At 57.8% G+C, this 68,799-nt stretch overlaps 2 protein-coding genes across 5 annotated transcripts in view; one reads left to right on the top strand and one right to left on the bottom strand.

The window, feature by feature from the left end:
- Positions 1-15,331: 15,331 nt before the first annotated feature.
- IL6R (interleukin 6 receptor) lies at positions 15,332-58,543 on the top strand. 2 transcript variants are annotated; one of them, XM_042976733.1, is made up of 10 exons: positions 15,332-15,450; positions 29,496-29,744; positions 30,569-30,692; positions 32,292-32,473; positions 32,711-32,877; positions 33,329-33,470; positions 44,232-44,278; positions 45,406-45,475; positions 48,108-48,198; positions 54,989-58,534. In XM_042976733.1, the coding sequence occupies exons 1-10, from the start codon at positions 15,366-15,368 to the stop codon at positions 55,233-55,235; spliced, it is 1,404 nt and encodes a 467-aa protein (XP_042832667.1). In that variant the 5' UTR covers positions 15,332-15,365; the 3' UTR covers positions 55,236-58,534. The 2 variants fall into 2 exon arrangements, with proteins under 2 accessions (XP_042832667.1, XP_042832666.1); XM_042976732.1 differs by lacking the exon at positions 15,332-15,450 and adding an exon at positions 20,132-20,659 and having other exon boundaries at positions 54,989-58,543.
- A 6,432-nt stretch (positions 58,544-64,975) lies between these two features.
- Positions 64,976-68,799, bottom strand: part of SHE (Src homology 2 domain containing E) — a 15,876-nt gene continuing 12,052 nt past the window's right edge. The window contains exons 6-8 of one of the 3 annotated variants that reach the window (XR_006214154.1): positions 67,402-67,802; positions 65,632-65,751; positions 64,976-65,173 (exon numbers count right to left, since the gene is read on the bottom strand). Coding sequence is in view for 1 of the 3 variants with exons in the window: in XM_042976735.1 (XP_042832669.1) it covers positions 67,616-67,802 (187 nt within the window). In the remaining 2 variants the exon portion in view is untranslated. Of the gene's footprint in view, positions 65,752-65,901; positions 67,803-68,799 lie in introns of those variants that run through there. The other 2 variants (XR_006214153.1, XM_042976735.1) reach the window with 2 other exon arrangements.

Raw genomic sequence — 68,799 nt, 5'->3', positions numbered from 1 at the left:
AAAGGATTAGTATAATACAGAGTATGTTCTCTGACCACAGTGTACTTAAGATAGTAATAATAAAACTGTAAGTAGAAAATCTACAAATGGTTGGAAATTAGAAAATCCACTTCTAAATAACCCATGAACAGGGGCACCTGGGTGGCTCAGTCGGTTAAGCGTCCAACTTCGACTCATGATCTCACGTTTGGTGGGTTTGAGCCCTACATCGGGCTCTGTGCTGACAGCTCAGAGCCTGGAGCCTGCTTCGGATTCTGTCTCTCCCTCTCTCTCTGCCCCTCCCCCACTCACGCTCTGTTTCTGTCTCAAAAATAAATAAACATAAAAAAATTAAAAAATTAGATAATTCATGAACAAAAGACGAAATCATGACGCAAATGAGAAAATAGTTTGAACTAAATGACATAGAGATTACAACATACCAAAACTTCTGGGATGCAGATAAAGCCGTGCTTAGAGAGAATTTATAGCTTTAAATGCATATGTTGGAAAAGAAGGCTAAAAATTAATAATAATCAATTTCAAGATTAGAAAAAATTCCAGCAAATTAAACTCAAAGAACATAGGAGGAAGGAAATAAGAAAACTAAAAATGGAAATTAATGAAATAGAAAATAAACATATAAGAGTATGAATCAACAAAGCAAAAGTTGTTTTTTTGAAAGGACTAGTGAAATTAATGATCCCCCTGGCAAGACTGATAACAATTTTTGAAAAAAGGCAAAATCAAGAATGAAAAGGGAAATATCACAATAGACAATAAGAAGATAACAAAAGGACATTGTGAAGTATTCTACACAAATAAATGTGAAATTTTCAATGAAGTAGTCAAATTCCTTGAAAAACACTTTTCAAACCAGAAACAAGTAGAAAATTGGAATCTGGAGTCCTATATCTGATAAAGAAATTGTATCTAGGGGCGCCCGGGGGCTCAGTCGGTTTAGGCGTCCGACGTCAGCTCAGGTCATGATCTTGCGGTTCGTGGGTTCAAGCCCCGCGTCGGGCTCTGTGCTGACAGCTTGGAACCTGGAGCCTGCTTCAGATTCTGTGTCTCCATCTCTCTCTGCCCCTAACCCACTTGCATTCTGTCTCTGTCTCTCTCAAAAATAAATAAACATTAAAAATTTTTTTAAAAACTTTTTAAGGGGCACCTGGGTGGCTCAGTCGATTGGGTGTCTGACTTCAGCTCAGGTCATAATCTCACGGCTCACGGGTTCGAGCCCCGCGTGGGGCTCTGGGCTGACAGCTCAGAGCTTGGAGCCTGCTTCGGATTCTGTGTCTCCCTCTCTCTCTCTGCCCCTTCCCTGCTCACGCTCTGTCCCTTTCTCTTTCAAAAATGAATAAACTTTAAAAAATTAAAAAAAAAAGCAATTGTATCTAAAATTAAAAACCCTTTGTCAGAATGCAAACTGGTGCGGCCACTGTGGAAAACAGTATGGAGGTTTCTCAAAAAATTAAAAATAGAGCTACCCTACGACCCAGCAATTGCACTACTCGATATTGACCCAAATAATACCAAAGCACTAATTTGAAAGGATACCTGTATGTTTATAGCAGCATTATCTACAACAGCCAAATTATGGAAGCAGCCCAAGTCTCCGTGGACAGATGAATGGGTAAAGAAGGGGTGGTGTGTATACCCTGGAGTCTCAGCCTTAAGAAGGAATAGAATCTTGCCATTTGTCACCACGTGCATGGAACTAGAGAGTATAACGCTAAGCGAAATAAGCCTGTCAGAGAAAGACAAACACCATAGGATTTCATTTATACGTGAAATTTACGAAACAAAACAGCAAACAAAGGAAAAAAAGAAGACAAAGACAGACCGGAAACAGACTCAAGTATAGAGAACACGCTGATGGTCTCTGGAGGGGAGCTGGGTGGGGGGACCGGGGGAGACAGGCGAAGGAGATTGAGAGTACATCCATCACGCTGGGCGCTGAGTAGACGTTGAGGTGTTGAATCACAATATTGTACACCCGAAGCTAATATAGCATTGCAGAGCAACTATACTGGAATTTAAGTAAAATTTTAAAAAATTACATTAAACTATAAACCGTTCAACAAAGACAACTCCAGGCCCAGGTGGCTTCACCGATGAATTCCTTCAAACATCTAGGGAAAGAGTAACATCACATTTACTCAAACTCTTCCGATTCATGTTGTGAGAGAAGTATAACTTTGATAACAAAAGCTGCCAAGGGGCACCTGGGTGGCTCCGTTGGTTAAGCGTCTGACTTCGGCTCAGGTCATGATCTCACGGTTCGTGAGTTCGAGCCCCGAGTCCGGCTCTGTGCTGACAGCTCAGGGCCTGGAACCTGCTTCGGATTCTGTGTCTCCCTCTCTCTCGGCCCCTCCCCCGCTCACACTGTGTCCCTGTCTCTCTCAAAAATAAATAAAACGTCAAAAAAAAAAAAAGCTGCCAAAAACAGTAATAAGAAAAAGAATTGCAGGCTGATCTCTCTTATGAACGTAAATATAAAAATCCTAAACAAAATATTAGCAAATCAATTCCAACCGTATATAAAAAGCTAACTACATCATGACAAATTTGAATTTACCTAGGAAAGCAAGACTGGTGTAGGAGTTGAAAATTTATCAGTATAATTCATCACATTAACAGAGGAAGTGGGAAAAACACATGGCTATCCCAATGGATACAGAAGAAATGCTCGGTAACGTTCTAGCATTCATAACGAAGCCTCTTAGGAAACTGGGGATGAAAGGAGACACTCTTACTCTGACAGCAAAATAATAAAACCTCATCTTCTGTCCTTACTTCACAGTGAGATGCGGAAAGTTTTCGTCCTGAGATTGAGAACGAGATGCTCTCTCACTCCCAGTGTCCTTCTGGAGGCTCTAACCAAGTTGATAGGTAAGAAACAGAAACTGAAGTTTCAAGTATTGGAAAGAAAGAAATAAAGCAGGACACCTGGGGGCTCAGTCAGTTAAGCGTCTGACTCTTGATTTCCACTAAAGTCATGATCTCACGATTCGTGGGATACAGCATTGAGTCGGGCTCTGCACTGATGGTGTAGAGACTGCTTGGGATGCTCTCTCTCTCTCTCTGTACTCCTTCCCCACCTGCACACACACACACTCTCTCTCTCTCTCTCTCTCTAAATAAATAAATAAATAAATAAGAAAGAAAAAAAAGAAAGCAGTCATTGCAAAAAACATGATTGTGTACACAGAAACCCCCAAAGAATCTATACACTATTGACATTAATAAATGAATTAGGAAGATTATGGATACAAGGTCAAATGAAAGATTGATTGTGTTTCTGTATACAATCAACAGAGGTTCTTTTATTTATTTATTTATTAAAAAATTTTTTTAATGTTTTTATTTATATTTGAGACAGAGAGTGACAAAGCATGAGCGGGGAAGGGGCAGAGAGAGAGGGAGGCACAGAATCTGAAGCAGGCTCCAGGCTCTGAGCTGTCAGCACAGAGCCTGATGCGGGGCTCGAACTCACAGACTGTGAGATCATGACCTGAGCTGAAGTCGGACGCTTAACCAACAGAGCCACCCAGGTGCCCCAACAGAGGTTCTTTTAAATAAATAGTGCTAGAGGGGCGCCTGGGTGGCTCCGTCGGTTGAGTGTCCAACTTCAGCTCAGGTCATGATCTCACCGCTCGTGAGTGAGTTCGAGCCCCACGTTGGGCTCTGTGCTGACAGCTCAGAGCTTGGAGCCTGCTTTGGATTCTGTGACTCCGTCTCTCTCTGTCCCTCCCCTCCTCATGCTCAGTCTCTCTCTGTCTCTCAAAAAATGAATAAACGTTAAAAAAAATTAAAAAATAAAAAAAAATAAATAGTGCTAGATATGGAAACAATACGTATTAACCCTTACCTCACACCATATACAAAACACTGATTCAAAACGAATCATGGGCCAAAATAGAAAAGATAGGACAATAAAACTTCTAGAAGAAAATAATGACTTCTTTTATGGCCTTGAGGTGGAGAGAAATTCCTTAAACAGGGCACAAAAAATATTAACCATAAAACTAAAATATCAATAAACTATAAATTTCATTAAAATGAAGAGCTTCTGTTTATCAAAACATCACTAATAAGAGAGTGAAAGTACATTCTCAACTGGCAAAACATTTGCATTACACACATCCGACAAGACCATTTACATCAGGCCACGTAAAGAACTACAAATAAATAAGAAAAGAGAAAAATAATCCAATTTTAAAATAAGCATGAGACCTGAGTGGCCATTTCGAAAAAAGGTGACACCCGAAGGACTAACAGACATACACACCATGTTCAACAACAGGAGAACGGGAATTACAACCACAGCCAGGTCCTACTGCACGCGGACAAGAACGGCGCGCGCAGGGCAGGTGACATCCCGGCCGTGGGCCAGCACAGGCTGTAACGGCAACTCTTGTGTCTTGCCGACAGGATTCTCAGCCGGAAAACTGCAGTATCTCCTACGACCAGCTAAAGCCAAATGCGTGCCCCCCCGCTGACCAGAGGCCCCGCTCCAGGTGAGGGGAGTGTGTGCGTGTAAATCCATCGAAGACACAGGTCCGAGAATGTTCACGGCAACTTTATTCCCGGCAGCGAGAAAGTCAGAAAAGCCCAGTGTCCACGTGTCTACCAATACTAGGTAACCAATCGCACGTTCGCCAGGTAAGACGCTACGCGGCAACGAGGAGAACGGACTCATGGACGCGAACGGCGACACGGATTAACCTCACGGTCGTCAGGTTGAACAGGATAAGCCAGACACAGAAGGCAGCATTCTGTATGATTTCACCGATGCCACAACGAGGACGCGGCAGACCCAATCAGCAGTCATTCTCAAAGTAGTGGTTACTCCTGTGGGGGCTGGGGCTGGGCAAGAAGCTTCTGGGGTGTCTGCAGTATCTAACCTCGATCTGGGTGGGGCTCCCGCGGATGTACTGCTCTGTAAAGATTCACTGAGCTGTACACTGAAGTTTGGTGTGCTTTGTGATTATGTGTGTTTCCGTAAAGGTATTTTAGAAAGAAAAATGCGATATATGACAGCCTTCAAAGACAAATATCTGGAAATAATTCTGAGAAGTGAACTGCCATGTAACCGCCACGGGAAGCCTCCCCTGTGCCCTGCTGCAGTCACTGCCTGCCACTCCCCCAAAGGCGACCCCTGTCCTCACCCCGCCCCCCCCCCCCCCCACCCCGGATGCCACACGCCCGTTTGGCCAGGTTTTGCATTTTATACAAATTGAATCGTGTACGGTGCACACTTTTGTGTCTGGCTTCTTTTGCGTTCGGGAGAGCCATCCATCGTGTGCTGTTAAAAGACGCGGCGGCCCGCCGCGGCCTGAGGACCGGGGTTGGCTGACCCCGGGCTGGAGTCGGCAGGGTCCAAACTGCGGCGGGCGGGCTTCAGCCCGGTCGTTTGTGGGTGTCCTTCGGGTGGCGGTGACTCCAGGGGCCCGGCTCCTCCTGGGGCCACATCGCTTCCCAGGCCTCACGACTGCACTCAGCCGTCCAGAGCAAGGGACAGGAGGGGTCTCCCGGGCTGTGCATCTTGTCTGTGTTCAGACCGAAGCACGTGGCCTCCCCAGGGAGGTGCTGCGCGTGTGCGTGTGCGTGTGCGTGAGGTGCGGAGCGTTCTGAGTGCGGGGCCCAGGGAAACCACCCCACACACTCACATCGCGTGGGTGTTCGAGAACACGGTTCGCTGTGGCTGGAGCCCAGGCAGGCAGTGGAGGGAGAGCAGCCAGAGACGAGGCGGTGAAAGGAGGGCGGACCCTTTGCTCGCCCAAGGCGCTCAGCTTCGTCCAAGGAATAAGCCAGAGCCCTCGGGGTGTTAAGGGGGAGAGTTTGTCCCACCCAGCTCGGCCACTTTCCGGGTCCTCCTTGCCCTCCTGCCCTTTCCTGTGGCTCAGAGGTGACGGGAGGTCAACTTCCAGTTTGTTTTTTCTCAAGTGAACCTAGAGCCTTCCCTCCGCTCCCCGCCCCCCCCCCCACCCCGCCTCTGGGTGGGGGTGGCCTTGCAGGAAGGGGGCAGGGCGTGGTGCCTGGAGGCAGAAGTGTGCATCTTTGATTTTTTGACTTGGGACTCTGAGGGCTGAAGACAGGGGAGTGGGGAGGGAAAGGAAGGTGCTGGAAAGTCCCCAGGAGCCCCAGGGCTAAGCGTGTCTGGAGGCGAGAGCCAGGAGGAAATGGTGGGCTGTGTGCAGACTGCAGACCCACGGGCACCGCAGACCCAGGCCTGTGCACCCCCCACCCCCTCCCAGGTGGCCCTGGGGGGCTCCGCTGCTCTTTCCCTCCCGTGGATCCCACAGGCCTCTTCTGTTCCGCTGTCCCAGGCCACATGTCTGTGTTGAGCGCCAAACTCTCAGGGGTTCCTTTCAAACGTCTTTGTGCCCCCCTCAGCGTGACTCTGTGTCCCCCCCAGGGTGACTCTGTGTCCCCCAGTGTGACTCTGTGTCCCCCCCAGGGTGACTCTGTGACTCCCCCAGGGTGACTCTGTGTCCCCCAGTGTGACTCTGTGTCCCCCCCCAGGGTGACTCTGTGTCCCCCCCCGGTGTCACTCTGTGTCCCCCCCAGGGTGACTCTGTGCCCCCCCAGGGTGATTCTGTGCCCCCCTAGTGTGACTCTGTCCCCCCCCGTGACTCTGTGCCCCCCCAGGGTGACTCTGTTCCCCCCCCCAGGGTGACTGTGCCCCCCCAGGGTGACTCTGTCCCCCCCAGGGTGACTCTGTGTCCCCTCCCAGGGTGACTCTGTGCCCCCCCCCAGGGTGACTCTGTGCCTCCCCCAGGGTGACTCTGTGTCCCCCAGCGTGACTCTGTGTCCCCCCCAGGGTGACTCTGTGTCCCCCCCCTGGTGTCACTCTGTGTCCCCCCCAGGGTGACTCTGTCCCCCCCCGTGACTCTGTGCCCCCCAGGGTGACTCTGTTCCCCCCCCATGACTCTGTGTCCCCCCAGGGTGACTCTGTCCCCCCCCCAGGGTGACTCTGTGTCCCCCCCCCGGTGTCACTCTGTGTCCCCCCCAGGGTGACTCTGTCCCCCCCCCGTGACTCTGTGCCCCCCAGGGTGACTCTGTGTCCCCTCCCAGGGTGACTCTGTGCCCCCCCCAGGGTGACTCTGTGCCTCCCCCAGGGTGACTCTGTGTCCCCCAGCGTGACTCTGTGTCCCCCCCAGGGTGACTCTGTGTCCCCCCCCGGTGTCACTCTGTGTCCCCCCCAGGGTGACTCTGTGCCCCCCCCAGTGTGACTCTGTCCCCCCCCGTGACTCTGTGCCCCCCAGGGTGACTCTGTTCCCCCCCCCGTGACTCTGTGTCCCCCCAGGGTGACTCTGCCCCCCCCCAGGGTGACTCTGTGTCCCCCCCCCCCGTATCACTCTGTGTCCCCCCCAGGGTGACTCTGTCCCCCCCCCAGGGTGACTGTGCCCCCCCAGGGTGACTCTGTCCCCCCCCCGTGACTCTGTGCCCCCCAGGGTGACTCTGTGTCCCCTCCCAGTGTGACTCTGTGTCCCCCCCAGTGTGACCCTGTGTCCCCCAGTGTGGCTTGCACTCTGGCTGGATGTAGAATTCTGGCCTGGATGTGTTTCCCCATCCAATTTGAGAGCTTTGCTCCGTGGGTGGCTTCTCGTCATCGTGCTGTTGAAAGCAAGTCGCTCTGCCTCCTGGGCGACGGTCTGGGTCCAGCCCGCGGTCAGAATCCCTCAGGGATTGAAACGGGGCATTTTACTGTAGAGAAGCATCGGACTAGGACGAAAGAAAGGTTCCAAGATGCTGACGCCTTCGTGGTCCCAGAGGGCTGAGAAGAGCCAGGGAAGGAAACATTTGGGAGGGGCCCTCCCCCAGGCAGGGGTTCAGAGCTCCCCGGAGGACGTGTGCTTGTGGCCCCGGGACGGCCGAGAAGTTGGGTGGTTTGCTGGGCCGGAGCTGGGAGCAAGGCCCTCGGGACACAGGTGGCCGGGTGTATGGGGGGGGGGGGACGGTCTGGTGCAACAGCGCCCCGTGGGAAGGGCTGCAGCTTTGGGACGATGCGGGGCGGGGCGGAGCAGGGGCAGAGCACCCCAGAGCGTCCTTGACGTGGGGCGTGGGGCGCAGCTGGCGGAACCGCAGGAAAAGCCCCTTCCCCCCTCCCCCCGTGCCCCTCAGCGCCTCGACCTGGAAAGCCTAGCACGCGCTCACAGTAAGGCAGAAATGCTGGCAGAATCCGGGACGCCATCACTGAGGAGGCATTCAAAGCTGTGCAGCAGGAACTTGTCCAGGGGCACGTGGGTCCTTTGTGGTGGTTATTCTGTCTCTGAGTTTGCAGTCACTCCTGGTCCTGCTTGGTGGGTATCTAGACTCGTCCCTTGCGAGGGGCTCTCACCCGGTTCTTCGGGCCCAGCAGAAACTCGGGTCCCTGAGTTCCGAGAAGTCCTCTTGAATGACTTTAATTATTTCTTTTCTCCTCTTTTCTCCTCTCTGATTATTCAAGTAGCGTACTTCCCGGACTGTTTCTCTACGTTTCTTATCATCTCTTCATTTCTTTGGGTTTTCTTGTTGTATTTTCTGGGACATTTCTTGATCTTTCAACACTTCCATTTATATTTATATTTATATTTAACTTTCTCACCTCAACTCTTTTATTTCTGTTGCCATGTTTTTAAAATTTTTAAGTAATGTTCATTTATTTAAGAGACAGAGACAGAGTGCAGAGTGTGAATGGGGGAGGGGCAGAGAGAGGGAGATACAGAATCCGAGGCAGGTTCCAGGCTCTGAGCTGTCATCACAGAGCCCGATGGGGGGCTTGAATTCCCGAACCATGAGATCATGACCTGAGCCAAAGTCAGACGCTTAACCAACTGAGCCCCCAGGCGTCTTGTTGTGCCACTTAAAAAAGTTTTTTAAAAATCTATACATCTCTTTATACGTATGTTTATTATATAATTTATTACAATACATAACAGATTTACTGTAAGGAATCGGTTCGCGGGATTCGGGGAGCTGACGAGTGCTGAGATTTGCAGGCCGAGTTGGCCGTTGGCCCAGGAGAGCCAGCGGTGTAGTTCTGTCCAAATCGGAAGGCCCGAGACTCAGAAGGCCAGCAGGCTGGAGACCCAGGGAGAGCTGATGACGTTCTCCTTCAAGCCCAAAGGCAGGACAAAGTCCGGTTTGAAGGCCACCCGGCAGGAAGAATTCTCTCTTGCCGTTTATTATGAATAATGAATGCTACTATGAGCACGGGTATACAAGTACGTGTTGAGTCCCTGCTCTCACTTCTTTTGGGTTCTAATGGTATTTCTATGTTTAATTTCCGAGGAACTTCCAGCCTTTTCCACAGAGGTTGTGCCATTTTACGTGCCCCCAGCAACGCACAAGGGTCCCCGGCTGGTTAGTGGCACGGCTGGATGTGAACTCAGGCAGTTTGGCTCTGGAATCCGCTTGCACGTGCGTGCGGGCGCAGACACCGCGGTGCGTGCAGGACACTGGCCGTGGGAAGGGGACTGTTCCTCGCGCCTCCGTCTGCGGAGCCTCGGAGAGTAAAGCAGCCTCCGCGGGGAAGTGCAGAAACGAACGGCGGTCCGAGTTCACAGCATCTTCCAGGAGAGGGGACGCGGGGCCGACAGGCCCCAGGTGACACGAGATCACTGCTGGCGTCGGCAGCAAACCTGGCTGGAACTGTTAGGTCGGCTGGTAAATTGTTCTGGAATCCAGAACACTGTTAAACCCACGAGCTGGAAGGGGCCTCCCGGGGCATCTCGTGGCCAAATTCTACTTCGACCTGTTCAATTTACAGGGGATACAATGGGCTGTGATTAAAGACATCCAGAGAGTCTCCTGCCTGGCAAGAATGTGTTTTGGGAAGAGTACATGTTTACACACACTTAACAAACACTCAGGGGCGCCTGGGTGGCTCAGTCGGTTAAGCATCTGACTTCAGCTCAGGCCATGATCTCGCGGTTCGTGAGTGCGAGCCCCGCATCGGACTCTGTGCTGACAGCTCAGAGCCTGGAGCCTGTTTCAGATTCTGTGTCTCCCTCTCCTGCTCACGCTCTGTCTCTTTCTTTCTCAAACACAAATAAACATTAAAAAAAAAATTAAAAAAAAAAACGATACTCATCTAGAACTTACCATGTGTTAAACATTGTTACAAACATTTTACATATGCCAATTTAATTTTCATAAGAATCTTAAGAAGTTACTTCTATTTCCCCTGTTTTACAGATGGACACACTGAAGCACAGTGACATCAAGTCACTTGTCTTCGGACAAAGAGCTACTGAGTGGCAGAGTGGAATTTAGACCCAGGCAGTCTGGTTTCAGAGTCCGTGTAGACAGAATTACACTGTATATTGCATGTAGGAAATCTGCTGTCTAAAGGAATGTCACATCACACCCTTAAAATGAGATGAGTCACCTCCCCTGCTCTACAGCTCACATGCGTCTATTTGGTATATCTGCATTTTCAAGCTCCTAGTTTGTTTAACCTTAAAATAGTGAGGCTTTTTTTTAAGTTGGTAAAATATACATAATGGAATATTTACCACGTTAAAATATATAATTTTTATGTTTGTCATTTTCTTACAAGAGAAGAAACATTTGCAAGGTAGCAGACACATACTGAATTAGGGGCACCTGGGTGGCTCAGTGAGTTAAGCATCCGCCTTTGGCTCAGGTCACGATCTCAGGGTTCATAAGTTTGAGACCCACATCCGGCTCTGTGCTGATAGTGTGGAGTCTGTGTGGGACCGTCTCTCCCTCTCTCTCTGTCCCTCTCCTGCTCACACTCTATTTCAAAAAAAAAAGAAGACATACACTGTATTCCATTACCCACTACAATTAATTCAGGGGAACACAGGTTAGGAAATAGTGTGCTGGTATTTATTTATTATTTTTAGGAAAAAAAAAAGGTTGAGGGGTGCCTGGCTGGCTCCGTTGGTAGAGCATGTGACTCTTAATCTTAGGGTGGTGAGTTCAAGCCCCATGTTGGGCATGTAGCCTATTTAAAAAAAAAGTACTGGGGTGCCTGGGTAGCTCAGTCAGTTGAACGTCAGACTCTTGATTTCAGTTCAGGTCATGATCTCATGGTTTGTGAGTTTGAGCCCCATGTTGGGCTTTGTGCTAGCAGTTTGGAGCCTGCTTGGGATTCTCTCTCTCTCTCTCTCTCTCTCTCTCTCTCTCTCAAAATAAATAAATAAACTAAAAAAAAAGTATAAAAAACAGAAACAAAGGTTGAGTTCATTTTAGTAGATAATTTTCAAGCAAATGAAGTAACTTTAGTTCATGCCCATTGGATTTCTGACACAGCTGCAATGAGTCAACGGTGTTGTGTTCTTCAAACACCAGGACCCCAGGTTTGGGCTCCCAGGGGCGGCAAGTATGCTTCAGCCCTTGTTTTTCTGGAGCGACCTTGGCCAGTTAGCAGTAAGATCGCACCTTCTTTTTGAGCAATGGAATCAGGACATGCTTTTTTCTAATGTTTATATATTTTGAGAGAGAGAGACAGGCAGAGAGAGAGAGGGAGAGAGAGCAAAGAACGGGAGGGGCAGAGAGAGAGGGAGACACAGAATCTAAAGCAGGCTCCAGGCTCTGAGCTGTCAGCACAGAGCCTGAACCCACGAGGGGCTCGAACACAGGAATCTCGAGATCATGACCTGAGCCGATCCAGGCGCCCCACGACATGCTTTATCTGTGCATCACGGTGCTTCTGCTCACAGACTAGTGGGTCTTCTTTTTAAAAAGTTGGCCAAGAGTTGGGACGCCTGGGTGGCTCAGTCGGTTGAGCGTCCAACCCTTGGTTTCGGCTCAGGTCAGGATTTCATGGTTTGTGAGTTCGAGCCCTGCATCGGGCCCCACTCTGACAGTGAGGAGCTTACTTGGGATTCTGTCTCTCCCTGTCTCTCTGCCCCTTCCCCACTCACCCTCTCTGTCTCTCTCTCTCAAAATAAATAAACTTGAAAAAAATTAAAAACAAAAAAATAAAAGTTGGCCAAGAGTATATGCCATGAAAATTAGGAATGATCTAGAAAAATGAACCTTCAGTAACACGAAGGGAGTCCTAAAGACATTAGAAAAGTGTTTTTAAATCCTTGAACAGAGAATACTCTTCCACAGTTGCATGAGATACTGTCACAATTACAGTGATTTCTGGATGCCACATGCTACCAATCTGCCACAAGGCCACAGGTTCATTTTAAAAGGATGTAACTGAGAAGTCAGATAGAAGAGGAGCGGGCCTGGACTTCCCAGCCCTCCGGGTGCCACTCCCCCCACCCCCACCCCCAACGCGCAAGCAGCCCGGAAGCTCCCGTCTGAACCACGGTTAAGTGCACAGCCCAGTGTGCACACTCACTCTGCTGTGCGGCCATCACCACCATCCGCGTCTATAACGCTTTTCATTTGGCAAAAGTAAAGCTCCACGCACATCCCACAATAACGCCATTCTTGTTTCCAGCCTCCGGCGGCCACTACCGGACTCTGTCGCTATGAGTTAACCACTCTGGCTTCTTTTTTTTTTTTTTTTTTTTTTAAATTTTTTTTTTCAACGTTTTTTATTTATTTTGGGACAGAGAGAGACAGAGCATGAACGGGGGAGGGTCAGAGAGAGAGGGAGACACAGAATCGGAAACAGGCTCCAGGCTCCGAGCCATCAGCCCAGAGCCTGACGCGGGGCTCGAACTCACGGACCGCGAGATCGTGACCTGGCTGAAGTCGGACGCTTAACCGACTGCGCCACCCAGGCGCCCCAACCACTCTGGCTTCTTGATGCAAGTGAAGTCATTTAGTGTTTGTCCTGTGTCTGACTTATTTCTCTCAGCAAAATGTCTTCAAAGTTCATTCATGTTCGAGCGTGTGTCAGAACTGCCTCCCTTTTTAAGACTGAATAATATTCGCTTGTCTAGAGATCGCGGATTTTGTTTATCCGGTCATCCGTGGCTGGGCACTTGGGTTGTTTCCACCGCTTGGCCATTGTGAACAATACTGCCACGAACAGGGTGCAAATATCTGTTCAAGTCCCTGCTTTCAATTCTTTTGTATGTAAGCCCCAAATCACGAGCTTAGGTCATATGATAAGTCTGTATTTAATTTTAACTATGTTGCTTCCGAACGGTTACAAAACCCCGACATTCTGTAGATATTACCAGAAGGGGAGATGTTATAACCCCCTTGTGACGACGGTGCTAGAAATCCCTTCTCGGGGTAAACTCAGCTGGCGAGTCAGCAGAAGGCAGAACTCTGCTGCAGGTGGCGCGTCGGGTGAACCAGACCGGGGATGCCACACCCCCCGATGGTGAAAGTGGACAGGTGTCCCCAGGAAGGCTGAGGGCACCGGGCCCTGTCTGGGGCTTGACTCTAGGGGGTGCCACTGGCCTGGGACACTGAGTTCTGCTGATCAGAGGGACCCTGTGTGATACCTCAGCTGGCCACAGTCAGCCTCCTCCCGGGCTGACAAGAAAGGGAGGGGAAGGTTTCGGGGAAATAAAGGGCACTTTCCGGCAGTTATTGATGTGTTAGGGCCAGAGGCCAGAGGAGGGGTCTGCTTGTCAGCCCAACCCACCCAGCACTTAGGGTCAAAGCCTCTATAGGTGACAGAGAACAAAGGGTATTGTTTGAACTCTCCCAGTCAACTTCAGCCCAAGCCTGAGGGGTGGGGGTGGGGCAACTGAAAAGAGAAAACACACCCTCTTTGAGTTAGGGTCTAGGGGCCTTGACTGGCCGTCCCCTTTGGGGAACCATTCTACCTCTTGAGGCCCAAGGGAGGAGGAACAGACTTGAATGAGTACCTTTTGAATGGATTCAAAACAATCCGTGTATTTATTCTGGGAGGTCTCTAATGGGGCCCTGTTGGTGGCAAACTTTAAGAGGTTAGCTTCCAGGTCCAAGGTGAGAGGGGGCTGGCAGGCAGGAAGCGTCTGATAAAAGTGATCCAGCCCTTAGCTTCCCTGGAGACAAAGGGTGACTGACTGCAGGAACACGCCCTGGTTGGGGACAGGGGGCTGGGGGACCCAAAAAAAGGGTATCCCCAGTGCCAGCTCCTACTCTTCCACTGTCCCCAGCCTGCCTATCCTGGAGTGCCTGCGGGTGACGGAGTGTCCTAGTCCTGTGTCCGTGGCGCCCTCCTGGTGAGAGCTGGTCCTGCAGATGGGTGGTTCCCACAGAGAGACCTAGATGCATGGGGTCTGGCAGGTTGCATTTCAGGAGCTCTGTCCCTTCCTGTCAGATTCTATCCACTTGGGAGCTCCTGTCAGCACAGGCCCATTCCAGCTGTCCCGTGACCTTGATTTGGGTTAGGACCAGCCTGAAGCCCAAAGCGGAAACGCACATTCTAATTAGCATGTTGTTGCTGGTTGTCCAGAAACTTCTCAGCCTAGACCTTATTTCAGGATTTCCACCCCCACCCACCCCCCTCAAGCTGAGCTCTGAGGCCACCCTGGCAGCTTCAGGCTCCCTGGGGAATACTGGTGGGGCCTCTCAAGAGCTCTTTGCGGTTGCTCCTGAAAGTCAAGTACGAGTTTCTGCCAGATCAGGAGGGCGGATGTGCAGGTTCCGACATCTCTGATCACCTATGGCCCAGACCTGTCCAGATGGGCAGACATCATCTGGGATCTTCACAATCTCCCTGACCGGGCTAGCCGCTCTTATCTGTGTCTGACGGATGAGGAAAATGAAGACCCAGAGTTGGAACAGCGTGGCAGAAACAGTAGGGGGAGGTCTGCACGGGACCGGGGCTGCTGTGCTTGCCTCCAAACCCCGGACTGCACGCTCGGGGCGGGAGGGGGCAGTAAGAGAATGCAGGGTTCGGTTGCCCAAGCCTCATCCCAGATCCGTCAAATCGGAATCTCAGAGGGTGGTTATGAGGGCTCCCCAGGTGATTCCAAGGGTCTCCCCCCACCCCCCCCCCCCCCCGGGGCCGTGAAACGGCATCACCGGCACGCTCAGTCCCTTCGCCTCGTCCAGGTGCTCCTTTCACGGCAAAGTCCCGTCCCGGTCTCCTCACCAAAAGTCGAAACCGCGCGCGACAGGGGGCCCTGGGGAGGTTGGGGCGGCGCCCGCGGCCCAGGCGAGGCGCTCGCGGCCCAGGTGCGGCGCTCGCGGCCGGAAGAGGCTCCCCGACGGGCGGCGCGCGCGCTCGGCTTTCGCAACAGCGCCCCGGGCCGGCGGGGACGCTCCCGCTCCCGCTCCGCCAGGGCTTTCCTTCGCGGCCGGCACGGTCGGCGGCTGAGTCATGTGCGAGCGGGAAGTCACGCTGCCGCGGAGCCCGGGCCGGGAGAGCGCGGGGACCCGGGGGACGGCGGCCGCGCTCGGGGCCTGAGCCCGCCCCGCCGCGCGCCCCGCCCCGGCCCGCCCCGCCCCGCCGCCCGGCCGCCCGGCCGCCCGGCCCCGCCGCCCCGGGACCTCGGCGCGTCAGCCGCGGAGGAAGCATGCTGGCCCTGCGCTGCGCGCTGCTCACCGCCCTGCTGGCCGCGCCAGGGGCCGCCCTGACCCCCGGGGGCTGTCCCGCGCCGGGTAGGGTCTTCGCGCGCACCTGGAGGGCGGGGGCGGGGGCGGCCGGCGGGGGGAGGGGGCGGCACCCCTCTTCCGTGGCCGCCGACTTGGCGTGTGGTCGGGGGGCCGCGTCTCGAACCTCCTTCTCTGCGCCCTCGGGGGTCTTGACGCGGGGCGGGGGGCGGCGGAGGCCCAGGGGGGCGCATTCCCGCGGGGGCGGCCGGGGCACCGGCGCCGCTCTCGGCGTTGGCTTTGGGGGCCGCGTCGCTGGCCCTTCCCCCTCCGCCTCGGCCCCGGGTGCACGCGTGTGTGTGTGTGTGTGTGTGTCACAGCCCCGACTGCGAGGGGGCTGGCACCTCCCGCGGCCCCCGGCCAGGGAATTTAACCCCGGTGGGGAGGTTGGCCCGGGAGGGGAGTCGGGAGCCTTGGGGCTGGCGCACGCTGGGCTCCCTGGCCAGAGGACAGGAGGGGCGGGGCAGAGGGCAGCGGACACTTTTGCTCCTGTTGACTGTAATCGGCCCCTGGCAGCCAAGCCCGTCCATGGGTTCTGGCCACGCGCCCAGCTGTGTCCGGGCTCTCCGGCCACCGCTTCTCCAGAGGCTTCTTTTCGGGTATGGGGGCCTCTTTGAGGAGCGGCTTGCAGGTTTCTGGGAGCAGGTGGGTCCTGTCCTGGGCAGACATCCTCAGCCCAACCGTCTCTCTGCTGGGAGAGGGGACTCCAGAAGCTATAGGGGGGTGAGCGCTTTGCTTTCTGGACGGCGGTGCCCCTTGTGCCGCACAGAGGAGAATGGAGGGGTCCCCCGTCTCAGCACACACTGGGAAGCCCTGCAGGTGGCAGCCACTGCTGACCGAGGATTCAGGTACCTTCCACATGTGTTCTGGTTCTCTGCTGGATCTAAAATATACTTGGTTCCTGGGATTCCTGGGTGGCTCAGTCGGTTAAGCATCTGACTTGGGATCGGGTCATGATCTCATGGTTTGTGAGTTCGAGCCCCGCGTCCAGCTCTGTGCTGACAGCTCGGAGCCTGGAGCCTGCTTTGGATTCTGTGTCTCCTTCTGTCTCTACTACTCCCCCACTTGTGCTCTCTCTCTGTCTCTCAAAAATAACTAAATGTAAATATATATTTACATATATATACACGTGTGTATATATGTGTGTGTGTGTGTGTGTATATATATATATACATCATATGTATATATATATACATCATACACATATACATACATACGTATACATCATACACATATATATGTGTATATATATATATATACACATCACATACATATATATGATGTACTTCGTTCCAAAGTGGACACAGGCTCAGAGAGGCTGGGATGGGATGCGGTCAGGCCCTTGGTGGAGGCGGGCCCGAGATTCCCAACAGTAGAGCTAGTCCTCTGCCTGAGCTGAGCTGAGAGCCCTGCCTGCTGGCTGAGGACGGGGGCAGGAGGGGCCAGGGAAGGGAAGTGAGGCCTGGGCTTGTCTGCTGTGGTGCCAGAGGTGTGCCAGGCAGGGTCGAGGCCACACTCTCCCCCCACCCCCGGGAGGGGGCGAGGTTCCCCGGCCTGCCTGCCTCTGGCTCCTCACACCCCAGGGCACCTGCCCCGGGAAGCTTCCTGCTGCGGTTTCTGTGCCCTCTGGCTCCTAAGTGGCCTGGCCGCTGGGCATGGCAAAGGGCCGCCCACTGCAGTGGGTCCCTGTCCCCTGGTGCTCCAGAGGGACGGGCGAGGTGGTCTCCAGGCCTGGGCGGCCCACGAAAGGCAGAACTGAGAACTGGGGGAGGAAGTGAGAGCGCAGCTCAGAAGGAAAATGCCGAGAAGTAGAAAATACCCAGCTCTCCTCCCACACCCACACAGCCCGCGAGCTGGAGAGGAGAAATAAAGACACTGTACAGGAAGCGCACAGCAGATGGCTGAGAAGCGCTGGCTTTGGGGAAGTGAGGGGGCAGCAGAGGCTGGAGGGAGCTGAGTTAGAGGGGGAACCCCGCTGCTTCTCCAGGCTGGGGCTCTTGTGGCCAGGAGGCGTGCTTCCCCCGCCAGCCAGCGCTGCCCGCGCGAGCCTGAGCCCGGAGCCCACGGGACCGCTCAGGTGAACTTGGGGCCCAGACAGGCGGGGACTCAGGTGTTGTTGGGCGTGGAAGGCCTGGACACGGGTGACTCAGGTTCCTTCCGCCTTCTGCAGAGCGAGCTGGCACACAAAACAAGCACGTACGACTCGAAGTCTCTCAAAAGTCCTTTCTCAACTGCTGAACTCCCCTTTAGGGCGCCTTCTTCCTGCCCCCGGTGTCCCCCCGTTCGCAGCCTCACCCTGAATCAGTATTTCTCAGAAGGGTAGCACTGGGGCTGGTTGCATCAGAATTGGTGTGTGTGTGTGTGTGTGTGCGCGCGCGCGTGCACGCGAGCTGGCCAAGTCCCGTTCCCCACCCTAGATTTACTGAAGAGAAGTATCTGGAAGTGAGGCTCGGGAAGAGTCCTTTCCAACCCATACTGTTTGTGAGTCGCGGGTCTGAGGATGACCCACGGAAGGGTGTGCTTGAGGAGCTGAAGCCAGGCTTCTCATTGCCAGAAATCTCTCCCCGCTTTCCCTCTGCCCTTGTTTATTCGTCGCAGCAGGCGCTGAGTCCGCGTAAAGCCCTGTGGGGCCTGTGTGGGACCAGCTACCCAGACTCCACCCTAAAAGGAGCTTGAAAATGGCCAAATGTAAATCCCAGAGAGAGGCTGAGAAAATCCAGCTGCCTAAAGGCCTTTGGTACCAACTTCCCAAAGACAGATTGTCTGGTGTGGGGGAAGGTGCAGAGAGGAAGCTCCTTGAGGGGCGAGGGGACCCCAGGCAGCAGGTGCAGGTGGGTAAACCAAACCGGGAGCAGCCCGGGGCGGGGAGCTCACTGCTGTAGATATGCACCCCCTTCCCCTCTCCCCTCCTTCCCCTGTCCTGCAGCCACTTACCAGGTGTGTCTATTTATATTTACATCAGTTACCCTGAAGCTGCCTGAGGGCTCAGTTGGTTGAGCTGAGTATCTGACTTAGGCTCAGGTCATGATCTCGAAGTTCGTGGGTTTGAACCCTGTGTCGGGCTCTGTGCTGACAGCTGGGAGCCTAGAGCCTGCTTCCGATTCTCTGTCTCCCTCTCTCTCTGCCCCTCCCCTGCTCACGCTCTGTCCCTCTCTCTTTCAAAAATAAATAAACATAAAAAAATAAACTAAATTAATGAATTACAATGGAGTCAAGTTAAAAATGTAGTTCCTTGGGGTGCCTGGGTGGCTCAGTCAGTTGAGTGTCCGAGTCTTTTTTTGGTTCTTTTTGTTTCTGTTTTTGCCAACTCTTGATTTTGCCTCAGGTCATGACCCCAGGGTCCTGGGACCAAGCTCCACTCTCTCTCTCCCTGTGCTCCTCTCCCCCACTCGTGTGTGCGCTTGCTTCCCCTCCCCCCCCACCAAAAAAACAAAAACAAAAACAAGATAACACACAATGTAGTTCCTTTGTTGGACTAGCTACATGTCAGGTGCTCTGTGGTACCTGTGAGTAGTAGCTGACGTCTTGCACACAGAGCACGTCCGTCACGGCAGAAAGTTCTGCGGGACGTGCTGCTGCTGTAGAGCACGAGACAGTTTCTTCCGGACCCTTCCTGCTGCTTCTTCCTTTACCCCTCTCTGGACCTTCTCTTCTCCGCCTGAACACAGCCCATCGTCACCGGGGATGGTTCAGGTTTTGGGACAGATCTCTGCCCAGTCCTGCCGTGTAGAGATGATGTGAGTTCGTGTGAGTGAATTTGCCTCTTGGAGACTCACTGTTCTCATCTAGAAAATAGAAATAATTGTACCAGCTAAAGAGGAAAGAAGATATTATGCAGAGTGTATAGAACAGTCCATCGTGCAGAGCAAGTGCTGAAGAATATATAGCTAATAATGCACACATTTGAGAAAAGTATTTTTAAAGCTTTTAAAAAATGTTTACTTATTTTGAGAGCAGGGGAGGGGCAGAGAGAGAGAGAGAGAGAGAGAGGGGGAGAATCCCAAGCAGGCTCTGAACTGTCAGCGCAGAGCCCGACGTGGGGCTGATCTCATGAACCGTGAGATCATGACCTGAGCTGAACGAAACCAGGAGTCAGATGCTCAGCCGACTGAGCCCCCCCAGGCGCCCCTTGAAAAAAGTGTTTTGAGCTCCTCGTCTGTTCCAGATGCTGCTCTCAGAATTGTGGATGCTAAAATGAGCAAAACAGACAAAAATCCTGGCTCACTGGGGCTTCATCCTATGGAGATGTGAGCTTAATACATAATATGATGATTACTAGGGCCAAGGAGGAAGAGGAAGAGGGGGTTGGAACTGTGTGTAGATATAGGGGCCTATAGCGTGGACCTTTCTGAGGGAAGGCCAGGGAAGTTCTCACGGAGAGGATATTTGGATGAGGGCCTGAAGGGAATACGAAAGCATTCAGGGATCCCTTAGACACCAGTTTGGCAGGGAAAGTCCGTCCTCTTTAGCGCTGTGATGCTCTCTGATCCTGAGGGCCTGGAGCAGAGGGCTCCCTGGGGACACTAGCTGGACAGGAAGTGCTAAATGTCGCATCATTAACTGCCATCGTGGCAGGAGTCTTTAGAAGAGAACCTGGAGGCCTGGAGTGATGGAGGAAGGCTTTTAGCTCTCAGCCCCCCCCCCCCCGGCCCCCCCCCCCCCGCCCCCGCCCCGGCCAAGCCCCAGGAGCTTCCTGTGGATGATTAACCTGTGTGCTTTCCTCTCTGGGCTCGAGATCCAGAGAGCTCTGCAGCCCCGGGCAGGGCCAGGTGGTGCCAGGTGGTGCCGGGTCCAGGCTTGACGTCTCTGCCCCTAGCAGGCCCCCCGCTCTCAGCTGCCCTCTGCTGGCTCTGCTCTGGGGCCCCGAGGCCCTGCGTCCAGGCTGCCTCCCCCGCACCTGCTCTCGGTTTCCCTCCAGCTCCCAAGTGCCCTTCCTGAGAAGCATCCTTCGGTCTCTCCTCCGAATGTGTTACAGTGACGGTTACACAGACAGGTGCGCGCGGTTCCACCCCTCACGGCAGCCGAAGGCGCTGGACCCCGGGGTTGGACCCCTGGCGCACGTGGGGTGGGCCGTAGGACGGCACGTTTCGTTGGAGGGGAGATCCGGAGGTCGGTTTTGGACGCGCTGGAATGGAGACGTCTATCAGACAACCGATGACGTTCGTCGATGAGATGGGACGCGGGAACCTGCGGTCTGGGAACGAGGACCGGGCTCGAGGTGTGAATGTGGGAGTCTGTAAAAGCGCGTGTTCTACCCAGCCTTGAGAGTGGCCGGCCTCACGCGGGGCGAGTGTAGCTGGAGAGGAGAGGCCGGGCCGGCCGAGCGTGTGAGGCTGGCAGAGGAGGGGACCCGGGAGGTGAGAGCGGTGAGGTCAGAGGCAGCCAGGAGAGTTGGAAGCCCCGTGAGGGCGGGCGGCAGGGACAGTAGTGCACTCGGGTGGAGGCGGAAAGCCTGGAGTGGGTTCACGAGCGGACGGGAGTGGGGAAACAGCACCGCGGGCGGAGGCTCCTCTTTTGAGGAGGTTGGCTGTAAAGGGGGTGAAGAAATGGAGTGTGCCTTAGCCGGACGAGTGGGATCCAGCAAAACGATTTCTGGAAAGATGACCGGACTGTCTGCCCGCTTGCGTGCTCACGGGAGTGATGCGGCACAGACCAAAAGTGGACAGAGGTGAGAAGCTGCTGAAGCAGTATCCTTGAGTGGGTGGGAGGAAATAGGGCTCAGAGAGGTTAGCAGCCTGCCCGAGCTCACACAGCAGGGAAGTGGCAGGCGAGACTCCCAACCCTGCTCTTTGCACTAAATCGTGTGTGTTGCCGATTCCACCCCCGCCCGCCCCCGAAGTGCAAGGATGCCAAGGTCACCTTCTCTTCACAGCATCCTCGTGGGAGACTCGGCAACACCATGCCGTGGGTGTGGCGGACACAGCGCGCTGTGGCCCAGAGGGAGGGTCCTGTTGCCTCCTCTCACTGACTGAAGACTGAAGGGTGCACAGCGCCCCCTCCCTCGTGGGCGTTCGCGTCACTTTCTCCCACCCGTTGCAAGCGTGGTCCCTACCGGCGAGCTTTCCCGAAGAGAGGCAGCTGGTCTGCGTGGGGCCGGTGGTCCGGGCCCTCTGCCGCTGCCCACTCGGGGCAGGGCACCTGAAGCCGAGGCGGACGAGACTCCTCACCCGGAAGCGGGGCTTGATGGGTGTCGCTGGCCCTGAGAGCGCACCCGGCTGGGAGGAGGGGAGGCCACGGCAGGACTCTGCCGCGGAAAAGGGGAGAGACGCTCGGGCAGCGGGTGTAGCCCTTACGACTGCTTGCGTTTCCGGAGAGGTCAGGTGCATCTGGAAAATAGCGCTGAGGTTCTCACCGCAGCCGTCCAGTGTGACCCTCGACGCGGCCATTGAAGGAGGTGTTCTTATGTTTCCATTTTATGGAGAGGCTGAGAGGAGGCTCATGGCTGTGAGTGACGGCCGGGGCTGGGGCTTGGCCCCCGAGCCCGCACCCGGCGGACTGGGAGAGAGATCAGACAAAGAACTTCCTCGTGAGCGTTGCGGTGTTTCACTGTGTGGATCTGCCGGGTCCCCCTCACGGGCCCCTGCTTACGCTGGCCTCGCTGTGCTGCTGTCTGCAGGGCTGCAGGGGACGGGCCCCGCCCCTCCTGGTGCAGGCGTGTGGGGACACGCGGGGCAGACTCCTCCCGGGGCGAACGCGGGTCCCGGGGCGTGTACGTTCTAATTCGGAGAGAGGATGGAAGCCACCCCCAGCAGCGAGGGGAGAAGGGCTGTGACCCCTGCACCTTTGCCAAGTGTCTTGTCGAGCTGGTTGCTCCATGGAAAATGGTGTCTGTGTGGAATTAATTCGCGTTCACTTTATCTGAGTGAGACTGTACAGGTGTTTTCTTGTTTGAGAGACGTTTGCCTCGTCTGTTTCTGTGAACTGTGTGTTCGCGTTCGTTGGGCTGTTGGTCTTTTAGTGTTTATGGGAGCTCTTCATATATTAAGGACTTTATGATGTGAGTTATGAATATTTTTCTCCAGTTTGTCATTTGTCTTTTGACTTTTTGGGGGGAGATGGTGTTTGCCGTGCAGATTATTTTTACTGTAGTTAGATTTACCAATCTCTTTTACGATGTCTAGGTTTTGTATCCTACTTTAAAAAATTTTTTTAATGTTTATTTTTGAGAGAGAGAGAGACAGAGTGTGAGTGGGGGAGGGGCAGAGAGAGAGGGAGATGCAGAATCCGAAGCAGGCCCCAGGCTCCGAGCGGTCAGCGCAGAGCCCCGCACGGGGCTCGAACTCAGGAACTGTGAGGTCATGACCTGAGCCGAAGAGCTGAGCTGAAGTCAGACGCTCAACCGACTGAGCCATCCAGCGCCCCATGAACTACTTTTTAAAAATTGTGGTAAAGTACACATAAAATTTGGGGCGCCTGGGTGGCTCAGTCGGTTGAGCGTCCGACTTCAGCTCAGGTCACGATCTCGCGGTCGGTGAGTTCGAGCCCCGCGTCGGGCTCTGGGCTGACGGCTCAGAGCCCGGAGCCTGTTTCAGATTCTGTGTCTCCCTCTCTCTGACCCTCCCCCGTTCACGCTCTGTCTCTCTCTGTCTCAAAAATAAATAAACGTTAAAAAAAATTAAAATTATAAAAAAAGTACACATAAAATTTATCATTTTAGCCATTTTATTTTTTCAAGTTTATTTATTTATTTTGAGAGAGAGAGTGTGAGCCGGGGAGAGGGAGAGAGAGAGAATCCTAAGCAGACTCTGTGCTGTCAGTGCAGAGCCCCATGTGAGGCTCCATCACATGACCGTGAGATCATGACCTGAGCCAAAATCAAGAGCTGGAGTCTTAACCAACGGAGGCGCCCAGGTGCCCCTCATCCTAGCCATTTTAGAGTGTGCAGTTCGTTAGTGCAGACTAAGCTGTTTGGGGTCGTTATTTCTGAACCATTTCTAGTCTTTTCCATGCTTCAGTCTGTTAGTGCCGGTGCCTGCTGCTCTCACAACTGTGGCTTGCAGGTGTGGTGGGCTGATGCCCATCTCCTCCCTCCACTTCCTCAGAATCGTTCTGGCTGCCCTTGACCTCTAGAATCTGTGCGTCCAGTCCAAAACGTTCCTCTTGGTATTTTTATTAGGGTCACGTGGAATCTGGAGATGGGTGTAGGGAGCACTGCCATTCACGATGCCGAGTCCTCCTGTCTCAGCACATGGCGGGGCTGGGGGGCCAGGGTCCTTCCTGGCTTTGCGGCTGCCTGCTGCCGGTTCGGAACCGCCTCCTTCTTGGGGACGCGGGGCAAGCTGGACCGATCGCTGTGGCTCACGGGTGCGTGTGCGTGCAGGCGTGTGTGTGCGTGCAGGTGCGTGGTGCGTGCGCGCGCCCGCGTGGGGAGGGGCTGTAGGCCCGGGCTCAGGCAGCGGTGGGACCTTGGGAGCGGACTTGGGGCCTTCATTAAAATGTGCGTGGCCGTGCCTCACGCACAGACCAGCGTGCTCAGCGTAAACCTGCAGCTTGGGGAATTGTCACAGATGGCGTGCCCCTGCGGTTGCCCCTCAGACGAGGAGCAGACACGACCAGGCCCCCCCCCCCCCCACCATGCTGTGGCGCCTCAAACCGTTAGTTCCACAGGGCGGTGGGCAGCGTTTGGGGGCGCCTGGTGGTGCCCTCCGCGAGCCGGCCGAGTTCGGAGACAGGACTGGCTGTGCTCCGGGCCGGCCGAGGGGTGGACGTGACTGGGGGGGGGCGGAGGGCAGGGTCCAGTCCCCCCCATGCTGCCGCCCGTGGGCACCTGGCCCCAGTCGGCCTGAGGGGCGGCCCTTCCGTATCTTTTCCTCTAATTGGGTGCTAATCTCTCAGAGGTGACCGGGCCAGACCTGGGCAGGGCCAGCACGTTCCCTCCGAGGCCGCCGGGGCAGGGTCCTGGGCTTGTCTCTGGAGGACTTGGTCTGGGTGCTGGTCCCCGGGCCAGGCATCCAGCAGCACCTTTGTGTGGGTCCTGAGGAGCCTCCTCTCCCCGCGCAGGGCGTGGTCGCCGTGCGGAGCCAAGGTACACACGGCTCTGCCAGATACAAGGCAAATACAAGCAGGTACAGCACCACAAACGAGAGAGGAGGGGTGCGGCCGCGGGCAGGGGAAGAGACGGGGTGGGGGGCTGAGCTAGAGAAGGTGGCTGGCCTCTCCCTGCGTCCCGGGGAGTTTAGGCCCGTGAGTGGGTGCCCTGTGAGAGCAGGAGTGTGTGTGCGTGTGTGCGCGTGTGTGTGTGCGTGGAGGGTCTCACCAGCTGCTGCCCCGGGGGACAGTCAGGGTGCTTGGCCCCTGACTCCTGTAAGAGCCCTGGACCCACTGCTCCGGTGGGGGGCTCTGCCCAGGGGGCCTGCTGCCCTCAGGTCCCTCACACCCAGGGCTCCCCTCCACCAGCCTCCGTGATGGGTGGAAAGGCACGGGAAGAGTGGGGGGAGACGGTTGGCAGGCAGCCCGGAGAAGGGGGAGCCGGGGGGAGCCCAGAGAGGCCCCCGCCCGGGGGAGAGAGACGCGTGGCCAGATACCTGGAGCCGACGCAGACTACTGCCCTTGATAGCTGTGCGAGTTGGGCAAGTTCCTGAACTCCCCTGAACGTGTGTCACCTCAGCCGTGATATGGGGCGGGCTTTGCCTTCCCAGCGAGGTGATCGCGAGGAGCAGCGGGCTCGTGGGCGAGCCGCTGAGCTCACGATCGGTGGTGAGCGGTACGATTGTCACGTGGAGAGCAGGACGTGTGTTCCGGCTGGTAGACGGAGAGCGCTGGGGACGTCCTCTGGGCTCCCCGGGACTGAAGCCCGCTTCTGGACACAGGTACCCACGTTCCTCTGGAGACTTCGCAGCAGCCGCTCCCTTCCAGTTCAAGGCCGTTATTGCCGAGAAGGGACCTGGTTTCTCCGTGACCCCTTCTGAGACCCTGGGCCTCGGCAGCCGGAGAGGCTGGAGTCCGTCCTGCGGTGCCAGCCGGCTGGTCAGCCAGACCCGAGTCCCTGCTCAGAAAGCGGGGGTGGGATTCGCAGGCGTGCACTAAGCCTGGGTCCTCCGCGGCCGTGCGCTGGGGAGCCGGTTCACCGCTTGCATAAGTGGGGCGGGGAAGCGAGCCTGTTTTTGCTGGCAAGAGCGGCCGCGAGCTGCAACAGAGTTGAGAAATTTATCTCCGTGGGCATGTTTTTCTGATTATTGACATTTGCAAGTTTACTTGAGGAGGGAAAAAAAAGTAGAAAAACAGCAAAGCTGTTTCAGCTTCTGGCACCTGACCTTAGGTCTGGAATGGGGCTCCTCCCCGCTTCCCGGAGCTGTGCCGTAGAGCCCCCCACCCCAAGGGGGCTCCAGTGCCCCGGGGAGTGGGCTTGCGTGGGGCTATAGGGCCTCAGCTCTCTTCCTCTTGAGGAAGGGGAGGCAGGGAGGCTGTGGACCCCCTCCCTTAGGGCTTCGCGGGGGGAAGACAAGCATTTGTCTCAGGGCACAGGGGTCCGGCTACATCCCTGTCCAAAGCAAAGTCATCAAGTATTAAATAATAAATCTGTCAATTGTGTGTTTTCAAGCTGAGACAGATAATAGACGTGCTTCCTGACCTCCCAGAGCTGACGACCCCACGTGGCAAGATGCCAGAGGCAGGAGTGGGGGCAGTAGGGAGGGACCTTCAGACTTCACAGACAGAGACTGGGGCTTGGCCGGAGCCTGTGAATCGTTGATGAGACCGGGGATGGGCTCGGGCCTCCTGTCCCCTCCACGCCGGGCTGCCCCCGTCGGCCCACAAGTGCCTGGCATTCGGGGAGGAGATGTTGGAGCTTGTTTTCGGGAGCGGATACTCTGCAGATATTGGGCCCCGGTGACGTCTTGCGGCCTCTGCGGGACCCTTTCCTTCACAGGAAGCTGGGGAGCAGGGTGCCGTCGTGCGTCTGACACTAGCTGTGGGAAGAAGGAAGAAAGCTCCCGGCCCTGGACTGCCCGCCTCCCCTCTCCTGACTCTATGACACGTCCTGGTGGAGCCGGAGGGGAGAGGGGGACAGCTGGTTTGTTCTCCAGGTGATTGGAGGATACACAGAAGGAAAGATAGGGCTGGCTCCCGTCAGGGGCTGGGGCTGGAGTCTCCCGCTCTCCTGGCTTCTGTCTCGGCCCCTGAGGACCCCCGCTGCTGCCCTCTGTGGCCTTTCTGTTTGGTGCCTTTTCCAGCTGTTGCGTCCTGATGGGATGCCCCTCCCTGCGGCTCCACTGGTCAGACCCCCCCCCCCCCCACTCAGTGTCCCCTCCCTGGATCCCTCCACACATCCTGATGTTTATGTCAGGGCGGCCTGTATTACAGGCCGTTGTAGGTTCCCTGCAGGGTTTTGTGTGGGGTTCGAGGATGGCAGTGTGGACAAAGAGGAGGCTTGGTGCATAGTAGGTGTTTGCTGTTAGTGCTCCCTGAGCACTTGTGACCTGGCACAGGACGGGCACAACCATCCTGAGTTCTTCAGGAGGGCGGGCCCTGGCCCCACACAGCTGGCAGGTGCTACAGGGGTGCTGCCTGTTCAGTGTCGGTGCGCAGGGTCAGCTCCGCCTGGCGCCCCATCGCCGGGGGGCGGGGGGAGCGACTGAACAAGAAGGGACTCTCGGGGGCACTCTGCTCACCCGCTGTGTCTCTTTCCTTTGGCCCTTCCCTCTCAGGGAGACTTGCTTTGGGAGGGGGGGTTCCTGGCTGCTTCAGGGAGCAGACAAACAGAGGCACGCGGGGAGGGACCATGACCTTGAGTGGCCCAGGGGTTGGGGCCAGCGGGGCTGAGGGCCCCAGGGCAGTGAGGGAGCACTGGGCCCGAGGGCGGGGGAATGCACTCTCCCCCACCTGAAGGAGCCTACTGTCACCCTTTCCTGTCCCCTGTCCCCTTGTTCTCTGCCCCACCTTCCCTCCTCCTGAGGCTGAATGACTTGGACAGACCCAGGCTATGTAGCTTCTTTGTCTTAAGTACCTGTACACGTTCATTCTGAGAGTGACGCGGCTCGTAGAAAATCCCCAAAGTAGAGGAAGACGGGAGGAGATCACTCTAGTCTCAGCCTCTGGAGGGCTGGGCGGACGTGGCAGGAGGCCAGGGGCCCCGAGGCTCCCGCTCGGCCACGCGGTGCCACGGCCCGGCTCAGAGCCTCGTCAGGCGTGGGGCTGAGTGGGGGGCTGGGTTGGCTTCAGCATGTTTGTTTCCTGTCGGTCTTTCTTGTCTGTCTGTCCATCCAGTGCGTACTGCTCTCAGAAGCACAGTTAACACAGTGCTGTTCACAGGTTTTGCAAGAAATGTACCTCGCACAGTTTTTTTTCAGTAGGCTCTGCCCAGCGTGGGGCTTGAACCCATGACCTTGAGATCAAGAGTCGCAGGCTGTACCTACTGAGCCAGCCACGTGCCCCTAGAAGAGACATCTTTTGAAGAAGGACTGGAACAAGCAATAGTTGCCAATAGCTGGTTTATAATTAATCACCCTCATTAAAAAAAAAAAAAAACAGTGACTCAGTTTTAAAGATTCAGAAAACCATTACTCAAGCTCCTTGTCAGAGGGAGGCCCTCACGCTGCTCCCAGAGCTCTGTTTTTGTGGACGAGAAGAAAAGCCTATTTATTTGCTATTTCTCTGAGCTTGCCAGTGCTTTGCCATTGTTAGAGCGAGCGGGGAAGGAACAGCCCGTCGTTCAGGCTGGTCCCACACGCGGCAGGAGCTTCCGTGGGCGGGGTGGGGGGAGGTGACCCCCAGAGCCGGCAAGTGCAGAAGGGGGCTCCCTCCGGCTCCACAGCGTCTCCTGGTTGTGCCAGGCTCCCCGCTGCCCAGCGTGGGGCTTCCCGGGGCACGGTGGGAACGCAGCACGGGGTGGGGGGGGTGCTTTCCGTGCGGAGCCCCTGTGCCCGAGGGTGCCTCGCAGGCACCCTACATTAAGCGTTTACTAAGCACCTACCAAGTTCTTTGATGAGTGCTAGCGGGAGCTCACCGTCTCGCAGTCATGGTTGGGGATGGGGACGGTGTCCTGTGAAGGTGCCAGTGAAAGCGTGAGCCCCTGACCTCCACCTGGACCCGCATGCGGCCTCCCGTCTGTAGGGTGCTGTGAGCACCACGCACACCAGCAGGCAGTCCGCGTGGCAGGGTCTCGTCCTCCTTCCCACGGTGCTGGCGATTTGTGCGTGAGCTTGACGTCCGTGTGAAGTTTTATCCCTAGAGCCGCGTTGTCGGTGGAAAACGGAAAAGTAGAACTGGATGTGGTGATCAAAAGTGTCGAGTGGTAAAAAGAAAATCTTAAAAATAAAAAAATGAACTTGGCTGCCTGGTTGGAGCATGGGACCCTTGATCTCAGGGCCATGAGTTCAAGCCCCACTTTGGTGTAGAGATTACTTAAAAATGAAGTAAGTCTTAAAAAAAAAAAAAGTGTTGGGTGGGTCTGGTCTTCTAAGCATAACCTCATTCGGGCGCACGTGCAAGTCATCATGTGGACCGGACATGCCCATCAGGGGACCTTCGGCTTAAACACACTGGACTGTGTGTTCAGTCCTGAAGCAAAAGGACACGTGTGACACGTCCGAGTACCTCTCGGGGGGAGTCTTGGGCAAATGACCCAGCGCTGCACGTGAGAAAGTCGAGAGCCACGCTGCGACATAGAAAACCCTGGAAAGGACCCGCCGCCCTCAGTGTGGGATGGGAGATAGCGTGAGGGAGACAGCAGCCGGGGGGGCCTAGTCCAGCTGGGGGCTGAGGGACGGCCTCAGGGAGGGGATAGTCAGGCTGAGACCTGACACAGGAAGTCGCGTGGGGAGTGGGGGGGTGGGGGACCAGGAGGCAGAAGTCCCTGTGCGCCTCACGCTGGGGACTCCCGCGGGGACAACACCAAGCCTCGATGGGTTTTCTAATCGAAGGAGTTGGGGGCCGGGGCGGCTTCGGGGGTGGGGGGGTGGGAGGCCGTTGCCCTAATTGGGCCGAGGTAGCTGTGGCCCGGGGGGCCGGCGGGCGGTCTCAACAGGTGGGCAGTTCTGACTCCTGTGGCTTCTCGTGTCCGAAGCAGAGTCCTTCCTGGTTGCTGTGGGCTTACGGGGTGTCCTCTATGTGCCCAGAGGTGCTGAGTGATGTGGTGACCGCCCGGCCTGGGGCCAACGTGACCCTGACCTGCCCGGGCGAGGAGACTGGAGACAGTGCCACGGTTCACTGGCTGCTGAGGAATCGGGTCCCAGGCTCACAGCAGGAACGCGGTGCTGACGTGGGAGGGAGGCTTCTTCTGAGGTCGGTGCAGCTCAGCGACTCTGGAAACTACTCCTGTTACCGAGACGGCCTCCTGGCTGGAACTGTGCCTTTGCTGGTGGAAGGTCAGTTGGGTGCTCAGAGCGCCCCGGCTGTCCCTTTCGACTGCTGTTATTTCTTTGGCCCGACACCTACAGGGGAAGACCCACTGACATCTGCCAGCAGTGAGACTGGAGGAGGCTCCTCGTGGGTGGGGGCGCGTGGCTGACAGGGACCCCACCCTGCTGCCCGAGGCCGAGACCTTCTTCGAGCTCCTCCTTCACGGCTTAACCTCTGTCCCCTCGGTGTCCTCGCTGGCAAATGTGGTTAATTTTTTAAATCTTTTTAATGTTTTTTATTTATTTGAGAGAGAGAGAGAGAGGGAGAGGGGCAGAGAGAGAGAGAGAGAGAGAGAGAGAGAGAGAGACAGACTCCAAAGCAGGCTCCAGGCTCCAGGCTGTCAGCACAGAGCCCGACGTGGGGCTCGAACCCAAAACCGTGAGATCATGACCTGAGCTGAAGTCAGACGCTCAACCAACTGAGCCACTCAGGCGCCCCTTTTTAATTTTTTTTTTTTTAATATTTATTTATTTTTGGGAGAGAGAGAGAGAGAGAATGAGCGAGGGAGAAGCAGAGAGAGAGGGAGACACAGAATCCGAAGCAGGCTCCAGGCTCTGAGCTGTCAGCACAGAGCCCGACGCGGGTCTCGAAGTCACAAACGGCGAGATCCAAGGTCATAACCTGAGCTGAAGTCAGACACTTCACCCGACTGAGCCACCCGGGCGCCCCAAATGTGGTTAATTTTTTACTTGCTTGGAGTTGTTGCAGAGATTGAATGAGTGAGTGTATGGGGGGGGCTGTTTGGCCTCAGGGCCGTGCCCCCCTCACACTGGCCACCCTTTCCCTCCAGCCCCTCCCGAGGAGCCCCAGATCACCTGCTTCCGGAAGAGCCCCCTCAGCAAGGTGGCCTGTGAGTGGGGTCCTCGGAGCCCCCCCTCCGGGACGACCAGGGCCACGCTTCTGGTGAGGAAGTTGTGAGTATCTGGGTCGGGGTGTGTGTCTGCATCCTCATTGCGGGGGCCGCCCCCCCCCCACAGCGGCCCCGCGGGGGGCGCTGGCGGCCAGCAGTTCCCAGACACCCGATGTCGATGTCGTCAATGCAAAGTCATCCTCTGGGTGGGGAGGAGGGAGCGGGGACTGGCCGGGGCGGGGCCACGCCACCAGCGGGGGTCATTTTCCTTGTTTAGCAGACGGAGGAGCTGAGTTGAGAGACTGATTAACTTGTTTGAGGCCATCTTGCTGGTAGTTGCTCTCCTAGGAATCACATCCCAGCCTGTCTGGTTTTATTCAAAATGCCAGATCTTGGGCGTTGCCCCCAGGGAGAGATGTCCCAATGCCAGGAGAGCTCCTTATCGGCTCCGGCTCCTTATCCGCCTTGACTGGGAGCCTTTATCAGGTTCCTTCCACTAGAAAGGCCTGGAGAGGAGCAGGCTGGGGCCTGGGGGAGCGGGGCTGGGGCAGGAGGTGGAAGATGACCCTCTGGTTAGTCCCTCTCGGTCCCAGAGCCTCAGCCCTTGCTCCGGGCATTTGCAAGGGAGTCTGAGCTGAGTTTTCAGAGCGTCAGGAAACCCAAGCAGTGACTGCACCGGGGGACCGGTCTCTGCCGGGTCTGTCTGCAGAGTGTCGCGTGCTAATATTAATGCTTCCGGCTCCACGTAGAGCTGTGTAGATGCCTGTCTGCAGAGGCACCGCCGCCCATGGGGAGAATCGGGACCATCTGGAACCTACAGCCGGGTCGTTCGGGTGACAGTTTGGGGCCTGGCAGGTGTTTGTGCGCAGCCTGCTCTGGGCAGAGGGCTGACCCAGGTGACGCTTGAGCTGCCGGACTTTGTGTGGGGGCTCATGCTTCCCTCCAGCAGCTGCTGGCACCTGGGCCCCCTCCTGAATTGACCGAGGTGGGGGGGAGCCGCCACAGGGCCCTGCGCCTGGGGGGATCACACGGGCCCCTGGGAAGAGGCACGTGCACGTGGGGACACCCTCACCCCCTGTTCTGTCTCCCCGGTCCTTCCCTCGAGCGCTGGGTGAGGTCAGCAAGAGCCTTGGGCTAGGCGCTTACTAGAGCCCCACCCCCCCACCCCACCCCCCCCCCCACCCCGGATGGAGGTAGGATGGTGTTGGAGGGAAAGAGGCGATGACTCCCACTGGGAACGCAGGAGCAGGTTTCCCAGAAGGAGAGAATTTGCCCTGGGCCCGGGGTCTAAACCTGAATCAGCAGTGATCTGTCCCCCTGAGGCAGGGCGAGTGGCTGCTGGGGCCTTGCATGCCCACACATGTCATAAGTGGGGAAGTCTCAGGCCTCCGAGCCAGGTAGGCCCCGATCTGACTCACCTCGAATATGTGAATATTTTGTCAGCCTGCCAGAAACTCTCTTCCTCCTCGTGATGGTTCGTGATTGGGCCTGGCCTTGATCCCCGCACTGACCTGACCGTGAAGGCTGTCCTGGTCCCCTGAGGGGAGGGGGAGGGGGGGAAGGGTCAAGAGCACTCGGCCTGCAGGAGGCGGTGTGCCCGGCTGCCCACCCCCCTCCCAGAAGGGGCAGGAGCTGGTGGTGAGGCTGCGTGTCCTGTGTGCAGCGGGACCAGCCCCATGGGAGACTCGGAGGAGCCGTGCCAGTACTTTCCGGGGCCGCAGACCTTCTCCTGCCAGCTGGCAGTCCCCGAGGGGGACAACTCCTTGTACGTGGTGTCCCTGTGCGTCAGCAACGCTGCTGGGAGCAAGTCCAGCCATCCCCAAACGTTTGAGGGCTACGGAATCCGTGAGTAGGCTCTTTGGGACCCCCGCCCTCAGCTGCCTCTGTCCCCTCTGACCGAGGGCCCCTCGAGACTTCGTGGGGGGCAGGGAGGGGCTGGCTGTGGGGTCTGCTGAGCTGGTGCCTCTGGGCCCTTACTTGCCAGAGGGGAAGGGGGCTGGGGGAGGGGGAGGGAGAGGGGGCTGGGCTGGGGTCCTGCTCGCTCCCCGGCTCGGCTCGAGCGTGCCTGCTCTTTCCCCACAGTGCAGCCTGACCCGCCTGTCAATGTCACCGTCACTGCTGTGCCCGGAAACCCCCGCTGGCTCAGGGTCACCTGGCGGGACCCCCCGTCCTGGAACTCCTACTTCTACAGGCTGCAGTTTGAGCTCCGATACCGGGCCGAGCGGTCGAAGACGTTCACAACGTGGATGGTAAGTTCTCCTTCGACTTCTGGACGGAGAAGGGCGCTGGGTCCTCGGGGGCAGTGGGAAGGTTCTGGAAAGAATAACGCGGCTCCGGGTCCTGCTTTGTGAGTCGCCGCCCGAGTGGCTGTGGGTGAGTCCCTGAACCGTTCTGAGCCTCCGTCGTCCCGTCTGTCAGGCAGGAATGATGGCATGGGGCCCTCCTCTTCGAGGCTCTGTGTGGGAGGATGAGTGTGACCCGGGGAGGCAGGTGTGCCGCGGGTGTGACAGGCGGGCTTCTGTGGGCGCGACATACAGCTTCCGCCTGCAGGGGCGGGGGCCCCGGCCCACTCTGGGCCGCAGGGGTGACGGTGCGGCCAAGTTGCTCACGGGGCCTGAGACGGTGCAGCTGGGGCGCGGGGCGCCGAGGGCACGCTGTCCCCGGGGAGCCGCCGACCCGAGCCCCCTCCCCCCACCCCAGGTCAAGGAGCTCCAGCATCACTGCATCATCCACGACGCCTGGAGAGGCGCGAGGCACAGGGTGCAGGTCCGGGCCCGGGAGGAGTTTGGGCACGGCTCCTGGAGCGCGTGGAGCCCGGAGGCCGCGGGTGCCCCGTGGACAGGTACCGAGTGGGGTTTGGGCGGGTACCCCGGTCTTAGCAAAGTCAGCCCAAAACCAGGGCTGAAACAGCAGCCGCTTTGGAGAGAGGCCAGCCTGGCCTCTCCTGTGCTGCCTGTGGGTCCCTGGCGACGCGTGCTGCTGTCCTGCGGCCACTGGGACGCGAGCGGTGCCGGGGGAGGGGGGGATCGCTCCACGGCTGGGGCGCCTCGGAGAATCTGTAGCTGTATTTAGTGAACCACAGTTACTAATATTTCCTATTTTTAAAAAGATGTTAAAGGCAGGGGTGCCTGGGTGGCTCAGTCAGTTGAGCGACCGACGTCGGCCCAGGTCGTGATCTCGTGGTCCGTGGGTTCGAGCCCCGCGTCGGGCTCTGTGCTGACAGCTCAGAGCCTGGAGCCCATTTCAGATTCTGTGCCTCCCTCTCTCTCCGCCCCTCCCCAGCTCATGCTTTGTCTCTCTCCCTCCCTCTTAAAAATAAACCAACATTAGGGGGCACCTGGGTGGCTCAGTCGGTTAAGTGTCCCACTTCGGCTCAGGTCGTGATCTCACAGTTTGTGGGTTTGAGCCCCGCGTTGGGCTCTGTGCTGACAGCTCAGAGCCTGGAGCCCATTTCAGATTCTGTGCCTCCCTCTCTCGGACCCTCCCCATTCATGCTCTGTCTCCCTCTCTCTCAAAAATAAATAAACGTTAAAAAAAAAAATAAACAAACATTAAAAAAAAAGATGTTACAGGTAAAAATAATTGCCTTTGGGGAATGATTGAAATTACTGTGGTTGTGATAGAACATGAAAAATTCTGCAAAAATATGAGAAAAATTATCATCAGTATTTTTGCCACCTAGAGAAAACCAGTGAGAGAGAACATTTTCATAGGTTTCTTTCCTTTCCTTAAATATGTGTGTGAGTGGGGGGGAGAATACTGTGAGCATTCTCACATTAAATACTTTTGGAAATGTAGTGTGTGGTAACTGCATGGTTAATGTTTTTTTAAGTGTTTATTTCTTTTGAGAGAGAGAGAGAGAGAGAGAGGGGGGGGGGAGAAGCAGAGAGAGGGAGACACAGACTCGGAAGCAGGCTCCACACTATCAGTACAGAGCAGGACGTGGGGCTGGAACTCATGACACTGGGATCACGACCTGAGCCGAGATCAAGAGTTGGACGCTCAGCCACCGGGCCACCCAGGTGCCCCCAGTGTCTTGTCTTTACTTCCGAAATTTTCATCAAGTTAGTACGCTCTCACGGCGAAGAAGCAAACCAGGCTTCTGGGAACAGTGGCCCTTGTCCCCCACTTGCCATCTCCAGTCCTGCTTTTGCGGAGGAAGCTGCTTGGCCTGATGCTCCTCGTTCTGCTGGTGCCTCCCGAACTCCGAGCAGCAGGCCAACACAGCTGCCTTGCCTTTTTCCTGAGGAAACGATTTGAGATGTCTTGAGACATCTTGATTCCTTGCTGTGAACGGTTAGGATTCAGCAGACCCAGAGCCAGCGCAGGAACTTCTCAGATCGCAGTGCGTGGAGAGGCCGTCCAGCCTCTGGTTGAATGCTTCCAGAGGTGGAGAGCTCACTACCCACTGCAGCAGCCCACTCCATTGTTTGCAGTGTTTCCATTATAGAACGGCTTCCACACGGGCTTCAGGCTGAGCTCTCGTTACCCCAGAAGCACCATCGAAACAAATGAGTTGTTCTTAAATGCCAGGCAAGTAAAACAAAAAAGGGAAGACATGTGGATAAAGAGGAAAAGGTAGAAATGAGGGGAAAAAAGCGATTGCCCAGCCCCACCTGGCTGGCACGTCCTCGCACTGCAGCCCCGGGGGGAAGGCTCGCACACAGAGGTTGGTGTTCTTCCCCCGGAAGAGACGCGGCGTTCCCCCTTCCCCCCTGCTTTGCCACATGAGGCCCGTGCCTTTCGTGTCCCGGGGGAGCCGGACGAGTTGCCGTGGGCTCTTCCTAGTTGGATGCGCTTAACGTCCGGTGCAGGCTCAGATCTTCGCCGGCCCTTTTCCCGTCACCCGTCCGTCAGGGGCAGCAGGCAGGTTTCTGCCGGACCCTCTTCCCAAAGCCTATTTCCCGCAAGGACTCGGGTGGGGAGGGAGGCCTGAGCCCTCTCTCTTACTTAGGGGGACCGTTTAAATCCATGGGGACATCCCTCAGGCTAGATTGTGGTGACCTGTCCATGGGTCGATTTGTACACACTTGGAGCCCAAACACGCTCCTCTTCTGAGTGCTGAACCTGACCGGGGCCCCGGAGCCTTTGCGAGGGGAGAGAGCTGTGCACAGCCTCGTGTGCGGGAAATGCTTTGGGCGCACACCTCTTCGCTCAACCCCTGGATCCAGATGGTCGCAAACGGCTCCAAGAAATCGCTTCGTTGGAAAGTTCTTTCTCTTTAGAAATGCTTAATCGTGGTGCAATTTGCACACATAACTTAAAATTTACATGGTAACCGTTTGTAAGTGTATTAAAATGAAAGTACGTCCCCACGTCCACACCGCTGTGCGGCTGTCACGCCATCCATGTCCCAGAACTCTTCATCCTGCGAAACTGAAACCCTGCCCCCGTTAAACAGCGCCCCCGCCCCCGCCCCTGGTGTCGCCGTCGCCTCTATGCGTTTCGCTGCTGCCGGGCCTCATATAAGTGGACACCCCGCGGCTGTCCCCGTGACTGGCCTGTCGCCGTAGCGTCGAGTTCATCTGTGTAACACGAGTCAGAATCTCCTTCCTGTTTGAGGCTGAATAATATTCCATCGCGTCTTGCGTAACTGCTCCTCTGTGGTCGGGCCCTTGGGTTCCTTCCACCTTATCTCTGTTGTGAAAAATGCTGCTGTGAACACGATGTGTATGTATCTGTTCGGTCCCCTGCTTCCCGTTCTGTTGAGTACAGACCCAGAAGTGGAATTGCTGAATCACATAGTAGCTCTATTTTTAATTCTTTGAGGAACTATCGGGCTGTTTTCCACAGCGGCTGCACCATTTTACATTCTTCTCTCTTTTTTTTTTTAACTTTTTTTTTTAATGTTTATTTATTTTTGAGACAGAGAGAGACAGAGCATGAACAGGGGAGGGGCAGAGAGAGAGGGAAACACAGAATCTGGAACAGGCTCCAGGCTCCGAGCCATCAGCCCAGAGCCCGACGCGGGGCTCGAACTCACGGACCGCGAGATCGTGACCTGGCTGAAGTCGGACGCCCAACCAACTGCGCCACCCAGGCGCCCCAGCATTCTTCTTTCTTTAAATTTATTTTGAGAGAGAGCGTGTGTGCAGGTGCAAGCAGGGGAGGGGCAGACGGGGAGAGAGAGAATCCCACACAGGCTCCACACTGTCAGTGCAGAGCCCGACACGGGGCTCGAACCCACAAACCGTGAGATCGTGGCCTGAGCCGAAATCAAGAGTCAGACGCTCAACTGCTCACCTAAGCCACCCAGGCGCCCCCGCACCGTTTTGCGTTCTTATCAGCAACGAACAGGGTTCCAGTTTCTTCACATCCTCATGATACTTGTTATTTTCTGGTTTTGTTTGTTTGTTTGTTTTGAGACTCGCCGTGAGGCAGTACTGTGGTTTTGATTTGCTTTTCCGTAATGATTAGTGGTGTTGAGCAACTTTCTGTGTGCTTCTGGCCACGGGTGCATCTTCTTTGGAGGAGTGTCTGTTCAAGAGGAAAGTTCTTCCTCGTGTCAACCCAGCACTGCCCCCCGGGGTAACCCGAGCCCGTCGGCTGGTCTGCTCTGTGGGCCTCCGGCCCCGCATCCGCCTGCCTTTCTCTTTCCAGGCTGTGGTGCAGCCGGCCCGACCCGCGGGGCTCCCCGTCTGGCTGCCTTTTCCTGCACCGGGTCTCACTGGCGGATGTCCCTCTTTAAATGACTGACCCCGTCCCCACAGAGGCAGCGCCAGCCCCGAGGACAGCCTCTGACGTTTTCGCTGTCGTTCCTGTGGCTGGAGCGAGTGTGGGGCTCACACACCGCACCTGGCTGCTTCTCGCATCAGCCTCGGAAGCGCGGAGACCCCGTTCTGTGCGTGTGTGGTTTCGGGGGGTCTCCAGAGCCCCAGCGGTAAAGACGCCGAGAGACAGCCAGCTGTTCCCCCGCTGTGGAGGGCAGAGCCAGGGGGTTTGGGCTGGACACCAGGGAGCGCCGTGGGCGTGAGGGTTAGCGCCCCACCGCCAGCACAGTCCCAGGGCTGTTGGGCTTGTCTGTGCCCTGGCATCAGGGCGCTCCCCAAGCGCAGGACCCCCGCGTGCAGGCCGCGCCTGCCCCCTGGCCTCGGCCTGGGGGTGCTGACCTCTGGGGGACGCGGGGGTCGTGGGGAGCACGGCGGAGCGCGGAGTCAGGGCTGGTGACCCATCAGAGCCTCGGCCGGGCCGTGTGGAAAGTGGGGACGCTGTGGTGCGTCTCGTTCCCTTCGGGGAGTCGTCTGTAAAACGAGCTGCAGCCTGTTTCCCGAAGGAAATGCTCCTGGTGACGTACTTTCTGCCAGTCCGTCCCGGTTTCCGGTGCCGTCACACCCGCGTGGGTCGGGGAGCCAACGCGTGCACCCGGCGTGTCCTCTGTGCGCGTGGGTCCCGGCTGCCCTGCTCGGTGCTCTGTGCCCGGGTCCCGCAGGGCAGGCGGGTGTCGATGAGCACGCCCAGTGTCGCTTTGCCTGTCTGCTCATGGCCGGGCACGTACTGTCTCCTGTCCCGGCGTGTCGGAGCCTGGAGGTCCGGTGGTTGTCTTGTGCGGCCGCCAGGCCGGCCGGGACCGAGAGCCCTGGTGAAAGTCTGCACGAGGCCGGAGAGGAGACGTCCTTCCGCACACGGGGCGTTGTCAGGCCGCGGCCCAGACAGAGCCGGGGAAGCTTCACGGGGGTTGGGGGAGGGGTTGTGTCGTGTCCTGGAGGGTGTGTGGGACTGTCCCCACAGAGAAGGGGACAGCAGGCCGGCTGTGCAGCGAGCACAAGGTCCAGCACCTGCACAAGGTGGCTTGGGATGAGGCAGGTGCCGGAAGGCCTGTTCCAGGCAGGGGGGGCTGGTGCAGGGTGGAGAGGGCCCGTGCGGCTTGGATCCTCCCCCCCCCCCCCCCCCCCCCGAGCTGCTCCGGGAGGCCAAGTGTCCCCTGACAACTCTCGCAGGCGGCGGCCAGCCCCTCTCTACCGGGAGGCCGCCCTCCAGGCCCCTCCTCCCGCGGCCCCGACAGGGTGGCATCGAGCGAGCCCCTTTGCAGAGCGAGCGTGGGGCGGGGGCCTGGGCAGCCCTTCGGACCCGCTCCCCCAGCATGCTCCCCGCGTGCGGCCTGGCCCCGGGCGGGTGCTGGGGCTTGCGGGCACAGGAGCCCTTGGGGTGTCCCGAGGCCGGAGCTGGGGGCCTCCCCGAGCCCAGGTGGGAACGGCCGGGGTTCAGGAGCCCGTCGGGCACAGGTTTCTGCAGAGGCTGTGCCCCGAGGGGCCTCCCAGGGCGGCCGCCAGCTGACCCCCACGCCTGGCCGCTCACTCGCCTCCCCGGTCCAGCGGCCCCAGGCACCTGCACACGTGTGTCCCACCACCCGGGGGGGCCGCACCGGTGAGCCCTGCCTGCACGCTGCCCGGTGCACTCACTCCTGCGCGCTGGGCCTCCACCGGCTGTGACATTTCTGAAGAGAGCTTTAGGGCCATATAAGGTTGCCAACTTTTAGAGTTTCATTCATTTTTGAGAGAGACAGAGACAGAGACAGAGTGTGAGCAGGGGAGGGGCAGAGAGAGGGGGAGACACAGAATCCGAAACAGGCTCCGGGCTCTGAGCCGTCAGCACAGAGCCTGATGTGGGGCTTGAACTCCCGGACCGCGAGATCATGACGTGAGCCGAAGTCGGACGCTCAACGGGCTGAGCCACCCAGGCGCCCTGTGGTTGCCAACTTTTAATTTTGCTCAGTAAGGATGCGAATAGTTAAGTAAAATGTAGCTGTTGCCATATTGCCATTTTCCATCGTGTCATAAAGAAGGGGTGAGACGCTTCGGCAGCCAAGCTGCTCCCCCGAGGTTTTCTCCTGTGGCCTCAGACTAGGGGGCTCTCTGCGGACCACCCAGGGGTGCTTGGGGCCCGGCCGCAGGGGACTGTCAGCGCCTCCGTGAGGGCTTTGGTGTTTGCACCACGGGAGGAGCAGTGATTGACTTTCTGGTTGGTGGTTTGTGGCCTGTGTAGGCAGGTGGGAAGCAGGGACTGAGCCCAGAGTGGGTGGCCCTGCAGACAGCTGTCCCCTGGCCCCCTTCCTGCGGGCGTCTGGCTCTGTGGTTCCTCCCCCTGTCCCTGTCCCCTCACCTCTCTGCAACCTCGGCCTCCTTTTTTCTTTTTCCGCTTTTTATTCTTGGCCCACTTGTTTCGCTCTCTGTACTCCTACCCCTGAGCCCTGCCCTTAACTGGTCATAATATGCAATTTAAAAATATTTTCTTAGAAAAAAATGTATGTTCTCTGCACCTCCCCGGTTTTATTGAGATATAATTGACATATCATGTCGTATTAGTTTCAGATGTCCAACTTAATGACTTGGTATTTGTATATGTTGCTGAATGATGATCACACTGTCTGTCCGTCATCACACATAATTACAGACAGTCTGTTTCTTGTGATGGGAACTTCTAAGATCCAGTCTCGGCAACTTTCAAATAAGCAATGTGGGCACTGTTCACTGTGGTCGCTGTACTGTGCGTCACATCCCCAGGACTTGTTATTATTTTGTAAAAAATTTTTACAAAGTTTCTTTATTTATTTTGAGAGAGTGCACGGGAGGGACGGAGAGAGAGAATCCCAAGCAGGCTCTGAGCTGCCAGCACACAGCCTGATGTGGGGCTCGAACTCACGAACTGAGAGATCGTGATCTGAGCTGAAATCAAGAGTTGGACGCTTAACCCACTGAGCCAGCCAGGCAACCCCCGCCCCCAGGACTTGTTACGTTCTTTGTTCCCAATTTTGAGGCCAGTTTTTATTTATTTATTTATTTATTTATTTATTTATTTATCTATCTATCTATCTATTTATTTATTTATTTTAATGTTTATTCATTTTTGAGAGAGAGTGTGTGAGCGGGGGAGGGGCAGAGAGAGAAGGAGACACAGAATCCGAAGCGGGCTCCAGGTTCTGAGCGGTCAGCACAGAGCCCGACGCGGGGCTCGAACCCACAAACTGCGAGATCATGACCTGAGCTGAAGTTGGATACTCAACTGACTGAGCCCCCCAGGCACCCCAGGTCCGTTTTAAAACAAATACCGTGCACCAGGCTGCGGTACTTTCCGCGCATGTGATCTCAGGTGATCTGTCCCGGAGGAAGCTGTCCGCCTTGCTCAGAAATGAGGAGACGGTGTCTAAGAGAGGTTATCCTGGACTTCTCTGTCCCAAAACCCGAGCAGACAGACTCAGACCAACCCTCAAGTTCACGGAAAGAAGTTTCTTGTTTTAAGAACTCGTGTGAAAAAAACGCCGAAACTCGTGTGTGGTCTCTGTTAGTTCACTGATTTTGTGACGAATGTGAAAGGGCCTCCTGTCGTCTCGGAAATCGTCACACGAGGAAAACCCGCAGTGGCAACACGCTTCATGTTTCAAGTAGTCTTCTTCCTAAGTGCTTCTCCGTAATCGAAATTTTACTAACTACATGGTTCTTGAGAAAAAATGTGTTAAATACTAGGTTCACAGAGATGAGCAAGATACAGTCTCTGAATCTGAGAAATGTTCAATCTAGAGATGGTTTTAAAATAAAGAAAAAAAGTGCGTTCTTAGAGCCAGAAAGATTGGTCACTCACTTCTTACAAAACTGGGCAAGTTGTTGGACGTCCCTGTGGCTGTTTCCCCGTCTGTAGAATGGGGGTGAGTGACGGGACTGTGACAGAGTGACCGAGTGCTGTCCCGAAGCCTGGACTTGTGAAGTCATGTGAAGTAGGAGGCTGGCACGTGGTAGGTGCTCCGTAAATGCAGGCTCTCATTACCGCCACGGCCACGTCCGGGGCCGCGGGGACACGAGGGACACGGGGATACGGAGCTGCGGGGACACGGGGGACACGGGGACACGGGTGTGTGTTCCTTCTCTCGCCCAACTTGCCGGCTGGGGGGAGACGTTAGGAAATAGAAATGCTTTTGCCTAAACAGGAAAGCACAATGCGCTCCCTGACGTGGGCGACGTCTCTCTGAGCCTCAGTGTCTTTGTAAACCTGAGCTCACGGTGCCTGCCTCCTGGGGACGCTGAGTGTAAAACGGGACAGAACTGCAGGTGCCTGGACCCCTCGGGGCTGGTGCGCCGTGGCCGTCCACAAAGGCTGGTCCCGGCAACGTTCGTGGTACTTTCCTGGCGGTCTTGGCCTGACTGCCCTTGAGCCCTGGTGTGTCCGTCTGTAAAGTGGAAATGGTTTTTATTCAGAACAATGCAAAAGACTTTACCTTCTCTCTCTGGGGACAGAATGGTCTGAATCAGGGCCCCATGGTCATCAAGGTCACCTAAGACTTTTAAAAAGTCTCGTTATGTGAGACTTAATTTTAAGGTATTTTGTTAATAATGTTTATTTATTTTGAGAGAGAGAGAGAGAAAGAGAAAACGAGCTGGGAAGGGGCAGAGAGAGAGGGAGAGAGAGAATCCCGAGAGGGCTCCGTGCTGTCAGCACAGAGCCTGACGAGGGGCTTGAACTCGGGACCCTGAGATCACGACCCGAGTCGAAGCCAAGAGTCGGATGCTTCACCGACCGAGCCACCCGGGCGCGCCTGTAGAGCCTTTAAAACCCCTGATATCTGGGTCCCAGCCCCGAGGTTCTGAGGCCACAGACCAAGGATGGGATCTAAAGAGCCACGCAGGAAGGGAACGTGGCTGGGCTTCGGAAGCCCTGGATCGAGTGACCGTCTGTGGTCAGCTGTATTTCCCGACAGGGCTGCCCCGACTCCTGGTTTTAGCTCTCGTCGGTGCCCCGTGCCCTGTGCTCGGCCGGCCGACACCCGCTGTGCACTGTTTTCCGCTGGGCACTGGCTCCTCCCCGTCTTCCCCAGGCTGATCTCGGGCTGACTGGCTGTGTGATCTTGGACTGGCTGCTTTCCCTCTCTGGGCTCTGTTTCCTCTGCACAATGGGATGGTGAACATGCTCTGGTGTCCCCTCCAGGGCTGCTGCTGTGTGTTTCCTGCCCTCCTGGGGACAGCACTGTCCTGCTGGACATTCCCTCCTGAGCAGAAGCGTGGTCACCTTCTCTGTCCCCTTATCCTACTCCTGGTTCAGGTTAGGCTCCGTATCTTTGTGTAAACTGTTTCCGTAGTGTTTTTAACTTCTCAACGGAAAAATGATGGGCTGGAAAGAAAATATTTAAACCCCAGAGCATTCCACCCGTGGCCTGTCACAGTTCAGGCCCTGGTCCCTCGGGCCCACGCTTGCCGCAAGGCCTGTCCTCATGTTGGTGCTCTTGCTTTGATGCCTGGCCTCCTGTGGCGGGGTGGGGGGGGCGGGGTTCTGCAGAAATACTGTTCCCAGGAAGGGGGGCCTCCTGTGTGCCTGGACCATGTCCCTTACTGGGCAAAGCCTACCAAACCCACCCAGGCGGATGAGAACTTAACTATTTTTTGTTGTGAAAGGTGAATAGAAGAAAATTAAAATGTTGGGGTGCCTGGGGGGCTCAGGTCATGATCTCACGGTTTTTGGGTTCGAGCCCCATATCTGGCTCTGTGCTGACAGCACAGAGCCTGGAGCCTCCTTTGGATCCTCTGTCTCTCTCTCTGCCCCTCCCCCACTCACGCTTTGTCTCTCTCTCAAAAATAAACACTTAAAAAATTAAAAAAGGGGCGCCTGGGTGGCTCAGTCGGTTAAGCGTCCGACTTCGGCTCAGGTCACGATCTCGCGGTCCACGGGTTCGAGCCCCGCGTCGGGCTCTGGGCTGACAGCTCAGAGCCTGGAGCCTGCTTCCGGTTCTATGTTTCCCTCTCTCTCTGCCCCTCCCCCGTTCATGCTGTGTCTCTCTGTCTGAAAAATAAATGTTAAAAAAAAAATTAAAAAAAAAAAATTAAAAAAAAAATTTTAATGTCAATAGTGCTTCCATCCAGTGACTTGTTCTGTTTGTTTGTTCCCTGTGTGTAAATATATATGTATGTATATAATGTATAATAAACAGTGATATAAATCTCTTTCTTCCCATCCAAGTACTAACTAGGCCCAACCCTGCTTAGCTTCCGAGATCAGATGAGATCGGGCGTGTTCAGGGTGTTATGACCGTGGACTAAATCTCTTTCTTTAGGGACTTTACATCAGACCGTATGAGCCTCCCTTGTCTTGTATTTTTCGTATAACTATATTCTCAACATTTTTCTCCTTTATTTTTATTTCTTTTATTTTTTTAATTTTTTTTTTAACGTTAATTATTTTTGAGACAGAGACAGAACATGAACAGGGGAGGGGCAGAGAGAGAGAGGGAGACACAGAATCTGAAACAGGCTCCAGGCTCTGAGCTGTCAGCCCAGAGCCCGACGCGGGGCTCGAACTCACAGACCGCGAGATCATGACCTGAGCCGAAGTTGGCCGCCCAACCGACTGAGCCACCCAGGGGCCCATCTCCTTTATTTTTAAAGACTGTTGCAACCTATGGCTATCTCCTAACTTACATAACTACTTAATTTATGTAACGAATTTAATTATACATTTATATATAGTTTTGTATGCAATATTTATATATACTGACATAACTAATTGTCTAGGGCTGGCTACCAGCTTATTCTAGCGTAACGTTCTTTTCGCCAACACGGCAACGAGCTTACTCTGGGAGAGTTCGGGGTCTGTCCGTCATTAATTGTGACTCTTCCGCCCGCAGAACCCAGGAGCCCCCCAGCCAAGACGGAGGCGCCCCCCTCCACGCAGGTGAGTGGCCAGGACAGCAGCACCTGGGCTGGGGACTGTGGGCTGGCACCGGACGGAACTCGGTTCGGATCCCAGCCCTGCCACTTACTGGAAATGTGGCCACGGGCCAGTCACGTGCTCTCTTCGAGCCTCTGTACGACGGGGTCAGGGCAGTTCGGTTGTCCCAGGACAGTCGCGGTCACGGTGGTCTGTGGAGTTGGCTGGCCTGGCTCGAAGAACGCCCTGTGCCTCGTGGCCGAGGTCTCTTCTCTGATCTGAGAGACGCCACTGAGCTCGGAATCAAATTCGGTGCATCTGAGCCTTTCCCCTGTGGGCTCCCGGTGTCATAATTTTCTGGAAAGAGGATTACCTCTGAAGCTGCTTAACAAATCTTTGGGTAATCCAATTTCCCACCCAGCTGCCTGTCCTGTGGTCCTTAATCCCCTGAGGGCCAGCTAAACTGGGAGGCTCAGCCCCTCCTGGAGCCAGCAGCCCAGGGAAGGAGCCCCGGCCTCGCACCTCATATGTGGCCGATGCAGGGCTTCCCAGGCACCGGCGGAAGAGGCTCCGGGTACAGCCTGTGCCGTGTGGCCAGGTGCGGGGTGGGCGCTGGCTGAGGGCCAGCCCAGATGTGCTCGGTGCCGAGCCCTGTACCCGCAGTCTTGTTTGATCCTGTCGTTAGCCGGGGTTCAGAGCTAAGGCGGTGGTGCCCGCGAGGGAGGAAAACAGATACCCACGCGGGTTACAGGATCTGTCCAAGGTCACAGAGCTGGTAAGTGGGGGGTCCAGGATTCTGGCCTGCGGTTTTCCCAGGAGATGGGGGCACCCGCACCCTGGCATGGGACGTGGGGGACAGTGCTGCTGTAGCCTGTCCGGGGAGCCTCTCCTTTGGGAGAGGTGCCGTGCCCCAAGCCCTGGTGGAGAGGCAGCCGGGAAGGAGTCCTGCCTCGAGCTGGCGAGGTATAGATACAAATAACACAAATGACGGTGCAGACGTCGAGAGGCACAGGTCAGGAGTGGAGAGGTCCCTGAGACAGAGGGAAGGATGCCATGGATGGACCATAGAGGGTTGAGGAGGAGGTCTGAGCTGGTCCCAGATGATGGCGGAATCTGCAGAAACGCGCTTACAGGGGGGATCTCTGTTTTAGGCACCGACTACTGATGGAGACGATGAAAATGATCTCTTGAAAGATTGTGCAAATGCAACCAGCCTCCCAGGTAAGGACTGGGTGTATTCACACTCCGGTGATATCAGGGGCACAGGGACTCCTCTGCATCACGTCCGTTCTTATTCGGAAGTGTTGGCAGAAGGCCAGTGTGCTGAAGGGGAGGAGCTGTGACAGAGACGCTACTTTGCAGGCCCCCGTCTGAGGCCGTTGGCTGACGTACGGTGAGGGAACCGTAGGGAGAATGGCACAGATCAGTGAAATATGCCCCAGCTCGCCTAGAACACAAACAAAAGGATTGGGGTCTGACGCGGAATGCAGGCTGGCGGAACTCTCTGGGAGCCTGGATTTCAGTGCTCCGCTCCCGTGTACCTGCAAGAGCAGGAAAGCTCACCAGCGTCAGGAGGGACCCGGGTCCGCCATACGTGTGGGCTCCCGGAGCGCAGGCTGGGGCCTCGGCACGGCTCCCGGCTCTCTGTGGAAGCCCCCACCCCACCGGATGCTGGCTGCCCGGGCCCCATCCCGGTTGCAGGCCCCGCTACAATGCACCTGGGAAGGACCTGCTGACTACCTGGGCCTGAGTTCTGCACAGCTGGGGGCTCGGGGGGACCGAAGCCACCCCACCCTCCCGGGGTCAGGCTCCGATGGAGGAAAGCAGGGAGTGCGATGGAGAGCGGCGTGGAGACGGCCAAAGCAGAGGCATCGATAAAGCGAGGGGAATTTGGAGATGTCCGAGGGTGTGTGCAGTCGGGACCACAGAACGTTCTGGGGGAGGTGCCGTTTGAATGGGCCTCGAGTGGTAGGGTGGGGGTGGGGTGCAGTTCAGGGGCTGCGGTGGGGAGGGGCCTCAGCGAGGAGCTCCTCCAGCCCTGTCTCCGGGAAGGCCGTCCGTGGGTCCATCGATGGCCGGGCTCCCTGCCCAGCGCCCAGTGGGCACGTGCCCGTGGCCTGACGCTCGCTGGGAATTTCATACTTATGTCGGAAACTGAGCACTTGATGCCCCCGGCCCTTTCCAGCCCCAGTCTCTTCTTTTCCGTCCTCCTCGTCTTGGGAACCGGTGCCACATGCACTGGGCCGCTCAGGGCGGTCGGGGGCGGGCGGAGGGGGTCGAGCGCACGTCCTCTTCTACCCCTGCCCCACGTCCAGTCCCCGAGCCCTGCTGTTCCCAGGGATTCGTCCCCTCTGCCAGGACTTCAGGAGCTGGTGCGGGTCTCCCGTCTTTTCCTCCTAACGCCCAGCAGACCCTCTCCAGCCAGCAGCCAGAGCGACTGTGCAGTCACAGATCTGGGCTCTGGTCTCTGCGAGGTCAGTGCCCGTCTCAGACCTCGCCTCGTCCACTCTCCCTGTCGCTCGCTCTGCACTCACATTCTCTACCTCGGGGCCTTTGCACACGCTGCCTGCTCTGCCCGTGTGCTCTTCCCCTGACCTGGCCAGCTCCTTTACACAGCCAGGCCTCTGCTCAGAGCCCTCTGCTAGGGGCCTGTCCTACGTCTGACGCCCCACCCCCAGCCTCCACCCCTGTCATTCCTTGACCTTCCTCTGCTTTCTTTGTCATCATTGCCCTTGTCCCTGCTAAGGTCACGTGACATTTATTTGTTTGTCTCTCTGTCGATTAGAATGTAAGATCCAGGAAGGCGGGAGCTTTTCTGTCATCCTGTATCCCTGTGGCTCCGAACAGAGACTTCTATTGATAAATAGTCAATAAACATTTGTTGAATGAGGGAAGGAACAAATATCAAAGACGGTGAAGTGTTAGTGAGGAAGCCAGTCGTACTGCCTCTGTTACACGGCCGTCTCTGCCAGGCGCGGGGACACCCGTCCTGCAGCCGGTGCCTGGTCTGGGCTCCTGACGGCCGCATCCAGCGGGCGCTTGAAGTGATGAGCGTCAGGAGGCGTCGCGGCCCATGGTGGACACGCCTGGAGGAGCCCGGGAGCCGCGAGGGTGTGCGGGCCCAGCCACGGAGTGTGGACTCCGGGCACCAGCTCCGTGTGGCAGCTGCGGGAGGGGACGTGGTTGCCCACGAACCAGTTTGTTCTTTCGGTCCCCGCAGAGCCTGCTGTGTGCGGGCTCCGCATGAGCAGGGGGGGTTGACCGTGGGGACACCTGTGGCCCCGCTGCCGGGAGCTCGAGCTGCAGCTGGAGAGGTGCCACGGGCGCCCGGAGCGAGGTCGCTCCGCAGAGGAAATGGCATCACCTCTTGTGACGCCGAAGGTCTGGTTGGGGCTGGACGGCTCAGGCGGGAAGAGCATTCTGGAAGGGAAGAAGGAGACTGGGGGCAGGGGGGGTCCGGAAGGAGCAGGAACACGGCACGTGGTGGACAGATGAGGTCCATGTGGCTGGGGCTTGAGGACCAAGTGGGGTGACAGGTGACACCCCAGTGGAGAAAGCTTGATTTCACCTGCCTGAGCCCCTGACTCCGTCCTCAGTGGAGTTGCGTCGACGGGGTCCCCAAAGCCTCCGGGCTCTTGCACCCCCGTGCCTTGGGGGCCGGGCCAGAGCTGTTCAGCGGGGGGGGTGGGGGGGCGTCTCTCGCCAGGCTGGGAGCCCGGGGTCGCACTGTGCTGGGCCGAGTCCTCCGGAGCCGGCTCTGGAGGGCTAGCAGGGCAGGCCTCCGGGGCGAGGTTCCCTCGGGTCCTGATGGCACCTGGTTTCCTGTTCCTCCTCCTGTTCTCTCTCCTCCTAGTGCAAGACTCTTCGGTGCCACTGCCCACCTTCCTGGTGGCCGGAGGAAGCCTGGCCTTCGGAACGCTCCTGTGCGTTGGCCTCGTCCTGAGGTGAGCAGGGTCCGGGGGACCCGTGGCCTCGTCCCGTGGTGAGCAGGGTCCGGGGGGCCCGTGGCCTCGTCCCATGGTGAACGGGGTCCAGGGGGGCAGTGGCCTCGTCCCGAGGTGAGCAAGGTCCGGGGGGCCCATGGCTCGTCCCGAGGTGAGCAGGGTCCGGGGGACCCGTGGCCTCGTCCTGTGGTGAGCAGGGCCCGGGGAGCCCGTGGTCTCGTCCCAAGGTGAGTGGGGTCCGGGGGGCCTGTGGCCTCGTCCCAAGGTGAGCGGGGCCCGGGGGGCCCGTGGCCTCGTCCCGTGGTGAGCAGGGCCCGGGGGGGCCGTGGCCTCGTCCTGTGGTGAGCAGGGTCCAAGGGGCCCGTGGCCTTGTCCCGTGGTGAGCAGGGTCTGGGGGCCTGTGGCCTCGTCCCATGGTGAGCGGAGCCTGGGGGCCCGTGGCCTCGTCCCATGGTGAACGGGGTCCGGGGGGGCAGTGGCCTTGTCCGGAGGTGAGCAAGGTCTGGGGGGCCCATGGCCTCGTCCTGAGGTGAGCAGGGTCCGGGGGACCCGTGGCTTCGTCCTGTGGTGAGCAGGGCCCGGGGAGCCCGTGGCCTCATCCCAAGGTGAGCGGGGTTCGGGGGGCCCGTGGCCTCGTCCCGTGGTGAGCGGGGCCCGGGGGGCCCGTGGCCTCGTCCCAAGGTGAGCGGGGTCCAGGGGGCCCGTGGCCTCATCCTGTGGTGAGCGGGGCCCGGGGGGGCCGTGGCCTTGTCCCGTGGTGAGCAGGGTCCAAGGGGCCCGTGGCCTTGTCCCGTGGTGAGCAGGGTCTGGGGGCCTGTGGCCTCGTCCCGTGGTGAGCGGGGCCTGGGGGGCCCGTGGCCTCGTCCCATGGTGAGCGGGGCCTGGGGGGCTGTGGCCTCGTCCCGTGGTGATCGGGGCCGGGTGGCCCGTGGCCTCGTCCCATGGTGAGCAGGGTCTGGGGGCCTGTGGCCTCGTCCCATGGTGAGCGGGGCCTGGGGGGCTGTGGCCTCGTCCCGTGGTGAGCAGGGTCCAAGGGGCCCGTGGCCTCGTCCTGTGGTGAGCAGGGCCCGGGGGGGCCGTGGCCTCGTCCCGTGGTGAGCGGGGCCTGGGGGGCCGTGTCCTCGTCCCAAGGTGAGCAGGGTCCGGGGGGCCCGTGGCCTCGTCCCGTGGTGAGCGGGGCCTGGGGGGCTGTGGCCTCGTCCCGTGGTGAGCAGGGTCCAAGGGGCCCGTGGCCTCGTCCCATGGTGAGCAGGGTCTGGGGGCCCGTGGCCTCGTCCCATGGTGAGCGGGGCCTGGGGGGCTGTGGCCTCGTCCCGTGGTGAGCAGGGTCCAAGGGGCCCGTGGCCTCGTCCCATGGTGAGCGGGGCCTGGGGGGGCCGTGGCCTCTCCTGTGGTGAGCAGGGTCTGGGGGCCTGTGGCCTCGTCCCGTGGTGAGCGGGGCCTGGGGGGCTGTGGCCTCGTCCCGTGGTGATCGGGGCTGGGTGGCCCGTGGCCTCGTCCCATGGTGAGCAGGGTCTGGGGGCCTGTGGCCTCGTCCCATGGTGAGCGGGGCCTGGGGGGCTGTGGCCTCGTCCCGTGGTGAGCAGGGTCCAAGCGGCCTGTGGCCTCGTCCCGTGGTGAGCGGGGCCTGGGGAGGCCATGGCCTCTTCCTGTGGTGAGCAGGGTCCAAGGGGCCCATGGCCTCTTCCTGTGGTGAGCAGGGTCCAAGGGGCCCATGGCCTCTTCCTGTGGTGAGCAGGGTCCAAGGGGCCCGTGGCCTTGTCCCGTGGTGAGCGGGGCCTCGGGGGGCTGTGGCCTCTCCCGTGGTGAGCAGGGTCTGGGGGCCTGTGGCCTCGTCCCGTGGTGAGCAGGGCCCGGGGGGGCCATGGCCTCGTCCCGTGGTGAGTGGGGCCCGGGGGGGCCGTGGCCTTGTCCCGTGGTGAGCAGGGTCTGGGGGCCTGTGGCCTCGTCCCGTGGTGAGCGGGGCCCGGGGGGGCTGTGGCCTCGTCCCGTGGTGAGCAGGGTCCAAGGGGCCCGTGGCCTCGTCCCATGGTGAGCGGGGCCTGGGGAGGCCGTGGCCTCTTCCCGTGGTGAGCAGGGTCCAAGGGGCCCGTGGCCTCGTCCCGTGGTGAGCGGAGCCTGGGGGCCCGTGGCCTCGTCCCATGGTGAACGGGGTCCGGGGGGGCAGTGGCCTTGTCCGGAGGTGAGCAAGGTCTGGGGGGCCCATGGCTTCGTCCCGTGGTGAGCAGGGCCCGGGGAGCCCGTGGCCTCGTCCCAAGGTGAGCAGGGTTCGGGGGGCCCGTGGCCTCGTCCCGTGGTGAGCGGGGCCCAGGGGGCCCGTGGCCTCGTCCCAAGGTGAGCGGGGTCCAGGGGGCCCGTGGCCTCATCCTGTGGTGAGCGGGGCCCGGGGGGGCCGTGGCCTTGTCCCATGGTGAGCAGGGTCCAAGAGGCCCGTGGCCTTGTCCCGTGGTGAGCAGGGTCTGGGGGCCTGTGGCCTCGTCCCGTGGTGAGCGGGGCCTGGGGGGCCCGTGGCCTCGTCCCATGGTGAGTGGGGCCTGGGGGGCTGTGGCCTCGTCCCGTGGTGATTGGGGCCGGGTGGCCCGTGGCCTCGTCCCATGGTGAGCAGGGTCTGGGGGCCTGTGGCCTCGTCCCATGGTGAGCAGGGCCCGGGGGGGCCATGGCCTCGTCCCGTGGTGAGCAGGGTCCAAGGGGCCCGTGGCCTCGTCCCGTGGTGAGTGGGGCCCGGGGGGGCCGTGGCCTCTCCCGGGGTGAGCAGGGTCTGGAGGCCCGTGGCCTTGTCCCGTGGTGAGCGGGCCCCGGGGGGCCCGTGCTGGCCTCCCCCTCCTCATCTAGCTTGTGCTGCTGGTGGCGGCATGTGTTTTAGAGGAAGAACTGGCCAGATTTGAAGACGGATCAGATGAGCAGGAGGAGGGGCAAGGGTCCAGTGTGACCCTCACGTCTCTTGCCTCAGCAGCTGGGCGTGTGGCGGACTGTCAGTCTCGCGGAGACTGCGAGCATGTAGACAGGATGTGGGCAAGGCCAGGACAATCCGTGTGGAATTCCAACACGGGAAGGTTGTGTAGACGCAAAGGGGAGCCAGGAACCGTGCTGACGGAGGCAGAGGGGGGCGGGGTGTGTGCGGGACACAGAAGTGAGGCGTCAGGCAGGCCCTGGGGCCGCAGTGCCGTTCCACGTGGTCTGTCCCACGGGAGCCGTGTACAGACATGGGGAGGGTGCCACGCGGGCCTCACCACGGAAGTCTGTCCCCGGGCGAGTCCGAGGGGCCTGGCCACACCTCCCGGGGACCTGCAGGGGTCACCTTTCAGTGCTGTGTCCTCGCACCTCTCCAGCTGAGGTTAGGAAACACACAGGCCGATGGGCACCGTGCCCCCTTCACGTGGCCTCTCCCACCGGGTGGCCGCCGGCTTTGTCACTCACACCGAGCTTGCGGACACGTCGGCCAGCAGTGCTCCTGAGGCGTGGGCAGGAGGCGTGTTCGTGGCCTTGGCGGGAGCTCACGGTGTTGCCCGTGCTGAGGTCTCGGGAGGCTTGGCCGGTGGCTGGACCAGCGCAGGGCGAACTGGAGCCTGTCCCTCCTGCCTCTTGTCTGGTGGCGGCTGTCGAGGTTGTCGCTGGTGATCGTGAGGGGAGGCTTGGGGGCGAGCGACCGCCACGCTCCCGGGGCCCTTGCGCAGTCTCGGGAGCGGCCGTGGCACCACGGTGGTCCGGGTGACGACTCACACTGCGTTCGGGTGGCGTCCGCTTGGACGCCCAGCGCAGTGGCGAGCCGGTCGTGTGGAGGGTGTGCAGGTGAGGCCAGAGCGCGGGAGGCCGAGGTCTCACCAGCTCTTACACGTTTGGAGCAGAGAGGGGCCCTGCCAGCACTCGCCGCCCCTCTCCTGCTGCCTGCGGGCCCGCCACGGACCCCACCGAGGAACCGTCGGGGCCTCCACTTGGCCCGCGAGGAGGCCGGAGCTGGGGGAGCGTGGGAGACAGCGGCTGCAAAGGCCAGGATTCAAGCCCCAAGCTCATGTTCTGTGGATGTGGCCGTCACGGTCGTTTCGGCAAGTTCTTTACTTTTACAAATGAGGGAGCGGACCTGAGAAGTAGGGTGACTTTGCGCCTGGAGCCAGGACTAGAGCCCGAGCCCCGAGAGTCCCTGCCCACCAGGCCAGCCTGCTGGCGCCAACGTGGGCCCGGGGAGTCCGGCCCCGTCCGCTCCTGGCCGGTGGCTTCACTGACCGGCGGCCCCGTCTCGCTGTGCCGTTCACCACTGAGCGAGAAGCGTTAGGCTGGGCGCTAACCGCCTGCCGTTCGTCATGAAGCTTGTTTGCTCGCCTGCGGATGGTGCTTGGACGCTGGGTGGTTGCTACGCAGCCTCGTGTTGAGAACACACAGTAATTCATTTCCTCACCTGCTGACTTTCCGTTTTCTCTCGTATCAGGCATATGTATTTGGAAACAGGCCAGTTCTTTTTTTTTTAAATTTTTTAAAATGTTTATTTTTGAGAGAGAGAGAGAGAAACAGAGCAAGCAGGGGAGGGGCAGAGAGAGGGGGAGACACGGAATCCGAAGCAGGCTCCAGGCTCCCAGCTGTCAGCATAGAGCCCGACGTGGGGCTCGAACCCGCGAACCATGAGATCATGACCTGAGCCGAAGTCGGACGCCCAACTGACTGAGCCACCCAGGCACCCCTCATCCCAGTGTTTTAAAACTACCTTGTGTGTCCCTTCTCACTGGGTTACTTGTTTAAAAGAGTGACAGTTGTTACAAATGTTTTAAAATTTTTCTTTTAGCTGCAGAAACTTTTCTTAAAACATTATGAAGCCCAAATATGTAAGACACGAGGTGGCGACTGGGGTGCATGAAGTCTGGCCGCTCAGCTTTGTTCTTTGCCCCCATGTCCCAACCTCTCTAGCCCCCGGCCTGCTCAGAACCCCCGCTCAGGCCAGAGCAGTGCCTGCCGTGGACGCCCCCCCAGGCTGGCTGCAACCGAAGTCCCTTTGAGCCTAGTCATTTGTAGAAAGCGTCTCATTCACTCAAAATATTTCAAAAGAAGAAAAGCTCGTCTTTCTTAGTTACCCATCCAGTTAGTTGCTTTGGAAAAAAGAGGTCAGACGCTGCTCTCCCTGTAGGTTAAATAATGCCGATAGAGGCTTCAAAACGAATTTGTTTGCTAAATGGTGATAAGTAGAAGGAAGAAAAAAATCCCGCGTTATCCAAAGACGGCCTTTTTGCTTGTTAAAACGTGAATGTGGTCGAAGCCTGACAGACACAGACGAGCGCACGCGTCCCAAGCCAGCAGGTGCACGAGCTTGCGCGAAGTGAGCGAATGGTCCACAGCCCGATCAAGAACCGTGGCGTTTAGATGCGTTTCCCGAGCCTCGTCCTCGGCTCAGTTCTGTCCTCACGGCGCCGTGACTGTCCTGTATCCACGGCCGTGAGTCCTGCCTTGTGAATTTGGCACCGGTTACAACCTAAGCGCTTTCCCCGCATCGCCTCACTGCCGTCACACCTCGCTTTCCTGAACTTGAGGAAATTCCTGAGCCGCTGTCGGGCCGCTGTGCCCAGGCTCACTGCAGCAGCCTTCGATGGGTGTTCGGGTGGGTTTGCTTTCACAGACGACGCCGAGTCTAACATCTTCGCGCGGAACGCTTTTCCCACAGCCCTGCTATTTCCTTGGGGTGTTTTCTCAGAAATGGAACTCCTGGGTCAGAGGGTCTGAATATTTTGAAACGCAGAGTGTCATGCCTGCCCTCGGCTCTCCCCTGAGGGAGGGTAGCCCCCCCCAAGGGCCCCGCTGCCTTCCCTGCCCGGTGCCTGAATGGCGGAGCCTTCAGGAACATTCTGAAGATTGTTTATTCCATTTGGGTAACAGGCTAGCAGCCAATGGCAGATTGGAGCCAACTCTCAATGATTTATCGTCACCAGAACAGGAATAGCCTGTTGATATAAAAAGAAACCCAAGGAAAATCCCCAAACCTTGTTTTTGACGCTGGTTTCCCTCCTCCCTCCAAGCCCTTCCTGGAGCAGCTGACGTCAGGTGGGGCCGAGGGAGGTGACAGAGGGGAGCGGGGCAGCGGTGGCAGCGGGGTGCCGGCCGCGTGGTCACGGGGCCCCTCAGGAAGGGGCCTGATGTATCTTTGGAGACTCCGGCCCGCGACTGACTTTCTCGGCCCCTGCGCCCTGGCCGTGGGCCCGGCGCAGAGCAGCCTGAGGGGAGCCGAGATCGGAGATGCTTATCTCCTTCCTGCTGAAGATCTGCTTTCCTGTCAGATGAGTCACTTGTGCCCGACGGTGCCCACGGCGGGGTCTGTGCGGACTCACCAGCGTGGCTGGAGTGGCCCAGAGGAGCAGGGCTGCGGACGGAGGGGCAGCCCTGCCCCTGCTGAATGGAGGCTGCCAGCCGTCGGCCCCGCTGGCCGGAGCTTGACCCACAGGCCCGTTTTCCTTCCTCTCTTTTCCAAGTGAATGGGCCTGGGACCCATGGTGCACCTGTGCGCAGCCTGTGGCACAGGACCGATGACGTGCTTAGTGCAGTGAAGGGACACGCCTGGCCACGCGTGCCTCAGTTTCCCCGTTTGTAAGTGGGACCAACAGTACACACGTGTCCCCTGGCGTGTTTTTGAAACCCCCAGCTCTTCAGAGCGCCGTGCCGTGTAAGCCCCTGTGATGGAGTAGACGGCTCTCGCTCCTCTGAGCGGGAGGCCGGCGCCGGGCCCCCGGGGAAGCCAGCGGCCGGCGTTTCTCACTCGGGTCCGTCCCCGGGGCACTAACGGCCGTGTGCTTTGTCTTTGTCTGTCTCCGTGAAGGTTCAGGAAGACGTGGAAGCTGCAGGCCCTGAAGGAAGGCAAGGCCAGCACACAGCCGCCGTATGCTCTGGGGCAGCTGGTCCCCGAGAGGCCCAAGCCCAGGCCGGGGCTCGTCCCCCTCCTCTCTCCTCCCGTGAACCCCGGCAGCCTCGGGTCTGACAACACGTCGGGGCACGGCCGGCCGGACGCCAGGGGCCCCCGGAGCCCTTACGACGTCAGTAACAGAGACTACTTCTTACCCAGATAGCTGGCTGGGCGCGCGGGGCAGGCGGGGGCCAGGCCGGCCCTGCCGTGTGCGGGACAGAGCGCCAGCCGGCCCCTCTCGGGCGCCGGCGGCACGGGGCGGCCTCGCAGGAGGCGCTTGGCTTCCTGGAACAGGCGCGCGGCCCCTGCTGGTGTCCGGGAACCGCCCCTTCCCACACGCCCCCGAGGGGCCCGAGCCCACGCAGGCTCGTGGGTCCACCGTGCTGGACGCTCAGGGGAGCAGAGCCGGGTGTGGGCTGTGCAGGCTTGGCGTACTTGACCTGCTGGCCGTCCGCACACCCCGCTCGCCTCCACGAGCTGCACCCTGCGGCAGGTGGGACCCCCGTCCGCCGGCCCCCTGGTGCCCTGCACCGAGCCACCTCCCAGCTTGAGTCCTAAGTGCCTTCAACATTCGGTCTTCTCAGGTCCGGGGGCGGGAGAGAGCTCGCCTGCCTTCCCCACACCTGAAAACAGCACAGACGGGTCGGAGAGCGTCTCAGGGCCTGGGGGTCTGAAGTGGAATTGTACTGCCTTCCTCACTCGCACCGTGCTGAATGGGAAGGGGGGTCCTGGGCGCTGGCTGGACCGCAGGCAGGTGCACTGGCTCCGGTTCCCCGTCTGGACCCCAGGACTAAAGGAGGAGAGACGACGAGGGGGGCAGGTGCTGGGGACAGGCCTCCTCGCCCCCCAAGAACCGGCAGCGGGGGCCTCCTCCGTGGTGGCGAGGGGTTCACACCCGCTTTGCTCCGGCTCTGTCTCCTTCGTTTCAGCTGAGCCCAAGGAAACAAGGGAAGATGATATTTATGTGAAAAGACAGAAAGAACTGGCAAGAATGTCTGTTAACCTGCTTTTTACGAGAACTGCTGTTTGATGTTGAGAGGGCGCGAGAGCCCGCGAGAGCCCTGTGTCGGGACAGGAGTCACTTCGGTGAGGACGAGGACACTTGTGTAGCACAAAACTGCGTCAAGGGGAAAAGGAGGAGAAAAGACAATTTTCCTTTTCGAGCAGAGTCAGGTTTCATTCTCTGTCTTGTCTTTTTGTCCTAAAACAACTGCCTCTTTTCGAACTTGGGGCGAAGCAGCTGTTCCCCTCCAGGCAGCCTCAGGGGACACGCTGTCCAGCCCCCACCCCAGCCCCGGGCACGGGGGGCGGTGGCCTTCTTACAAAGCCTGCTTCTGTGGAGCCTCCTTCAGTTCCTTGAATTCGGTTCAGCTCAGCTGGGATGGGGGCAGCGCGGAGCGTGTGGCCGTGGCCGTGCGTCCGGGCCGTGACAACCGGGGGATGCCTGAGGTTTCCCCAGCAAGTGCCCTCCAGCAGCACGGGCTGTCCCAGGATGAAGCTGTGATCAGTCAGCCTCGTGGCCACGGCTGAAAACTTAGGAACCACAGACTTTTCTCATCAGCTACCTTTTTAGAAAAACAACCGCCGGCACCAGACAGGCGGCAGCGGGGTGGAACGACCACGCATCGCTCGCTGTTCACCGGGCTCACGCCGTCCCTGCCCCGGTGGGCGGGTTTCGTTGCCATGCTGTGGGCAGCTCTCAGGCCCCGGTGCTGCGCTTGACAACCGGTCTTAAGCCGACGGAAGTTAGGCAGGGGTTTTGTTGTTGTTGGTGTTGTTTTTCTATACCGTTTCTTTGAGAACAGCAGAAACGCTGTGAACGGGAAATACGAAAAGCCGGTGTGTGCATGAGAAAGGGTGATTCTGTGCCTGTGGGTCCTTGAGTCTTCACGAGGCTCTGCCCTGGTGGCAGGCTGAGCCGTGGGCGGAAGATGGCGATCTGGGGCTCTGGGCTGCTGAGGGCACCAGGGCCGCTGTGATCTCCACGCTGTTACCGCTTTCGTTATTATTGTAATGAAACTGCCTTTTGTGTGTGTGTATTGAAGAGGGTTTTCTCCCTTTCTTTCTTTATAAGCTAGTGCAAATGAAGGAAGAGGGTTTTCCTCTGGGTTGTAGGCTGCTTGGCGGGCACAGGGGCCCCTGCCAAGCTCGCTCTCTGTGCCAATCGACGGCCGCCCCCCGGGCCCGCGACGCCTCCACGGCGATGTTACCCACCTGACACCGGCCGCCGCGGCGGTCACGTGTGAAATGACGGCTCATCCTGCCGGGTGGGAAAAGTTGAAAATGCCCTGGTTCCAGGTCAGTTAACGTGGTCAGTAATTCCTGTAGCATTAATGAAAATCCGTTTGAGATGTCTGGGGGTAGCGTTGAATGTGTCTGCAGAGCCTTTGGGAACTCCGAGAGCTCCTTGCTCAGATGGGGCCTTGCCCTTCTGTTTGCCGGGCTCCGGGCTCACAGAATCCCTGCCCCCCGCCGCCCTCCCCCCCCCCCCACCCCCCCCCGCCCCGGGGTGGGTCACCATCATCACGCGTGCCGTCGGCTGCTGGAGCCCGCCGGGTGGTGAACAGAGCAGGCTGGGAGTGCTCATGCCAGGTGGGTTTCCTGCAGAATGTTCAAGAATGTCTTGCCCAGCTGAGCTGTCTCACCTCGTCACAGGCCCTGAAGGCTGACCCACTTGGGCACGAGGCTGGCAGCCGGCGTCAGGGGGAGTTGCTGTCTCAATCTGGACACACGGGCACCGGGTGGCCCTTCCTGGCCTCCCCGGCTGCAACGGGGCTGTTCGCCAGAAGCCTCTGAGCGTCCCCCGCAGGGCCTCAGAGGGCCTCACGGTTTCTATGACAACCTTAATGATTATCAGGAAATACTGCCAGTCTGCGAACGTCCGCGCTTTAGAAAGGAACAGCACGTAGCAAGGCTGTGCGTGCAGAAACCACACCTGGATGGCGTCACGAGTCTGTTAAACACAATACCTCAACTTTACAATGCGGTTGGTTTTTTTTGAGAGAAATAATAGTTTTAATTTTTGTGTTTATTTTTTACCTAATTACCTGAAAGCAAACACCAAACGCTGATGTCTGTATGTGGGGCAAAGGGTCAGTATGATGGTTTTCAATATGTTTTTCTTTTTATCAGCTATTTTGTGTTTAAAGTGAAAACTGTAAGTGTCTGAAATAAATAATTTCTACAAACATGCTTGAGATGCGATTATGCCTCGGGCACCGGGCTGCTTAGAGGAAGGACTTGCCTGGTGAAAGGGGACAAGGGCTTAACAGCGAGTGGAGCCCTCGCCCCCGCTCGCCCCGTGCAGGACCAAGTCGCCTCTAGAAAGAATCAGATAAGTCCGAGAAACAATAGCAATTTCTCGAAAGACTTTAATTGTACAGACGTTTCCCCAAACGAATCCCGGGGCTTCCGGAAGGGTGTGGGTGCCGGTGCCACGTTTACCGTCCCGGCGGGGAAGGAAGGGGATGGGCCGCGGCTCATCGGGAGGCCGTTGACTGAACAGGGGGCGTCAGCGGGATCACAAAGCCGCCGCGGCGTCCCGAGCGGCAGCCTGGAACCGTCCCCTCTCGCAAAGGGTCTTTGGCAGGAAAACCCGGGCCGCGGCCCGCCCGCGCCTCCCCGACGGACGAGAGCCATCCCGCAGCGGCTCTGTGTCCGCGGCGCCAGGCCGGGGGCCCAGAGACTGCGTGGCTCAGGCTGCGAGCCGAGGCCCCGCGGGGCGCCCGGAGGGAAGCCACGGAAGCCACGGCGGCGCCTGCCCGGCCCACCGCCTCCGGGGCGCCACCGGCTCCTTCGAGGTCGGTCCCGGTCCGGCAGAAGGCGCCACAGGAAGCAGATGTCCGGGGCGGGGGGGGGCGGGAGGGGGGAGAAGGAGGTGCCCTGCTCTTCTCCGGGCGTCGCTGTCGGTCACAGTGCCCTTTTCTGCGAGACCCGGGCGAGCGGTGGGCGCGTCTCGGAGAGAAGGCCAAAGACACGCAGCTTTTGGAGGAGCCGCTTAGGAAGCCCTTCCTGCTCGCGAGGCGCGAGGACGCCCGGCCTTTCTCGGGGTCCGTGAGCAGTACCGGCCACAGGCGGGAAGCCGCCAGCCTGTGTGCTCTTCAAAGGCCCGAGCTTGCTTCCTTTTTTTGAATTCAAAAAGTTTTTTCTTGAGAGCGATCTCTACACCCCACGTGGGGCTGGAACTCACGACCCCGAGATCGAGTCCGAGCACCCCACCGACGGAGCTCGCGGGCGCCCTAAGGCCCCGAGCTTCCAGATGTGGCCCGGCAGTGCCGGGTGGTGGCAGGCGGGCTGGCCGTGGGGCGGGTGCACGAGCAGTGACAGTCAGGGACCGTGAGCCCCGTACCGGCCTCCAAATGCGGACCAGTCCGCGCTTTCGTTGCGGGAGCCCCTGCCTTCCGCAAACGTGTCACTTAGAAAACAAAACACCACCTCACCCACGTCCTGTTTCGTAATAAGTTTTAGGCGACAATCCACACGAATAGAGTTTTTTCAGTAAAATCGTGAAAGGTTCACACCACAGACGCATGAAATACTCGGCTAAGGGTGCTCTAAGGCAACTTCAGGTTGCTTAACACGGCCGCTCAGGGCTCACGGATGGCTCACTGAGTCACGGAAGCTGCATTTTAACATTTCGTTACGCCTGTTTGAAGAACGGGATTGGTCAGGAGGACACTTGTACTCCATTTTGGGCTTTGAGTTTCCGTTCTGCGCAACAGGGACTTTGCAACATTCGGTGTTGTGTGACTTCCTGGGGTGTGTGCCCAGCAAGAGTGAGGGAGAGGCTGGGGGACAGATGGCACCCTGTGTTGGCCCGCCCGGGCCCAGACCCGCACGGGTGCACTGTAGGGACTCCGTGGGTGGGTCTGATGTGGGCGCAGAAAGGTAAGTCGGTCCCCACGTGGTTCTGAGGAAGGGGGTCACGAGCCCCAGGGTGACTGAAATGTGGCCATTTCTAGGAGGTGGCGGGTGCTGTGGGGGCTTCCCATTTCGGGACGTGGCGTCCTTCAGCCCGTCGTTTCCGGGGACAGGTCCGAGGGTCTGAGGAGCTCCCGCCCCAGTCCCAGACCGCTGACTCACGATAGCCGAGTCCCCGGGCCTGAGTGGGAGCCCCCAGGTCCCCCTCTGTGCAGCCAGAAGCGAGGGTCTCTGTGCCGGAGGCCACGAGGCCGGAGCGGGCTTCTGTGGCAGCGTATAGCATTAACTGGAGACAAAATCTGGGGACAGCAGAGAGGGACGGCACCGGCCACACTGGCCGCCGGGAAGTTCACGGCCCCTTTTTGGTAGAAAGGACCTGTTACAATTCGCTAATAATGGCGGCTACCATTTGTGGACCGTCCAGCACATGCTGCACAAAAGGGACAGTCTCCCTCGGCCTAAGGGCGCGGCAAGGTGAGCGTTCTCGCCAGCTTACAGACGAGGTGGCGGGGGTGAAGGCAGTGGCCCAAGACTCCGGGCTAGTTAAGAGGCTGAACGAGGCCGCCAACCCCGTCTGCCTGACCAGTGCTGTGTCCTCGCGTTGGGGCACTGGTCACGGGGACACGGGAGGGGGCGGCCGCGGGGACACGGGAGGACGCGGCCGCGGGGACACGGGAGGGGGCGGCCGCGGGGACACGGGAGGACGCGGCCGCGGGGACACGGGAGGACGCGGCCGCGGGGACACGGGAGGGGGCGGCCGCGGGGACACGGGAGGACGCGGCCGCGGGGACACGGGAGGGGGCGGCCGCGGGGACACGGGAGGACGCGGCCGCGGGGACACGGGAGGACGCGGCCGCGGGGACACGGGAGGACGCGGCCGCGGGGACACGGGAGGGGGCGGCCGCGGGGACACGGGAGGACGCGGCCGCGGGGACACGGGAGGGGGCGGCCGCGGGGACACGGGAGGACGCGGCCGCGGGGACACGGGAGGGGGCGGCCGCGGGGACACGGGAGGACGCGGCCGCGGGGACACGGGAGGGGGCGGCCGCGGGGACACGGGAGGGGGCGGCCGCGGGGACACGGGAGGACGCGGCCGCGGGGACACGGGAGGGCGCGGCCGCGGGGACACGGGAGGGCGCTGGGTGCCCACCACAATTCTGAGCAGATGCCATCTCTAGGAGCGGGTGGCCAGTCCGGTGTGAGGTGCAGGCGGACAGGCAGGCTGTGGCCTCGCAGGGAGAGGCTTGCCAAGGGTGCCCGGTACACGCACTAGCTGAGCAGTTCTGTGACTTTCCAGAGCCTGGGAAGTCACGAAGACGACGGAGCTCCTGTTTTCTTTTATGCGCTAGGATTTTTTTCATGAGCATGTATGTTTTTTCACAATGGAAGAAAGCTTTTCATTTAGCAGTTATAATCCCCCTGGTGCGGAAGAGCGGAGCCACGCTGCGTACGAAGAACGTTTACGGAGCGTGAGGAGGTGCGGCCGTGGGTTGAACAAAGGTGGCGATGAGGCAGCCCGCGCTGAGGCTGGTGGGGGCGGCTCCTGGTGAGAGTCCTTCCAAAGCCCCAACATTCTCCGTTCTAAAAACTGCAAGGATCTGAGGGGCGATGTTTCACTTGCAAACGTACCATTGAAAACAGCCCAAAATGAGTCCCGACGTGTCTGTCTTAACTATCATTCACCGAGACCATGATGCACGCTGGTCAACAACACGCCGGTTGATACCGCGATAAACTGATTAGCTTTCATAGGCACAAGTAACGTATGTTTCGCTCAATGAATCCAACTCAGGAATCCCGTTTATGAACGCAAATCAGAAGGCAATCTGAATCATTAAAAAAATATCATGTGGGAAGCACTGTAAGTCTGAACCAAGACGGCCCGGTGACTCATCCCGTCACGATTCACAGCGTGGGGGCCGGAATTCCGGGGCCCCGTGTGGGTCTGGAGGTGATAACCTGCACTCTGCAGCCCGAATCCCCTCCATGCCTAAGAGTACGTTGACTATCAGGGCCTCAGACCATCGCTCCTTCGAGGAGAGCCTCTCCCAAGCCGGGGAGAGGATAGGCCCTCAGAGCCAACCTGCCAGACCCAGCACGGGTTTGACGGGTCCGGTGGTGGAGACCATACCTCACACCCGGTCCCTGCTTTCCCGGCCCGAGCCCACGAGGCTCACACACGGGGAGAGAACCCACTGGTCTCTGGACGTCGAACAGACCGGCACCGTTGTGGGTTTTATCCCCCGGTGAAAGACATAATAAAATTTTCACTGGACCATTTGTGTGCGTGCAGTTCGGTGGAGGCGGTACGTATCTTTGCACCGTGGCGTTCACGGCCTCCGGAGCATCTCATCTCGCAGAGCCCAACCCCTGTGCCGTTAAAGAGCCCCCCACTGCCCGCTGTGCCCAGCCCGGCGCCCGCCATCCTCCTCACCGTTTCTGTGAACTTGGGTGTCCTATACGTGCGGTCCTACCATACGTGTCCCCTCGTGCCTGGCTCGTCACTCTGCACGCACCCTCCGGGCCCACCCGCACCGAAGCACGCGTCCGCGTTTCCTTCCTTTTCAGGCCGGCTACCGTCCCGTTCTGTCGTGAGCACACCTGGTTTTGCCCGCTCATCAGTCCGTGGGCTCGTGAGTTGCTTCCACGTCTTGGCTATTGGCTTGGTGTTGCTCTTAACTTTATGCTTCACTCGTTAACCAAAACCGCGCGGCTGGCTCACACCCGTCACCCCGTTGGTGTTCTTCAAAGGTGGGGGATTCTGCGGCCTGGCCTGCTCTCTCTGCGGGAGGGGAGGGCGCGGGCCGTGAGGAGCAGGCTGTGGTCGGCGCCCTCCGCCGGGACTCGCCCGGGACTCGCTGCCAGATTCTTCCGAGCGTGCGGATCTGGAGACGGGGGCCCCAGCCTGGCTCAGCGAGCTGCGCGGGACTCGAGAGCGGGAAGGTAGCAAGGAAGCACTTCGGCAAAACACCGGGTCCTCACCTTGACGGTCCACAGGGTCGGAGCCTGACTCTCAACGGCCACAGCCTGGGCTCTCACACGCGTGTTCAGCCTGGATCCTGAAAACCGTTACTCTGACTGCTGGGGGGTGGGGACCTCATTTTCTTTTTTTTTTTTTTTTAATTTTTTTTTTTCAACGTTTTTTTATTTATTTTTGGGACAGAGAGAGACAGAGCATGAACGGGGAGGGGCAGAGAGAGAGGGAGACACAGAATCGGAAACAGGCTCCAGGCTCCGAGCCATCAGCCCAGAGCCTGACGCGGGGCTCGAACTCACGGACCGCGAGATCGTGACCTGGCTGAAGTCGGACGCTTAACCGACTGCGCCACCTAGGCGCCCCGGGACCTCATTTTCAACGCGACCTTCCTTTCGTTACACACAGACGGGAAGACACGATAGGCACTCGTACCGCCAGGCCAATTATGTGAACGTTCGGTGGGAATTGAAAATTGGATCCTGAAGGGCGCCCGGGGGGCCCGGTCGGTGACGCGGCCGACTTCGGCTCAGGTCACGATCTCGCGGTTCGGGAGTTCGAGCCCCGCGTCGGGCTCTGCGCTGACAGTGCTGAGTCTTGGGATTCTCTCTCTCTCTCTCCCCCTCCCCTGCTCGTGCTCTCTCTCAAAATAGGTAAACTTAAAAAAAAACCATTTGATCCCGAAGGACTCAACACGACAGCCTTCTTCTAGAACCTCAATGGATGTATTTGCGCACTTGTCCTAAACAGCACCTGCCACTGGGGGTGCTCGGCCACGGCTGGGTATCAGGATCACCTGGTGCAAGTTTAAAAAATTATACATTTCAAGCTTCACCACAGACTGAAGCATCACCTCCCATGGGTGGGACAGGGGCACCTGTACGATTACAGCCGAGTAAGAGGTGAGGACACAGGCCACAGCTGTCCACGCACAAGATGCCGAGGAAATGGGGGGGGGGGCTCACGACGCTACGTCTGGTGTGGGAAGAAGCCGGACAGGCGCCCCGGGAGAAACAAGTAGGGTCGGGTCTGCCGGTGGGTCCAGAGGTTTCCTGCCACAGGTCAGCAATGACGGCAGGTGGAAGGCGCCCCAGGCTGCTGCCCCCGCCGCAGGAGGCGCTTACAAAGGGCGGGATTCTCAAAACTAACCCGAGAGCAAAAACACTAGTTTCCTTGGAACGGTGTTTATTTGAAGCGGCACCCAAGAGTAAAACCTTCAGGAGGGCTGGAATTTTATACATGTCTCGGGCATAAATGACTCAAGTGCCACACGTGGGTGCTGGGGTCACACACGTCCCAACAGCATTTTCAAAAGCTAAACGTACGTGTTAGTTGTGGGAAAACGGTAAAGCCCGCCAACAAGGTAGCCGGACGGTCAAGGACTCGACCAATGAGATGCCCGCCTGCAGCTTCATGAAAACACAGCTCAGGTTCTAGACGACGTTATCCAGTCACAGTCCGCAAACCACCAAGGCGGCAGGAAAGGCCACGTTTCCAGATGGCAAGCGAGGCGCGCCATCGGGCCGCAGGGCCGCCTGCAGTTCGCTCTCCCTCCGCTAGGCGGCGGGCACGCGCCACCTGGACGCACGGTCATCGGGCGGCCGGCACAGAAGCCAGAGAACAGTGCTGCTTACGGAAAACGGCGGGCAGACAACTAACGACGGAGAGAAGTCTGTGAGGCAGGCGCCAAGGACGTGTCGCGAACTGGTGCGCGTGGCGGACAAGGGAGTCTGCCTTCTCCCCTAAACGGAAGGAAACAGGAGGCACGGACCTCCGACTGAAAAAGGGCATTTTAATAGAACAGAAAGGCTGCCCTTGTTCAAAAAGCAACTAAAGACTATCTCAGATGCTCAGTTCTTCGGAATCAAGTGTGGTCTACTAACAATGGCCATTAACGGAGTAATATTACGGCCAAATAATCCCTGCAACGATCAGAACTATTTCCCCACCCGTTCCAACTTCTACTCGCGGCCCCAGCCTCCGGCAGAGGCCAATAAATGACGGACGAGTCAGCAAAGAATAAAGGCTCTTTTTTTAAACACGTAAGAAGACAGTACTTTGGAAAACTTAAAAGGACACTTCTCTCCCCAATAGAGGCGGCATATCAATACTCTCCTTTTTGGACACATGGTAACGCTCCGTTATTCTACTCCTAGTTATTGAAGATCTGCAACTCCACTGGTTGAAATCCATCCTGAGAGAAACAGCTATGGTAGCAAAGTAAAAAGAAATGTCCTATAGGCTGGAAATGAAGTTACTAAATTCATCATTTTTTAAACGGGCCGGTGATGGAGAAGGGTCACAGACGGACGAAGCCCGAGGATGGCATATTCAAGGCCAGGGAGCACAGATTTGCTAGAGGACGTGATCCTCTTTAGGAGGAATCGGAAAATACCCTGGGAGACCGGGGTAAGGCACAAGGATGAAGACTATGGCCAAATACTTGCATCAAGACAAGATGACAAAAAACCCAAGCACTCGGAGCCCAGAGTGGAAACGCGTCACAGGGTTTGGGATCAGCTGGCCCAGGAGCCGCGCCCCCAACCCCAGGAAGCCTCTAGTGACACCTGCTGGGCCGAAGTGATTCCAGGGCACCTGAAGCCGGGAAGCCCCTGGCTTTCCTCCGCGGGGAAGAGCACAGCAGGCGAGCCCCCTCCTGACTTACTCCGTCCCTTCCGGTTACAACCTCTTCTGGTTGCAACCTCTCGTCTGGTTTGAGGGAGCTGGACCATTTACAAGCCCACACGTCTACCTCCAGGCGCATGAAGGAGGTCACGAGTCATGACTGCAGAGAAAGCACAATACTGAGCGTGTGATCGAAGCTTAATGAACACGTAACACATCGGGTTTGCTGTCGAAATGTCATTTCGCTGCACGCTCCTCAGTTGGGGGGCGGGGGCGACAGAAACCATTTAGTGCACAAGGAAAAACTGTACAAAGCTTTTAGCATTTATTACAATTAGGATAACCGCTGTGTTCTGTAGAATAAGTCTAAGTAGAAAATACGGTTTCACTTTTAGAATGTTGAACTAAAAATAAGTTTAATAAGTGATTTGCATATGGAAGATAATAAATATTTGCTGATTTGGAATTGGAACGGTAGATGGTAAAAGTAAGAAAAAAAATCTTGTGCCAAAGATGTCACACACGACGGATACACACTGAAAACATTCTGTCAGTATTTAAAACACAGGAGACTCTTATTAATAAAATCATTGAGATTCGGTAAGAAAAGGTTCCTCTCAAGTTTTTAAATCCAAGATCACGCAACCCGTTGGCGACAACCTTAACTGAATAAAGAAGCAAGGATTTACTAACCTCTAAATCGTGACAGAATGAGTACTAACCAGAAAGATATGCTTTCCTAAAAATTAACCGAATCAACTTCTTCCGTGTATTTAAAAGGAGCCACAAAAATGAGCTTTTCATGGATGACGGTGCACGTGTACGCGGGCCAGTTCTGAGGTCCACGCGGCAGACCCGGAACACAGAAGCGTCTGCTGGGCTCTAACCGCTGGCCGTCCCCGGGGTCTCCTCACAGGAAGCCATTCTCGTGGTTTTTTACATAATTTTTTCACAGTAAGTCAACGGTCAATGTAAGTTCCCAATAAACCATGAAGGTAAGCAGACTAGGAATATTAATTTAATATCTTAATAGGGAAACCTTGGTCTCTTTAGAAATATCTTTATGCCGGGAGCTGGCCTGCTCTGCACAGCCCAGGAGACACTGCACGTTTCGGAGGGGAGCACGGGCAGTCACATCCTAGGGACGGACGGAGAGAGGTACATATATGCGTATACTTAACATTTACTCCCAAACACAAAGCAAATCAAACTAGGGAGCAAATATTAAAAACCAGCCCCGACAGCCGAAATGCCCAAGGATGGAACAAAGGTAGTAGGGTTCTGCAAAACCATCCAGCGAAAACCATCCAGCTCGAGGCTGCTGAGCTTTTCAAATTTTCAGACTTGTTGTGTATCTCATTCTAGAATTCCGAATTAAAACGACGCCAAGGCTTAATTTATCCTGCTGATTCTTAAGTCAGGGCGTCTTCCTGCCTCTTTATGCTTCTATGAATAATGATAAAAAAGTCCCCAGAGGTTGAGAAAACACACCTTTCTTAGAAGGCTGAGCAACAAAGTAATCTTGTCAGACTTGTGAATCTTCACGGACTCCACGGCTTTCTCCAGATCACCTGCTGTTCGCTCATTTCCTACTCTTCGTCCGTTTCCCCAGAAAGGGGTCTGTAACCTGCGCTCCCGGGGCCCACGTGACCATTTTTATTGCCTCGCATTGATGCCAGTTGCATTTTTGTTGGTTTGTTTAGAGACCAGGTTCGCCGCGTGACAACTAGCACGTGTTTGGAAAACAACATTCCTGGCCTCCTGACTCACCTTTCCTGAGAGTCTCCCCTCCCCAGAACAGAACACCTACCCCAGAGAGCGGAGGCAGCCGGTAAATCGTGATTTCTCGTTGTGGAAAAGCAACAGGTCAGCGACCGAGTATCGCGGAATGGATTTGGGACCCCAGGTTCTGCCTCCTGGACGGAGACTCGCTTCGCGCCAAGTCCCGGGGTGCGGTCCCCGCCTCGCCCCCCCGGGATGCTGGCTGGGCGCCGACGTCGCGGGAGGAGGGGCCTGGCCGGACCTCAGTGCAGCTTGCTGTGCACGGGGTGCAGCAAGGTCATGTGTTCCGCCCCCTTGAAAGGCAACTTCTCGCTGGAGTAGTGATGCACCACTTCGGGGATGCTGCCAAAGACCGCGCTCGTCTGGTCCAGCGTGTACTTGCTGTCTTTGGTCTGGGCCACTATGATGTGCACACACCCTTGGCTAGTCCTGAAACGAGACAGAATCGAGGAGGAGATGGGACCGAGCGAGCGGGGGGTCGTCCCCCACGGACAACAATCCCGGCCGGCGTCACAGGCAGACGCGCTCTCGCTCGTGCCGGGAACCGTTACAAACGCGAACAGAAACGTATCCCGCTCGCCAGGGGCCCCGGGAGGCTTCGAGGCCTCGGCCGAAGGTGGGTCAGACTTGGGCTGTTTGTCCGTAACACACAGGTCATCAGGGACTGGACCAAAAAGACAAAAGGGGGGGAAAAGCCCAGTCCCCAAATTGCCAGGCTAGTGCTTAAGCCCAAGCAGGAGACCGCTGAGGTGAGGTTTAAATCCCCCTTAAGCCCCCTCCTCGTCACGGGGCAAGGACGTGAGGTCCTTTCCTCCTTTCTTCCCACAGAGTAGGTTAAGAAGGAGAAAAACCCAGTTTCCTCCTTCCTTCCCTCCCACCCCCCAAACTGGGAAGACTGTCCCTGGTTGAACAGGACGACAGCCGGCACCCAGGCTGAGATGTGTGCACGAGCCCCGCGTCAGGAACGCAGTGGCGCTGTTCCTGCCATTGTGTGTCTGCCGGCCGGCCCGCTCCGGGCCGCGTCGCCCGACCAGCCCAGCCTCTCTCCCTCCAGCCTGATTGTTTCAGGGGCTCCGCTTCCTCAGGAAGGAAATGCTGTTAGGGACTCTGACAATGATCCTCTAGCACTGGGCCCGCAGCCGCGAGAATTTCCATGACAGGAGCTCCGCTGGGCCAGAGCGAGCGCTCGGTTACGTTGGGGGGGGGGGGGAGGGGACACACCCGGCCAGCGTCTCCCTCTTCCCCACGAGAAGCTGGTGTCCGATTGCAGTTGGCATTTTGACATCAAGGGACCTGATGTACTGAAGTCTCAAACACTAGGAAATAAAACAACTGAACCGTCCCACTGGAAATTCCTCTTCTTGTCGGGGATTCTCTCTCTGCTGGACCCACAGGGGGGACCTCGTTGGATCCGGTAGGGCGAGGC

The sequence above is a fragment of the Panthera tigris genome, chromosome F3 (genome assembly GCF_018350195.1).
Source record: "Panthera tigris isolate Pti1 chromosome F3, P.tigris_Pti1_mat1.1, whole genome shotgun sequence".
Classification (NCBI taxonomy): Eukaryota; Metazoa; Chordata; class Mammalia; order Carnivora; family Felidae; genus Panthera; species Panthera tigris.
Note: the sequence above shows the minus strand (reverse complement) of the source record. Positions and strands in the feature narration are given on the sequence as shown.

Coding starts and splice junctions, on each gene's coding strand:
- IL6R (XM_042976732.1), top strand. CDS start 20,572: ATGGAGACGTCTATCAGACAACCGATGACGTTCGTCGATGAGATGGGA. Junction 20,660..29,495: donor GAACGAGGACCGGGCTCGAG/GTGTGAATGTGG, acceptor CTATGTGCCCAG/AGGTGCTGAGTGATGTGGTG. Junction 33,471..44,231: donor CGCGGGTGCCCCGTGGACAG/GTACCGAGTGGG, acceptor TTCCGCCCGCAG/AACCCAGGAGCCCCCCAGCC.